General features: G+C 41.0%; 3 protein-coding genes, 1 long non-coding RNA gene and 1 pseudogene across 4 annotated transcripts; 1 reads left to right on the forward strand and 4 right to left on the reverse strand.

Moving 5' to 3' along the window:
* Positions 1-8,063: 8,063 nt before the first annotated feature.
* Positions 8,064-9,461, reverse strand: LOC122647800 (probable L-cysteine desulfhydrase, chloroplastic). Its single transcript, XM_043841114.1, has one exon. It carries the CDS (start codon positions 9,459-9,461, stop codon positions 8,079-8,081), a length of 1,383 nt encoding a protein of 460 aa, XP_043697049.1. The 3' UTR covers positions 8,064-8,078.
* Positions 9,462-24,659: 15,198 nt separating this feature from the next.
* Positions 24,660-26,265, reverse strand: LOC122647799 (L-cysteine desulfhydrase-like). Its single transcript, XM_043841113.1, has one exon. The coding sequence runs from the start codon at positions 26,151-26,153 to the stop codon at positions 24,786-24,788; it is 1,368 nt and encodes a 455-aa protein (XP_043697048.1). The 5' UTR covers positions 26,154-26,265; the 3' UTR covers positions 24,660-24,785.
* A 2,263-nt stretch (positions 26,266-28,528) lies between these two features.
* Positions 28,529-29,925, reverse strand: LOC122647798 (annotated as a pseudogene).
* A 19,700-nt stretch (positions 29,926-49,625) lies between these two features.
* Positions 49,626-50,055, forward strand: LOC122647801. Its single transcript, XR_006330973.1, has 2 exons — positions 49,626-49,810; positions 49,922-50,055. It is a non-coding gene; the product is annotated as an uncharacterized LOC122647801 (long non-coding RNA).
* A 16,440-nt stretch (positions 50,056-66,495) lies between these two features.
* Positions 66,496-67,886, reverse strand: LOC122647796 (probable L-cysteine desulfhydrase, chloroplastic). Its single transcript, XM_043841112.1, has one exon. The coding sequence runs from the start codon at positions 67,883-67,885 to the stop codon at positions 66,503-66,505; it is 1,383 nt and encodes a 460-aa protein (XP_043697047.1). The 5' UTR covers position 67,886; the 3' UTR covers positions 66,496-66,502.
* Between the last annotated feature and the right edge of the window lie 4,203 nt (positions 67,887-72,089).

Raw genomic sequence — 72,089 nt, forward strand, 5'->3', positions numbered from 1 at the left:
TAATTGTAAATAAATAAAGATGGATCAATCTATGAGGCCCGAAAACCAGTCCCAAGAAAAAACTCGAGAGAGATGATCGAACTAAGCCCGGGGCCTGTTTGAGCCCATATAAAGACTTGTGTAATTTGCGGACATAGGTGGGCTGGCTGAAATCTTCATACCCTTGCAGGCTGGACCATGTAGACTTCTTCATTGAGAATGCCATGTAAGAAGGCATTTTGAACATCAAGTTGATGAATGACCCAACCATTGGATATAGCCATAGTGAGGACGGTGCAAATTGTTGTGGGCTTGATAAGCTGGGCTAAAGGTTTCATCATAATCTAGGCCTTACATCGATGAAACCCTTTAACAACAAGACGGGCCTTATAACGCTCGATCGTGCCATCCGCCGCTTAATCCTGTACACCCATTTACAACCAACCACATTTACATTAGTAGGAGGTGGTACTAAAGACCAAGTGCCATCCATAATAGGGCTGCAAACTCATCAGACATGGCCAATCTCCACTCAGGATCCTTGGCAGCCTGAGTATAACAAGTGGGTTCAGTAGGGTGAGGTGGTGGGGTTTTGGAGGGAGAGATAAGGGTATGCAAGGCAGTGGAGGGGTCATTGTAGAGGTCACTAAGAAGGCGAGTGTGGAGTGGAGGGGTGGTTTGAGGGGTCAAGGATGGTGTGGGGGACGGATTGGGTGAGGGAGATGTGGAGTCCACAAAGGGAGGGGGAGGGTAGGAGGTGGCGGTGGCGGTGGCGTGGTGGGTGGTGGCGTGTGATTAGGAGGTGCTGGGTCAGGAAAAATGGTGAGGGGTAGGGAAACCCAAGATGGAGGGGAAAGTGGGGAGGGGGGCGGTGTGTTGGCTACTTCCACGAAAAGGAAAGCGCGATTCATCAAACCCGACATGGCGAGCGATGTAAATTAGCCTAGACTCAAGATGCATATAACGGTAACCATGGTGATGATAACTATATCCAAGGAAGACACAAGGAGCAGACCTTGGATCCATTTTATGACTATTGTAGGGTCTAAGAAAGGGAAAACAGAGACACCCAAAAACTTTAAGAAAGTCGTAATCATGTGCGTGATTGGTGAGGAGTTGATATAGGGAGATATTTCCAATGATGGGAGAGGGCATCCGATTGATTAGATATCTTGCCGTTTCAAAGGCATAATCCCAATAAGCTCGTGGAGACAGTAACTTTGGGCCAAGAGAGTGAGCCGGTTTCAGCAATATGGCGATTGCGCCTTTTGACAAGTGCCCCGTTGTTCATGAGTATGAGGCATGATATACGATGGTGGATGCCAAGATTGGCAAAATGGGAGGTGAGGGAGTGGTACTCCCCTCCCCAATCGGCTTTGGATACTTTTAATTTGCCTAAAAATTGCTGTTCAACAAGGGCTTGGAATTGCTTGAAAATATTAAAAGCATTAGATTTAATTTTTAGAGGATAAAACCAAATAAACTTTGTAAAATCGTCCACAAAAATAATAAAGTAGCGATGTCCAAGAGAGGAAATAGTAGGGCGGGTCCCAAATGTCACTAAAAATTAAATCATGAGAAAAATTACTATGACTATCTGTTTCACGAAGAGTTAAACGGCCAGACTTTCCAATCGGACGGAGCACAAATGAGGCGATGAGGGAAGCTTGATATCACGAAGCATCGTCGAAGAGAACGATCATTAGGATGGCCAAGCCTTTGATGCCAATGATCATAAGATGTGAGATGTGCAAGGTGTGTTGATGAAGAAGATGGCTGGATCGACGGCAGTAGTAGAGAGTAGAGACCATTGTGACTACGCCCATAAGCAGAATTTGATTGGACGTCGGATCCTTCACATTGAAATGAGAAGTATGAAATTCAAAAACACATTATTGTCGAAGCAAATTTATGAACAGAAGGCAATGAAGTAGTAAGAGATGGAACATGTAAAATATTAGAAAGAACTCAAGGACGAGAGGTGGAAGGGAGAGAAGAAGACCGAACATGTGACATAGGGACATAATTACCATCACCAACCATGAGATTGTTTTTACCATTGTACGGTGCATAAGAGGAAATTAGGCGTTGCATGATGTGTAGCGCTAGTGTCAGGAAGCCAATGGGTAAGGCCGGATGAGAAGGCAGATGGGGTAGGTGGCGGTGGGGGTTGTGGGTAATGGGGCTGATTTGGTTAGTAATGATATTGGGTGGGTGGCGTGGGCAGCAATGGGGGTTGATTTGTGGTTAGATAGGCAGAAGGCTGTGCATATGACGGATTGGTAGAGGGTAAAACGGTTTGGGTGGATTGGCCAAGCTGCTTGTTGCGATAATAACACGTCGGGGCTTGATTGGTCCGACCATAGATCGTGCAAGGACTGTGGGCATAGGCATTGGAACGCCTATAGGTGCAGCGGATGGAGGGTCGCTAGCGGGCACCCGGGGGAAAGAAAGAAAAATGGGAAAATGGGAGTCGTCACCTAGATTTAGGGTCTAGGACCCATGAATGGTGCCCCTCCTTCGCAGAAGAGGCGCTAAATTAACTCCAATGACTCAATGGATGGTCTGCCCCAGATCTCTAGGTAAGTGTCAAGTTACGGGCTGGGAAGGTGTTAGGCACCCAGCAACCGCCCGACCGATGGCCGGTCTTCCTAGACCAAACTTTGTTGTGTACTGTTGTGTTATACATAGTATGCACCTAATTAAACTAATTTTTTTGTGTTTTATTCAAATTAGAAAACCTAACCCTATGGTAAAAATAAGGTTAACTGTACAAAAGTGATTAAGATCCTAACCCTATGATTATATCATGAAGAAGGACAATTACCTAGAATACAAACTTACTTAAGAGCCGAAATAACCAAAATTATGAAAATGCCCCTAGAGGGCCAAAATATGTACAGAGACATGAAATCACATTTAAATACTATGAAAAATTAAAACATGATTAAAACTAATTAACAACATGCATGTGAATCATTAAAATATATACAATGCTAAAAAGCACCAAATAGTAAAATTACCAAAATGCCCCTATTAGGGCAAAAACATAAATATGCATGAAAATGCAAACTTGTACTTAAAACATGCTTATAAAAATTAAAACATGCAAATAAAGTGACAACCTTTCTAGGGCCCTAAACATGATTCAGTCACAAAATGACCAAAATGCCCCTAAAGGGCAAAATGGTAAAAGTGTAAGAACATGCACTTTCAAATAATTTCAGGCATTTGATATGTCATTAAACATCCTAAAATTACTAAAATGCCAAATAAGGCTACTGGATGGTACATTGGGCCCACATTTGGTAAAATGATCAAAATGCCCCTAAGGGCAAGAATGAGCTTTATGCATGGGTATGACACATGATATGCATGTATGCACATGAAAACATCCTAAAACATTCTAAAACAGCATGTCATGCATAAAAGTATCTTTTTCTGATTTTTTGAGATTTTATGATTTTTTTGGGTTTTCCACCTACAAAATTACCATTATGCCCTTATGGTGAGAAAAGGCATGGATGACATACAAATCAAATTCATACGCGGATGGGGATTGTCCTTTGTGATATGATGCATCATAGAGGACACTCCATGTCCTTGCTGAGTGAAGTAAGTCATAAAAACAAATTTTTGTATTTTTGGAAGGTAAAAAACAGGATTAGAACAAAGAAAATACAAAATAAATATTAAAAACCCGAATCAAACAAAACCAAAACAGTGACATACTAATATAAACATCCTCTTCATACCCATATCAGTGTCTAAGCCTGAATCCGATCTTGTGGGCCCCACTCTTGCCCCAAAATGTTCACAAGGGCAAAAGTGTCCCAAAAAACATGATTTGGAGCTTAGGAAAATTAGTGGACATAAAAAACAGTGGGAAACATATCCCCTAAAAATCCCAAGATTTTATCAATCTTGTATTATTTTTAATATTTTTGAAACTGAAAAACAGCCTCTTTATGTAAAGAAAATCAAATAAAATATATAAATATATATAAAAATACCCTTGAAGCGTGGAAGGGCATGGGCTCAGCTTGGGTAACCTTGTTTGACAGTAAATAGTCGCCAGAAACCTCTGAAAGCCGTTCCAAATGTGGTTGCTCGAATGACAAGAGTGATGAGTAAGGGGTATTTATGGAATTTTATATATCTTTGGGAGCAGAGTATTGGGGTATACCTAGAATGGACTGAAAGAGGGAAGAATAGACTTCATGAAGGTAATTTTTTCAGAATTTTTTCTCTGTTCTTAAACCCTCCAAATGGCCTCCTATTTATAGGAAATAATCTGTTCGAGGAAATGACTGAATGAGCCCTGGGGCATTGATGGCAGGGAACAAAAGCAGGCTGACACGCACGACTTGTGCGCACAGCAGGCGCGACTTGTGCGTCTGGGCTAGGCCTGCAGGGCTGTTGGGCGTAGGCCGGTGGCTGAGTCATGGCCGGTGCAGGCTTGACTTTGGCACACCCATGTGCGCATGGGCCCAAGCCCAAGTGGGGGTGGTGGCTGGTTTTTGGGTCGGTTTTGGTTGGCCCAAGTTGATTCGGGTCAACCCAGATTGACTAGAATTTTTTCCCTTTTTTTTTTTTTTTTCTTTTTTTCTTTTTTCAATAAAAACAACGGTTCTATTTTAAGGGTCCACATTCAAACATCAATATCTTTTGATCCGGATGGCCGATTTTGACGCATCACCTATCGACGTGAAGATTGCAACACATACTTTCCATCCGTACGGCAGATATGACCTGATTTTGCCTAAAAGTGGCACGGATATCAAGAAAAACACATAAATGGTGTTTCACACCGATCAAGGTCCAAATGATACCAGAATTACATGAAATTTTAAGTGTAAGCACAATATGGCCAAATAAAGTTATCCAAATGGTTTCAGGTCACATCGGGTGGCTTGGGTACCAAGAACCACACCAAGGGCAAAACGGTCATTTTCATAAAAATTATCCGATTTGGCCAAAACTTTTTGTGAAAGCTTAATATGACCAAATGAGGCCATCCAAAGTGTTTCAGACTGAATCAGGTGGTCCAGATACCGAGAAACATATCAGCGGCAAAACGGTCATTTTCACAGAAGTTACCTGATTTGGCCAAAACTTTACGTGAAAGCTTAATATGACCAAATGGGGTCATTCAAAGTATTTCGGACTAAATCGGGTGGTCCAGATACCGAAAATCGTGCCAGGGGTAAAACAGTCATTTTTATAAAAGGTGTTGGATTTGGGTGAAACTTCAAATGTGGACTTAAAATGGTTAAATATGACTACGTTAAGGGTTTAGGCTCTATTTGGGACAGTTTGGTTACAAAAAGCGGGGTAGGGATAATTTGATATTTCTTGCCATTCAGTTACCACATGAGTTACGTCCTTGACCATCATTGCCAAGACACACTCCCAAGGTGTCAAAATGTGGTGTCCACAACGCCCAAACCCACTAGGTCTGTTTGGAGCACCACGGTCTCCCCTACCACGACCACGGCCAGTGGAAGAGCCACGGCCGTAAGATTGAGAGGGGGGGCCACGAAATTGTTGAGCAAGATTGGTAGTTGCATTGGCGGTCGGATCCGACACGGCTTGACGAGATGCAATGAGATATTCACGAATGAGAAGCAGGCCATGAAGTTCAGTATAGGAGATTGATTCCTTGCAATCCATCACTGCTGAGACCACAGATTCAAATTCAGGATGTAGGGCACGAAGATGTGTACGTATGTTCGGATCCTCCGTGGGTAGGGGTTTGCCAACAAAGATCGAGCTCATCGAAAGGGCCTTGACCCGATGGAGAAACTGAGTGACGTTCTCCTTGGGTTTCTGAACAAGGTTCTGGAGGGCCACATTGAGGGAGAGGAATGCGCGTTGTAGAGGCAGAACTGAAGGCTGCATGAAGAGCATCCTAGATTTCTTTACTTGTTTCACGCCCAACGGCAAGAGGCATTGCTTCATCGGAGAGAGAGGAGATGATAATACTCATGATTGATGCACCTTTTCGTGCCAAACATCAACTTTGGTTGCATCGGTAGGGCATGGATTGGAGCCAACAACATAGCCATAAAGTCGTTGGCCTTTGAGGTAAGGGACGATCCGAGTCCTCCAATAAACATAGTTTTTAGATGTTAACTATGAGAAAGGATTTGACTAAGGGTGGGAGTATGAGATGGAGAGGAGGGAGGAGAGGCCATGGCCAAAATTCTTTACTTGTTTCACGCCCACGGCAAGAGGCATTGCTTCATCGAGAGAGAGGAGATGATAATACTCATGATTGATGCACCTTTTCGTGCAAACATCAACTTTGGTTGCATCGGTAGGGCATGGATTGGAGCCAACAACATAGCCATAAAGTCGTTGGCCTTTGAGGTAAGGGACGATCTGAGTCCTCCAATAAACATAGTTTTTAGATGTTAATTTATGAGAAAGGATTTGACTAAGGGTGGGAGTATGAGATGGCGAGGAGGGAGGAGAGGCCATGGCCAAAAATTCGTTGGGGGAGGGAGGTGGGATCGATTTTTGTTCTTTGGAGCTAGGGGCTCTGCTACCATATTGGATTCTGAAAATAATGTATTGCCTTAAACTACAAGATTGTATATTTATAGGTAAGGTGAGAGAAATCCACAGGTTGGAAACTCAATCACCATTACCATATATAGAAGGATGTGATTGAGAGAATATAGAGATTGAGAGAGATCACAGGGACTGCATACAATAATAGAAAGGTAAATAATGGAAAGGTAGGATTGCATGGAATTGCATGCAATAATAGAAAGAATAAAGATGGAAGGCTGTTATGGCTGATAACCCTCATCTACAAGGCATCTCAGAATTGGTCATTGCCTTGGACATCCTCCGCATCGCCCTCTTCATCCAAGAAGTCCACCACCCACACCTCTACTCTGAGATTCGAAATTTGAAAGAAACCTGCAACTACAGAGTTCTCCTGATCTGATTTCAGAGAAGTTTTGCTTGATGAATCAACACTGTATCATAAGGATAGCACCTAAATTTCATAGAGCTTTGTTTAGCGATTATGATCCTAGAATCTTGGTTTGTTTGGGCTAGCCGTGTGGAAGCCCTTCCAAAACTCCTGTTGTTGCCTTTGCCGCCATAGCCATATTCACATCCAACGTTAGGTAGAAGAAGACAGTCATTCCCATGATTCTTTAAACCGCCCCATTTTTTCTTTATTTTTTTATTTTTTTGTTTTTAACAAACACATCAAAATTCTATTCTTCAAATCTGAGTAAAACGATAGTTAGAAGCTTGTATTTAAAGAGAAAATTAAAAAACCCCTAATCTAAAACTGAAATTAACATAAAGACTCCTAATTGAGACTCCTAACTGAAATAAAATTCTAATTTAACCCTATCTTAATTAACCTATTAAAATAAAAGATTACAAGATAAATCCAAATTAATAAAAACCTTAATAAATAAATAAATAAAATCCTACTGAACCCAAAGACCTAGTTGGACCCGACTCATCTTCTCATGGATACCCAAATGGGTTTGGGTCAGTCCAAGACAGTGCACCTGCATCACTCCCACATCAATTCCATCAAGAAACAGTACAAGACGCTTGCCCTCCTTCTACACCCTAACAAGAACACTTCTGTGGCCTCCGAAGATGCCTTCAAGTGCGATGGGGAAGCCTTTCAAGTCCTCTCTGATAAAATACGCCACAAAGAATATGACCTCAAGCTTTGTATCTCTTTACAATCCTAGGTTACGGCAACAACATCCACCACCTCCTTCTCCAGAGAGTTGAACCCATGACCACTTGATTACAATGGAGCAACCTAACCGTTGCACCAAAGTCCACCCTCGGACTCGTTAAACACATCAACCCATGACCACTTGGTCACATGCTGGATAATAATAATAAAAATAATAACAATTATTTCACTGTGTTTATTATGGATCTCAGAATCTCTATCATGGAAAATTTAGACGTACGGGCACTTGTTGTCAAAATCACTAATTAAATAGTGCCAAGAGAAATTAAAGAGATATCTTCTAACAAAAAGCTAACAGCATAAAAAAGGCCGGGGAGAAACCAAAATTCCAAAGACCAAAATTAAACATACCTTATCAGTTGGGGAGAAGCATCTTGCAAGTAAAACCACTCTGTACAAGTTTGTTTATTGCATCCCTAAACTTGTAGTAATCGTCTTCCCTGTTGTAAATTTGATGAGAAATCCTGGCATAACCTGTTATACAATCATTCTTGTCCCGGGTTCCAGTACTGTCACCCTCTTTCGGTGCTTGAAAATATATTGGCACTTCAATGCCAAAACAGTCCCGCAAATGGGCCCTCAATTTGACCGCGCCCTCTTCACTTGAAATCCCCAGGCTAGCAGGCAAGCCAACCATGACCATGCTAGCACACATCTCAGGCGGTGACCCAAGATGAGTTCCCCAAGCCTTGGCAAGCATCTCACCCATTTGAACAACTGCATCATGAATCCTTTTCCTAATTCCTTCAATTCCACCTTCGAACCTACTAATAAAATCCAAAACCGATGGCACAACAAGCTGAGAACTATAGTCTCTCGTCCCAATCCAAGCACTTTCTATGGCCAACCCTTTACCATATTCATCAGAAACCACAGGATGGTGCAGTTCCAACGACTTTGATGATGATGATGATTTTCTGCAGTGCAGAAATGCAACAGAAGGCGGACAGAAAAACCACTTGTGCAAATTACTAGTGTAGAAATCTGCCCCAATATCTTTGACGTCAACCTCGACAGAACCAATTGAATGAGCAGCATCTACCAAGACTTGATCAACACCTTCCTCCCTACATATCTTAACCAACTCCTTGATCGGGATGAGAACGCTTGGCATCGAAGTGATATGATCAATTACTGCTAACCTAACTTTCTTGCCATTAGATTTCCCTTTCTCCAAAGCTTTCCGAAACTCAACAATAATTTCTTCGTTCGAATTTACGGGTAACGACAACTGGACTTCAATTACGGAAGCCCCAGCATGAGAAACGAGGTACGTCTGGATCGATTTCTTTACGGAGCCATGTGCAAAGTGAAGCATGACTACAGCGTCTCCTCTCTGAAACCTCCCCTCGACAAACTCCCAACAAATCTGTTGTAGCACAATTGCCACAGCAGTCGTGGCATTATCAACAATTGAGACCTCATCGACATCGTCGGCGTTGATCAGATCTCTAATCACAGTCCTCGATTCAAAAATCCCTTTCTTTAAATGATTGTAGTAGAAATCATCCGGTTGCTGAAGAAATCGAAGCTGCCACTTTCGTTGAGCAGCGATAATGGAAGCGGGACAGCTACCGAAGCTGCCGTTGTTGAGCCGAGCGACTCCAGGCTGGTGGTGCAAGAATTCATCGCGAATTTCAGATTCAGATATGAAAGTGGAGAGCTTTTGCATCTTGCAAAGGTCATTATTGTCATCGTCATGAGAGGCGTCGCCCTTTTCTTTCCGTTGAGGATCCATAGTCGGAGTAAGTAAACTTATGATTTAGACATTTTATCCAAATGCAATAGAGGAGCACGCCATAGAAACCAGAGCTAGTGGTATGGTTATAATCCATTTCGTGGTTCCTTAGTTTGGAAGGGATGACCGACGTTTGTGGCTGTTGTGTCGCTTTAAAACTAACCAATCAAACCAAGAAGGAAAGAAAGTGAAATTTGCACGGATTTGGATCAATCGTTATCCTCTGCTGTCCAGAGGATAAAAATTCGACTTGGATCCCCTTCTCCCGCGAATCGTTATCTTCTGCAGTTACAGGACGATGCTGTACTGCATCATACGGTGTTGCGGAAGCCATTTGGTGGATTCAGATCTTCTATGGCCTGGTTCATAGCAGCCGTCTGCCTGCCGTGAAGCCTACATTTGACATCTGTAAAGTGAATAATCCAAGGGTAAGTTTTAAAACTTTGAGTTGTTTAAGCTAAAAAACGGTTGAGGGCACTCAACCCAAGACGGACCTGTCCGGTTTATCAAACCGACCGTGATTCAAACCGTTTTACTCCTTCAACAAAACAAAAACCCATCGTCCTCTTTCCCTCATTCTGAAAACCCTCGATTTGAAATTCCCAACGAACCTGCGCATCCCAAACCTTCCCTCCTTCCTCCATCGTCCTCGTGTCAAGTCTGAAACCCTAGCACTTCAGTCTTCTTTGTGCGTAGCCCAACCCATCTTCGTACTCTGGCTGGCGAACCTCGATTCTATCAATCTTTATTCTCACTTCATCTCTCTCTTGCTTCTACTGTTCTAAGGTTCCATCTCTTCTCACTCTATTCCGTAATCCAAGTATCCTCCTGAAATGGATCGTAGATGTTTTGGATTGAAATTCTTGGCAACTTTACCTATCCCATCCCCATCGTCAATTCTGCCTCTTGGCTTCTTCCAAACCCGATCAATAGAAATCCTCTCTAGTCCATTGAAATTCTTGGCAACATTACCACCACCCGAAAGTAACTTGTTCGGCAGTGAAATTAGAAGAAGGCGGACTAGATATCGTCATCAATTTTGAATTATCTCAAAAATTTCTAAACTTGCTTTCCGATATCATCTGTTCTTCCAATGGACTTTTTCTATGCGGTCTTCATTACTATAGAACCTATTACATATTCAACCCTGTCACCAAGGAGTCTTACCGACTTCCTCCTTGTACCAAGAAGCAGCAATCGTTCAGGGGTTTCGTTGTTGCCAATGCCGACTGTGATGATGTTTCATCGATCCGATACAAAGTGGTGCGTTGGGAGACTGGCTTTGCCCGGTTACCTTATGAACAACAACCATCAACAATTAGTCTGCATCAATTTGAGGGTGGGTGTTGCATCCACTCTGTTTTTATCTCCAATCTCAAAAGCTACTGAAAGGAATAGGAGAACATTAAAATACCTTGAGAACAAAGCCACCAAGCAAGTTTGCAGGCCTTGGAAGCACATGCAAATGAAAATTCAGTCTTGATTTTGAAAAAATATAGCACGAACCAGTTCTTTTTTCTGACCCTAAAGAGGATGACAACTCCAATGACAATGGTCTAACTTGAAGATTAGCTCACAAACAGAAACCTAAATCAAAGAAGACTGATTGAAGTTCAGAATTCAGAGTTTTAAGAAGTTGAATGCAACTATGATTTCTGAAATAGAGGGAGAAAACTGAATGAAAAAATAGAGAAGAACTATAGCAAGTAATCAAGCAAATCAATGGCAAGTTCCAACAGGTTTCAATCAAGGGTCAAAGCTGAAACTGAACTTGAAATAAAGCATTAATTAGAGTCCTGATGGAGTAGTGGAGGTACCAAGAACTGTGGCAGAATTGTAAGTTCAATCCCAGCATATGCACTTGCTCCAGGGGGTGAAAAAACAGAGAGGAAGAGGATGGAGTAGTAGAGGAATTGTAAGTTCAATCCCAGCATATGTAGAACTATTTTACAAACAAGAAATAATAAAAAGCAAAATTTAATGGGAGCAGCAAAGATGGCTTGCAAGCATTAGGGAAGCAGACAATTATTAGGGATGCAGGAATTGAATAACATTTATTCCAGAACCAAATTTTGATATAGCTCAAGAGAAAGAGGCCAATTCAAGAAAAATGAGAGTGGCCATTAACATTTTCATCCTATGCCAAGGTTGTGTCCATATCATAAATTTACCTCCTGCTACCCATATGGTCAGAACAACACAACATTCATTAACCGATACAAAATCAAAATATAAATAAGTCAGCCCTGAATTGAGTTAAAAACTATGAATGAAAAGCAAAATAAATGAAAGAGAAACATATCAATAGCTAGTATCCATGTAGGATATGATTTGTTGGAAGTCACAAGAACACTAACCTCTGAGAGACAAGCCTCTGCAGTATTTCTCCAACCTATCAGGCTAATGAATCAATCACTTTCTCATTTTATTCATTCACTCACAATGGCAAAGGGCTCATTCACTCAAAGGAGGAGGAATTTATTCTCTTTTTCTGCAGTTTTTACTTAAAAGAACTTGAGGATGGTCTTTTGTCCACCTTTTAAAAGACATAAAATCTGTTAAAACACTTGACTTCCATCAACCACACCACATCCAACTAAAGAGTTTATTGCCACATTAGTTTTACATGATCCACCTCCAAGGGTTCCTACAACTAATTTCTTCACTCTGTTCTTTCTTTCTCTTCTCTTTTTCAATTTCTTTCTTGTCAATCAAGGATAAACCAATAGTCCAAGTTTCATTACAATCGCCAAAAGCTTATAATCTAAAAAGAATTTCTAATGTTGTTCAAAACCAAATGTAAAACTACTCCCAACACTCAGCACTCTAAAGCTCATATTCTTTAATTATCTTTCCTTCTTCATTGAACATTTCTTGAAAATCTCAAGGTACATAAGGTACATGAGCAGGTGGTTTATATTTTTCTTGCTGGGTGTAACCCCAGTTTCTCTTCCATTTTGAGCTAAAAGTTTACACTCAATAGGAGTCCTGGTGGGTTCGAACCACCATATACTGGGTGTAACCCCAGTTGCTCTTCCATTTTGAGCTAAAGACTCACCTACCTCCATAAAAAACAGTAAAAAATTACTCACTGAAGAATGCTTGAACATGATAAAATATGCATCATGATGCTCCTAGAACTCAATAAATCTTGGCACGGTCCTTTAATTATTATCCAAAAGATATGGGGGGGATTGCAACAACTCAAAAACATCCTCTTCTAAGTTATGTAATGATAATAACAATAATACTAATAACAGACAGCGTAATTGCTCTGTCAAGCTAACAATCAATAACTTTGAACAATTAATAAGCGTTTAGAACACTTATCGGGCAACAATGAAGAATAAATTATTCAAGAGGGAGACTATATGGTTTGATTTTAGAAGAAGTGCAAGCCGTTGCTGCCATAGTTACAGCATAATGTAAATAAGTTATTCAAGACCTAAAAAACCCTATTTCCTGGAAATTATGACACTCTAAGGCTGCAATGGCTTTATCCATTATCACTGGACTGGTATTTAAGATCATATTAACTCCACTAACACAACCATAGTTGTTGAAACTGAACCAATTCCAACAAATGACAAATTATATTGATCACCTCTCAGGCTCTCAATGAAATATGAAAAATCATTTTTTCCCCATTTTGTGTAACAAAGCTTCATAATGAAATGGCAAAAATTAGTATCTATTTAGCTCTAAGGGATAATGAAACCCCATTCCATAACGCAAATATATGAATCATAAAAACGAAAAAGAAAAATAGCGGAATTATAAAGACAAGCTTAGAATATGCAGCAGTGCTTAGGGTAACCGTTTCATCAAGGATTTCAGTATCGGTATCGGGTATCGTATCGGGCAGGCGATTTTAAGAGACGTGTCGTATCGTATTAGAGATTCGTATCGATCGGTGCAGAAACGCATGAAAATGATTAAAAAAACACATGAAAATACACTTTTGGACACAAAAAACAATATAAACAAGCAATTTGTGTCATATATCATGCATATATACTAAGAATTGGGAATAATCAATAATCAGACAAGTGCGGAGCTTTGAAATTGTTATGAAAGATTAAACTAACATAGAAATTGCATCATTTTCATGTATTTACTACCTAGCAAAGTTGCCCTAAACAATATTTAAACATTTTTATATTTTCTACAACTAGTTACACATTATTTAATTTTTCAAATAATGAAAAAAAAATGACATAATGTACTACATATATGAATCTAACTCTTCTCTTCTATTTCAACCAATTACACATTTTATCAAACTATAATGAAAGAGTATATATGGAAAAATCATGATTTTTGACATTTTTTTAAGTATTTTATAAATTCAGAAAATACCCAAAAAATTTAAAAAAAAATACAGATTTTAGGGTAAATGTATAATCTTGTATTCTTGTTGGGATGTCATAGATCTATACATAATGTACTACATATACTATATACATTAGCATTTGTTTTAAATTTAAGAAGAAAATAAATAAATAAATCATTTTAAAGAAGGAATTTTCGGTTTTGGGTAAAAAATGCCAAAGAAACATGGATTTGAAGTCAAATCTTTGTAAATGTATACAAAGAATGCAATTTCTTTGTTAGTTTAACATATTCCCTTTGATTCATACCAAAAAGCATACCAAAAATCAAAGATTTAAGCAAAAGAATCAATTTTTTTTCAAAAAACTTACCTTTCCCTTCAAGAACAGCTTTTGATTTCAAATGTGGGCTGTTAGATGCACCAAATGATGTGATTTCACCAGCTTTAGGGTCGTTTTTGGCAAAGGATTGAAAGCCCTCAACAAATCTTACCCAAAAACCAAGTTTAAATGTGCTTTTTGAAGGGTTTCTCAAAGCTGGAAAGAGGTTTTTTCCGCCAGCCTGCTCAAAGTTCGACTTTCTGGTTTTCAGAAATGAAATGGACATGTGGGTTTTAAGTAACGATACGTATCGAGACGTATCGAGTCGTCTCGATATGTATCGATATGTATCGACAATCGATACATATCGAGATGACTCGATACGTCTCGATACGTATCGTTTTTTTAAATATAATAAAATAACATTTTTAAAAACTCTCGGCTGTATCGATACGTATCGATCGTATTGTATCGTATTGGTACGTCTCGGTCGATACGTCTCGATACAGTCAAGACATTTGCATTTTTGAAAAAAAAAAGATACGTCTTGGCCTGTATCGTATCGACCACGACCGATACCAAGACGTATCGGCCGAGAAGATATGATACGGTCCGAGACTTAAATCCTTGCGTTTCATTATCCAAAAGGAAAGACAAGCTTATGCAGCAAATGGGATAATAGAGAACCTCACCTTCAATTAGGTATTAGGTCTTCTCTCAGAAACAAACGAAGCCTTAACGTGGGTAGAAATCCTCGGAGCTTACCAACGTCGAAGAAGGTGACAATGTGTGTACCGGCAGAGGATCGTGGGAGCAGCAATAGCAGGTAGGTATGAACGAAGACGAGAATGGAGGTTCACCGCCGTAGAGATTGAGTTCGATTTACCTCCCATGGATTTCAAAAAGCCTAGTTGATTATGTAAATAGCAGGAAGTAATGACCCAGGTGTGCTTCATCCTTTCAGCCACTGGATCAACCTCAGTAAACGTGGAACATTCTCTTGCCGCGCCAGAAGATGTCCGGCAACCCTGCGCCATAGAGGAGCCAAATCCGGGGAGTGGAGGCAATCCACGGTATCTATCACTGGCTCTGGCTTTTATAGCACCAGCTTGAACTGGAGAGGACCAATGAAGAAAGAAAGAGGAAAAATGGATATATACCAGAAAGAGGTCTAACCAGAAAGAGGGAATGGATATATGAGCAAAATAGGGATGGGGATGAGATGAGAAATGAAAGATAAAAGAGTGAAAATAAAAAGAAAAAGAAAGATGAAAGGAGGAGGAATGAGGCTCAGCCCAGAGTCCCAGACAGACAGGAGAATCTCAGCTAAGTGGGGTCTGCTACATGGATCCTTGCCCTCCAAAGGGCCCTATCCGAGGTCATACTTGGTACCAGACCTGATGTAGATCCCAGCCCCATGCATGAGCTGACATACAATCGAAGGAAGAAGATCCAGTCCAGCCAAGACCAGTCAACTCAAGCCTAACCAGTCCCTAACTTTGGGACAGAATTGGACTGAATTAGACCAGCCAATTTGTCTTCAAATCAAGCCATTCCCTCAGTAGCTTCTAAGCAGCTTCTCAGCAAGTATCTACTACTATTTTCTTAGCTAAGCCCTCACTATATATAAAGGCTTTATTGTAAGTTTTTGAGAGAATAGAATGAATGAAAAAAATGAAGTTTGTTTTTGCAAATAATTGCCCTGAGAAAGGCTGAGAGATCAACTAAGAGAGTTGAGGGTGAGAGGCCCACGGCTGAGACAGCCCTCTATCCCCATTACCCTTCGATCCCTCCATCTTCTTTTCTATCTTCTGTTTTATTTGCTGATTTGTTCCCTTAATCTGAAGTTTATTGATTGAGATCAAGATCCTGCCTGGGGTGATCATTCGTGATTTAACCTTACATTAAATTGGTATCGGAAGCGCATGACTACCATGAAAATTGTTGAAATTTTGAAGATGGAAGAGCAACAAGAGAAGACAGACTCAATAATCACAGCCATCGAATCCATTCCGGAGAGGTTGGTGTGTGAACCCCAGCTTGATGATGATTGGGCTGTTGATACTGCCCTTGAAGGAGAAGAGTGTGAAGACACCCTGGATGATAACAATGACATCTATGAAGTTAATGTTGAAGTTTCAGTAATTTCTGTCGTCATGAAAGAGTCAGTCCTTGATGTTCTAAATGTCGAGGCTTACATTGAAGAATTTAAAGCAAGCAAAGTTGAGGCAGTGAATGATGTGGAAGTTGAACACGTGGAATTTGTTATTCCACCAAAGAACTTTGAAGAACGAACCCCACACATTCTGGATTACATCTATATCTTCAGGGAGCGTAAGAATATTTGTATGGACAAGTTTGACATTCACCACACCAAGCTTACCCCTACCATCTTCAAAATTCGAGGTCAAATTTTTTCTAAGAGGGGGAGAGCTGATATAGAACCCAGCCCCATGCATGAGCTGACATACAATCCAAGGAAGAAGATCCAGTCCAGCCAAGACCAGTCAACTCGAGCCTAACCAGTCCCTAACTTTGGGACAGAATTGGACAGAATCAAACCAGCCAATTTGTCTTCAAATCAAGCCATTCCCTCAGTAGCTTCTAGGTAACATCATCAGCAGCTTCTCAGCAACTTCTCATCAGCAGCTTCTAAGCAGCTTCTCAGCAAGTATCTACTACTATTTTCTTAGCTAAGCCCTCACTATATATAGAGGCCTTATTGTAAGTTTTTGAGAGAATAGAATGAATGAAAAAAAATGAAGTTTGTTTTTGCAAACCATTGTCCTGAGAAAGGCTGAGAGATCAACTGAGAGAGTTGAGGATGAGAGGCCCATGGCTGAGACAGCCCTCTATCCCCATTACCCTTCTATCCCTCCATCCTTCTCTTCTATCTTTTGTTTTATATGCTGATTTGTTCCCTTAATTTGAAGTTAATTGATTGAGATCAAGATCCTGCCTGGGGTTAGATCATTCGTGATTTAACCTTACATTAAGACCTAGATTATACATGTCCTTCCTCAAAACTTCTCCTATGGTCATTTTAGGCCTGCCCCTGGCTCTCTTGACTCCTTCAATCGGGATCATATCACTTCTCCTTACTGAGGCGTCCCTAGGCCTCCATTGAACATGACCCAATCGAGATCATATCTCTCCTTGTTGTTGATTAGGGCAACTCCCAAGTCAGCTCTAGTACGCCCATTCCTTATTTTATTTATCTTAGTGATGCAGATTCATCATCAAATAGGGCTTGTTTCTCTGGGAATAAGTGTAGGGTTGGGATATATATATGTTGGGCCTTTGTTCCCAAGGGTTTTCTATGTATTAGGCCACTTTAGTGGGCCTGAAATAGGGGTATATAGGTTGCATACGGGATTAGCCCAATATTTAGTTTTTATTTTGTGTTTTTAATTGAACCGGTTTAAATTGGTTGCATCCAATTGGTTCAATTGGTCTAATCTAAGTGAAGTGATCCTATTGGCTAAGAGGTTCTTATATCCTATTGGCTACTAGGGAATCTTCTTTATTTTAAGTAGTTTAAGTTGTTTTAAGTCATTAGGACTCTATTTTGAGTCTATTTCAGTTTCCTAGTCAGTTTAAGTTGCCTAATAGGTTAGGGATAAGGTTAGGCCATTCCTTTTTAGTGTCTAAGTCTATTTTTGAGTCTTCTATATAAGTTTGTAAGGGAGGTCAGCATTGGATACGAATTTGATTAATGAAAAGCTTTTGTTTGCTGCCATAGCTGCTGCTCTGCTCTGTTGAGTGAACCTTGTGAGTAATATCAAGGCTACCTTGTGGGTAATATCAAGGTGAAGGGATTGGTGGACTCCGATCGACTCCTTGCATCTTGTAGATCGGGAGGTCCTTCTTCTAGTTCTTCAAAGCTGCTACCATTGAAGATTTAATCTTTCAAGTAAGTAGTTTATGAATTCAGCATTTAACCTTCTTCTTCTAATCCTCTAACCTAAGCTCCATCTACTCCTATTATCACCCCTTCCATTAATCCATAGATCCATTAGAACCCCAAAACCCTAAATCCAATTCTGCCCTAAATTGCAGAATTTTGTAACTCATCCAAACCCTAACTTCTTTATACCAAAATAATCCCCTAGACCTGCCCATTAATACCCTATAAACCTCTTTCCTAAAATCTGCCCCTAAACCCTAGATCTTACAAACAGTCCATTTTCATAAGGCATCCTACCCAAAACCCTAGAATTCCAACCTCAACCAAATTTGATCCAACTTCTACCATTAGACTCATAAAATTCTGCACATCATTACCAAATAAAACCCTAAGTCGAAACCCTAACCATAACCCTAATTCTGCCCTAATTAGCCTAAGCTGTCCTAATCGGCTAGCCTTGTTAAGAGATCCTATTACCCTGGTTCCTAGTGGGATTACTCCTACCTAGGACTACATTAAATTGGTATCAGAGCTATGGTGGAGGGAAGCTCCAACCAAGCCTCGAAAGACCCACCTCCCTTCGTTTTCAAGACCCAAGTTCGTCTACCCAATGGGAGCACAGCCATCTTAGTTGTTGATGAGAGGAGACGTAACAACATTATTTCACAATCCGTGGTGGATATGTTGTCCCAATCAGGAGAGATTTGCATCGAGCCTACAGGTAAAGTCTGTGTTGAATTTGGGTGTTCTTCATATCATGATGGTGCTTGGTGTAAGCCGGTACCATCTCCAAGGATCTTTATTGCAGTAGGTTGCAATTGGTTGGACGAGCAACAAGGTTGGATTGAACCAGAAAACAACTTGTGTGTCCTACCTGATCGACAGCGTCTATACCATTTGTTTACTCTAAAAGGATTACAACCAAAGGTGAACACATCGACTGTACAGCCACAAGGACTGCCGAACATGTCAACTCAAATGCAAGTGACATCGACTGTGTTTGAAGTTTCACCTATGGCAGATGCACCAACAAAAGATTCTACTAAAGCGGTTTGTGTTGAAGAGATTCAAGAACCTATAGCTAAAGAAATTCAAGTAGACCAAGCTGCACCAGTAGTTGAGATCATGGTTGAGAAGCTCGGCCATCAAATTGATGTGGAGGTCCAACACACAATGGTAGAAGAAACTACTGAAGAGGGCAAAGTAGACAAGGCTGAGGACATGGAAGATGAAGTGGTGATTGACAACACTCCACAAGAAATCATCGACATCTAAGATGTTGTTCTTGAAGAGGTCGAGCACATAGAGTTTGTTATGCCACTATGGTTCTTTGAAGAGAACGCTCCACGCATTGAAGACTTTATCCCCAATGTTCCCGCTTCACCGAAATTCTGTTTGGTGATGGTCAAAGCTGCTGATCACATGTTGATTCCCCCTCATCACTACAAAATTCGAGGACGAATTTTTTCAAGTTGGGGAGAGTTGATGCAGATTCATCATCAAATAGGGCTTGTTTCATTGGGAATAAGTGTAGGGTTGGGATATATATATGTTGGGCCTTTGTTCCCAAGGGTTTTCTATGTATTAGGCCAATTTAGTGGGCCTGAAATAGGGGTATATAGGTTGCATACGGGATTAGCCCAATACTTAGTTTTTATTTTGTGTTTTTAATTGAACCGGTTTAAATTGGTTGCATCCAATTGGTTCAATTGGTCTAATTTAAGTGAAGTGATCCTATTGGCTAAGAGGTTCTTATATCCTATTGGCTAGGAGGGAATCTTCTTTTATTTTAAGTAGTTTAAGTTGTTTTTAAGTCATTAGGACTCTATTTTGAGTCTATTTCAATTTCCTAGTCAGTTTAAGTTGCCTAATAGGTTAGGGATAAGGTCCGGCCATTCCTTTTTAGTGTCTAAGTCTATTTTTGAGTCTTCTATATAAGTTTGTAAGGGAGGCCAGCATTGGACACGAATTTGATTAATGAAAAGCTTTTGTTTGCTGCCATAGCTGCTGCTCTGCTCTGTTGAGTGAACCTTGTGAGTAATATCAAGGCTACCTTGTGGGTAATATCAAGGTGAAGGGATTGGTGGACTCCGATCGACTCCTTGCATCTTGTAGATCGGGAGGTCCTTCTTCTAGTTCTTCAAAGCTGCTACCATTGAAGATTTAATCTTTCAAGTAAGTAGTTTATGAATTCAGCATTTAACCTTCTTCTTCTAATCCTCTAACCTAAGCTCCATCTACTCCTATTATCACCCCTTCCATTAATCCATAGATCCATTAGAACCCTAAAACCCTAAATCCAATTCTGCCCTAAATTGCAGAATTTTATAACTCATCCAAACCCTAACTTCTTTATACCAAAATAACCCCCTAGACCTGCCCATTAATACCCTATAAACCTCTTTCCTAAAATCTGCCCCTAAACCCTAGATCTTACAAACAGTCCATTTTCATAAGGCATCCTACCCAAAACCCTAGAATTCCAACCTCAACCAAATTTGATCCAACTTATACCATTAGACTCATAAAATTCTGCACATCATTACCAAATAAAACCCTAAGTCGAAACCCTAACCATAACCCTAATTCTGCCCTAATTAGCCTAAGCTGTCCCAATCGGCCAGCCTTGTTAAGAGATCCTATTACCTTGGTTCCTAGTGGGATTACTCCTACCTAGGACTACATTACTTAGTTTTTCCACACATCCATCTTAACATCCTCATCTCCGCTATGTGTAGCTTCTGAATATGACACTTCTTAACTGCCCAACATTCTGCCGCATACATCATAGCCGGAGATGAGGATGTTAAATGAGGCATGCCAAATCTATGGGACAATACCTAAAGGAATCAAGGTGCTTGTGAGGCATGTGCTCAATTCACGCTTGATTCTCGAGGCAGCCTCACCAACCCTAATCACTTTGGGATTAGTTTTTAAACAAACTTTGAATGTTATTTAAAAATTGGTCCAAATAACTAGTTTACTTATTTATTTATTTATTTTAACTAACATAGGAAAGGGGAAAAAAAAGAAGACTGCTATATAACTAAACTACTAATAAACCACGTTCTATTGTCAACATTAGACTTTTCTCCATTAAACTATATTTTATCACACTATATCTTCCACCTTGGATAGAAACTGAAGCACGAATATATACACTACCCATTAGAATGGAATTTGCACAAGGGGAAAAAAAAATTTCTTCCTCTCTCACAAATGCATATACACTTATATTGATGGATTGTAGACACCTCATTTATGCTAGTGAGGTTATGCTCCCAGCTCTGAGGATAACACCTCACACCTTTTTGACAAGTGGAATGCCACCATCAGCATTTGAAAACATTGATTTGAAGCTTCATGTTAGTTTGATAGTTAAACCCCCTTCATTTTGTAAACTGTCCTTGTAGACATATTTCTTAGTAAAATGTGAAAATGGAAATATGGAAAGCAGGTTCTTGAAACAGCCATAGTATCAAGTGGAAATAATATGGCAGTTCATAATTTCACATCCCTGGAACAGAAGATACTTGTCAATGGGTGGCAGAATTACTCTAATCAGAGTGATCTCTCAAGCGTCGCTATGTTTGTGTATATGATCTCTTTATCCTCACCTTTTTGACAATTGAAATGCCTATATCAGCATTTGAGGTGAGAGGCCTAGGCGCGAGTGAGATACTCAAACCATCTATTTATCCCCTTCTTCTCTATCTTCTGTTTGGTTCTTAGAATACTATCCTATTGCTGCTCCATCGAAGTATTGCCTGAAGTCTTAAAGACACATACTGCGGTCCTTCAAGGTTGTGAACAGTTGCTCCAGCAGTGCCAATAAGGTCTCGAATAACTCTCAGAGGATGATTATTGCAGGCTATTAAAAAAGCAAGTAGGGAAATCAATGGAGAAGAAGAAGAGGATCGATGAAGGGATAGATGGTTTGAGAATCTCACTCACACCTAGGCTTCTCACCTCACATAGGACTCTCCTACACTGCCGCACACAGGCATCGGTAAAACCAACTCTTTTCTTTTCATTCAATTGTTAGGGGGAGACTCTAAGGTCTCAATTACATATAGTTGTTTCTGGTATTAAGAAATAGAAAGTAAAAGAAAATAAAAAATCTGTAGAAGTCTCTTACACAGCAATATTGAGACTTGTACAAAAAGCTAAAAAAGATCTTAGCTATTAAGCAACATAGAAAATACTAAAGACAAATAAAATCTGAGCTCATAACTAAAGAAAACACAGAAATAGAAACCCCAAAATATAAACTATAAAAGTAAAAACTTATAGTAAAGAAGTTAGCAACTAATATCCCTATCAAATCTCCTCCATATGGGCCCACAGCACTGTTCACATGAACAGTATCTCCGTTCATGTGGATATCAATATATGAACAGTGTTTAGTGAACAGTAACACAAAACAGTGTTTTGGTCATTTTCTTCTTCATTCTTCAATCTACATCAAGAACAGTAGAATTCCAGATTCAGGAAAACAGAACAAATATAAACTCAGCTTATTTCAGATCTGGAACTTACTAATGTAGCAAAGATCCAATCAATGGAATCTGACTTGCTGGTTCTGCAGCCTCCAGGTCAGCACATGAGTAGACTGATAGGAGAAGAAACATACAAGAAAGACAGGAGATACTGACTGTTCTGGGACTATGAACAATACCTATAAACAGTTTTAGGGCTTTGGTTAAAGGCCGGCTTAGGTACAATATCAGTATAACAGAACTCTAAGAAGAAAAGATGGAAGAGAAAAAAAGTGAGGGATGGAACAGCAGTTTCAACCAAGGCTCTGATACGAAATAATACTATTAAACTCCAAAGGTTTATGGATTTCATATGCAAAAAGGCCCAGTAATAGGCTATTAGGTATGCAGTCAAACAGAAATTAATATCAGTCAAATGGGTTCAAACCAGCAAAATAGAATAGAGAACCTCTGATTTAGCTAACAATTCTCAGAATTAACAGGATTTCAGATTCTGAGAAACAGAACATTATTTAAAGTTTCAGATATAAAATCTAAAATCAGATCATGGAAGAACCGAACAGAACAGTAGCCTGATATAGGTAACAGATCTCAGAATAGTAATGCAGAACTTCAGATCGGTAGTCAAGATTCCAGCTAACAAAAAATGAGATTTAAGTACACCAACCTGTTTTTTTTTTTTTTTTTTTTGGTGTGGGTTGAATAAAAAATTCATAACCAAAGAAATGAGAACAACAAGGGCACCCCAAGAAAAGAACAAAACAACTTACAAAGCCCTGCCTGTACAGGGGGAAGGCATGGGCTTGTAAAATAGAAGGGGAAACACCCCAATGATTGAATAGTCCTAAGTTTGAATAGTCAAACTAGGAAAAACTAGAAACCAAACCAGGATCTTTTATCAAAAGGTGAAACAGTTTTAGAGTAAAACAAAGAGAACAATGAGAAATAAATCATATGAGGAAACCAAGGGATGGGAGTAATAAATCATAGATTTGTTAGCAAAAGAATAACCGACAACCTCAACCATAGAGTCAATTGCATCATCAGTCCACTCATTCAATGTCATAGACAAAACCTTTGAAATATGTGTTCCAATAGTTGATGAAGAGAACCTTGAGATCAGATTGCTCGATTGTAGACCAGTAATGGAGATGCAAAGAGAACCAAAACAAACCATCCGTGCTTCCCACCGCAAGGTGTCAAACGGATCAAACACTGATCCCACCAGCCTTGATCAAACACAAGACAAAAATCTTCAATGGAGAAGATGAGCAACAAAAAGCTTTTCATTAATATCAAAATTCGTGTCAAATACTTGCCCTCCTTACAACCTTATAAAAGAGACTAAAAAATAGACTCCTACACTAAAAAAGAAAGACCTAATCCAATCATTAACCTAAAATGTAACCAAAACTGACTAGGAAACTGAAATAGACTCAAAACAGAGTCTCAATCCAGGCCAACTAAACACTTAAAAGAAAAACTACTAAAATCACTTAAACTGAACCACTAGTTGACTCGGTTCAATTTAAGAAGAAAAACAACAAAATTAAACTAAGTATGGAACTAAAGCATCTAATCCTGTATGCAACCCTATTACCCATACTTTTGGTCCATAAAAGTGACCTATTACATTGAAAACCCATTGGATCAAACAACAAATATAGAACCCAACCCTAGACTTATTCCTAATAAAGCAAACTTATTTCATGATGAATCGCATCAGCCACCAATTGATCTTCAAGTCAGCAATAATGTTTGAAAAATTGTTCTAAATAATTCACACTTTGGTCACTCGTTTATGAGAAATTTCTCATCTAATTTCTCTTTCATATTTTGCCCAATTATTAATTTGGTGGAGATCTCTCCTTTCTCGGTTTTGTTGAAATTGTCGTTATTAAACCAAGGCATGACCCTTAAGTTTTGGGGCCACAAAATCGACCTTTCTCTCCTTCGATAATTATGGATCTCTAAAGCTTTATCATGGAAAATTTAGACGTATGGGCATGTTGTCAAAATCACTAATTGATGTGTGAATGTAACACATGATATTTAACAAGTCTAAAGCAGTTGTCTTGTCCAATGAAGCAATGTATATTCATTTATGTGGCTTTGTACAGGAAAATAATATTGTCAATAATGAACTTAATCGTTCTACATTTCTGTTTATTAACATGCGCCAAGAGAAAAGAGACATCTAACAAAAAGCTAACATCATAAAAAGGGGAGAAACCAAAATTCCAAGACCAAAATTAAGCATACCTTATCAGTTCGGGAGAAGCATCTTGCAACTAAAACCACTCCGTACAAGTTTGTTTATTGCATCCCTAAACTTGTAGTAATCGTCTTCCCTGTTGTAAATTTGATGAGAAATTCTGGCATAACCTGTTATACAATCATTCTTGTCCCGGGTTCCAGTGTCACCCTCTTTCGGTGCTTGAAAATATATTGGCACTTCAATGCCAAAACTGTCCCGCAAATGGGCCCTCAATTTGACTGCGCCCTCTTCACTTGAAATCCCCAGGCTAGCAGGCAAGCCAACCATGACCATGCTAGGACACATATCAGGCGGTGACCCAAGATGAGTTCCCCAAGCCTTCGCAAGCATCTCACCCATTTGAACAACGGCATCATGATTCCTTTTCCTAATTCCTTCAATTCCACCTTCGAACCTATTAATGAAATCCAAAACCGATGGCACAACAAGGTGAGAACTATAGTCTCTCGTCCCAATCGAAGCACTTTCTATGGCCAACCCGTTGCCAAATTCATGAGAAACCACAGGATGGTGCACGTGCGACGAGGTTGATGATTTTCTACAGTACAGTAATGCAACAGAAGGCGGACAGAAAAACCACTTGTGCAAATTACTAGTGTAAAAATCTGCCCCAATGTCTTTCACGTCAACCTCGACAGAACCAATTGAATGAGCAGCATCTACCAAGACCTGATCAACACCTTCCTCCCTACATATCTTAACCAATTCCTTGACCGGGATGATAACGCTTGGCATCGAAGTGATATGATCAATTACGGCTAACCTAACTTTCTTGCCATTAGATTTCCCTTTCTCCAAAGCTTTCCGAAACTCAACAATAATTTCTTCGTTCGAACTTACAGGGAACGGCAAGTAGACTTCAATTACGCAAGCCCCAGCACGAGAAATGTACGCCTGGATCGATTTCTTTACGGAGCCAAATGCATAGTGAAGCATGACGACAGCGTCTCCTCTCTGAAACCTCCCCTCGACAAACTCCCAACAAATCTGTTGTAGCACAATTGCCACAGCAGTCGTGGCGTTATCAACAATCGAGACCTCATCGACATCCTCGGCGTTTATCAGATCTTTAATCAGTGTCCTCGATTCAAAAATCCCTTTCTTTAAATGATTGTAGTAGAAATCATCAGGTTGCTGAAGACATCGAAGCTGCCACTTTTGACGAGCAGCGATAATGGAAGCGGGACAGCAACCGAAGCTGCCGTTGTTGATCCGAGCGACTCCAGGCTGGTGGTGCAAGAATTCATCGCGAATTTCAGATTCAGATATGAAAGGGGAGAGCTTTTGCTTCTTGGAAACGTGATTATTGTCATCGTCATGAGAGACGTCGCCGTTTTCTTTCCGTTTAGAATCCATAGTCGGAGTAAACCTATGATTTAGACACTTTACGGAATAATAATAGAGGAGCCATAGAAACCAGAGCTAGGGTTAGGGTTATATTCCATTTCTTGTTTTCTTTGGAAACCGATTTATGTCCGAGTAAAATTTGCGTAATGATCCCAAACTGTGCGAATATCCTGGGAAGGGAAGCCCTCTTCAAAGAGAGTTGTAAAACCCTTCCTCGTTCACTAGTCACTATAGGATATTGGACAGGAAAATGCATCCCTCCCCCACCCCCAAAAGAAAAAAAAAAAAAAAACCTAGAGGATAGGAGAGATAAGATAGCACTCGAATCCATATATGAATCGCTTGCCGTTGAACATCCACTAGCAGAACGAAATTGTCGCTTCCTTGAAGACGTGTCGCTTTTAAACTAACCAACCAAAGACGAAAGAAAGTGAAATTTACACGGATTTGATCCTCTGCTGCCGCTGCCCGTGCGGCCGGCATGCACCCTTAAATAGACAAGGATGAAATGACTGACCTATCCACTGCCGAAGCACCCCTGCTCGGGTGGGGTCCACATAGGGTCCACCCCGGAAAATAATCCTCTATAATTCCTTAAAATTGTGCAGTGCAGCACTTCGGGGTGGAGACGTCGACACATGGGGATATCCAATAGTGCTGAGCTCAAGAAGAAGGAAAAAAAAAAAAAACAGTTGTCCAACACAATTGGTAGGGGTGTCAATACCCAACCCGAACCGATGAAACCGGCCCGAACCAGCCCGGACCACATCGGACCAAACTCTTAATGGTTCGGGTTCGATTTGTGGATCCAGAGAGGCAAATGGTTTGGTTTGGTTTGGGCTAGCCCGAATCGTTAGGCCCGAACTCAAACCGAACCGACCTAACCCGATAAATAAGTAAATCAATAAATGCCTAATGCCCCATAAATGTGTTGTGATAGTTTCTCACTTTATCTCATATCCTTTGTTAGTGATTACCCAACCAATTGTATCCATAGGCCATAGGACATAGGATACAAAGATGCATTGTATTTGAAATATTTTATGTACTTAAAAGAGAAAGAGAAGAAAAATTAGCACTAACTGGACCTTACTAGTTATATAAAACCGGTATCAAACCGATATCATAAACCGAAACCGGCACGAAACCAAACCGCACTGAAACCGAACATTTCTTAATGGTTTGGTTTCGATTTCTATAAAAGTCACACCGAAATCGAAAAGCCAGAACCAAAATCGGCCCAAACCGGCCCATTGACACCCCTAACAATTGGTGAGCTGTGGTGTGCTTCATGCCCATGCGAGTCTCCTGGCTATTTCCTTGTCCGTAGAAGTGTTAAACGGTCTGATTTTGGTTAAACAGTTCGGTTCGGTTCAAAATATTTAATTAAACGACCTCAATTATGAAACCATAACCGAACTATTTATTAAATGGTTTCACGATTCGGTTCAGTTCAAAATGTTTAATTAAAAGACCTCGATTGTGAAACCATTATCGAACTATTTATTAAACGGTTTCACGGATTTGATTTTAAATGGTACGGTGGACGGTTTCTATTTGATTTTGGCACATTTATGTACATTTAAGAATATTAAACGGTTCGGTTCAATTCAAACCGTTTAATTAAATGACCTCAATTTTGAAACCATAACCGAACCATTTATTAAATGGTTTTACGATTGCGATATAAACGGTTCGATTTCAGTTTTGGTTTGATTTTGACACCCTTACTTCCCCCCTCCCCTGTTTCCTCCCTAAAGAAATATATATAAGTTCTCAATTCTAAAAAAAGAAAAAGAAATCAATGAGAGGATTAAAATCCATCCACCCCCTGCCTTTGTGAGGCTGCAAGTCGGCCACATGGGCAATAGTAGCAGAGGATCCTGATTAAATTTGCACTCTTTTTTTTTTGGGTAGAAAATTTCTACTCTTTAATCTCTACATAAAGCGCTCTTACCAAAAAAAAAAAAATTTCTTTTATGAAAAATGCATTTTAAAAAGGTATGGATTTTAACTTTTAAACCTAGAAGGGAAAAGGTCTTCTGAGCCATTTAACCGTTGCACCAACCACCCATTGACGTTAAACACATTAACCCATGACCACTTTGGTCACATACCAGATAATAATAATAATAATAATAATAACAATTATTTCACTGTTCATCCAACAAAAAATAAATAAATTATGTCACTGTGTTTGTTATGGATCACTGAAGCTCCATCCATTTGTTGTCGGCAAAAATAAACTTAATCGTTCTACCTTTCTTTTTATTAACATGTGGCAAGAGAAATTAAAGAGATATCTAACAAAAAGCTAATTAACAGCATAAAAAGGCCGGGGAGAAACCAAAATTCCAAGACCAAAATTAAGCATACCTTATCAGTCAGTTCGGGAGAGGGAGAAGCATCTTGGAAGTGAAACCACTCCGTACAAGTTTGTTTATCGCATCCCTAAACTTGTAGTAATCGTCTTCTCTGTTGTAAATTTGATGAGAAATCCTGGCATAACCGGTTAGACAATCATTCTTGTCCCGGGTTCCACTACTGTCACCCTCTTTCGGTGCTTGATAATATATTGCCACTTCAATGCCAAACCGGTCCCGCAAATGGGCCCTCAATTTGAGCGTGCTCTCTTCACTTGAAATCCCCAGGCTTGCAGGTAAGCCAACCATGACCATGCTCGGACACATATCAGGCGGTGACCCGAGCTGAGTTCCCCAAGCCTTGGCAAGCATCTCACCCATTTGAACAACGGCATCATGATTCCTTTTCCTAATTCCTTCAATTCCACCTTTGAACCTATTAATGAAATCCAAAACCGATGGCACAACAAGCTGAGAACTATAGTCTCTCGTCCCAATCCAAGCACTTTCTGTGGCCAACCCTTTACCATATTCATAAGAAACCACCGGATGGTGCACGTTCAACGAGTTTGATGATGATGATGATGATGATGATTTTCTACAGTGCAGAAATGCAACAGAAGGTGGACAGAAAAACCACTTGTGCAAATTACTAGTGTAAAAATCTGCTCCAATGTCTTTCACGTCAACCTCGACAGAACCAATTGAATGAGCAGCATCTACCAATACCTGATCAACACCTTCTTCCCTACATATCTTAACTAACTCCTTGACTGGGATGACAACGCTTGGCATCGAAGTGATATGATCAATTACTGCTAACCTAACTTTCCTGCCATTAGATTTACCTTTCTCTAAAGCTTTCCGAAACTCAACAATAATTTCTTCGTTCGAACTTACGGGAAACGGCAAGTGGACTTCAATTACGCAAGCCCCAGCACGACAAACGTACGCCTGGATCGATTTCTTTACGGAGCCAAATGCATTGTGAAGCATGACCACAGCGTCTCCTCTCTGAAACCTCCCCTCGACAAACTCCCAACAAATCTGTTGTAGCACAATTGCCACAGCAGTTGTGGCGTTATCAACAATGGAGACCTCATCGACATCTTCGGCGTTTATCAGTTCTTTAATCACAGTCCTCGATTCAAAAATCGCTTTCTTTAAATGATTGTAGGAGAAATCATCTGGTGCTGAAGAAATCGAAGCTGCCATTTTTGACGAGCAGCGATAATGGAAGCCGGACAGCAACCGAAGCTGCCGTTGTTGATCCGAGCGACTCCAGACTGGTGGTGCAAGAATTCTTCGCGAATTTCAGATTCAGATATGAAAGTGGAGAGCTTTTGCATCTTGCAAACGGCATTATTGTCATCGTCATGACAGACAACGCCGTTATGCAAATGCAATAGAGGAGCCATAGAAACCAGCGCAAGGGTTTAAGGTTATATTCCCTTTCTTGTTTCCTTTGGGAACTGATTTATGTCCGAGTCCCACAAAGAAGAACGACCTTTGTCGTTGACGTGTCGCTTTTAAACTAACCAACCAAAGACGAAAGAAAATGAAATTTGCACGGATTTGGATCTTCTGCTGCCGCTTCCCGTGCGGCTGGCATGTAACCTTAGACACATAGAGCTGGAATGACAGCCCTATCCACTATCGGAGCACCCTCTGCTCAGGTGGGGTCCATGTAGGGTCCACCCCGAAAAATAATCCTCTCTAATTCCTTAAAAAGTATGTAGTGCAATTGTTCAGGGTGGAGATGTCAACACGTGGAGATATCCAACAATGTTGAGCTCAAGAAAAAAAAAAAACAAACAGAAGTCAACAACAGTTGCCTAGCGCAGTTGGTTAGCTGTGATGTGATTCATGCCCATGCTCACCACGAGGTCTCGAGTTTTAGTCTCCTAGCTGTTACCTTCCTCACCCTCCACCCCCCACCCCGCCTAAGGAAAAAAAAAAAAAACAGAAGTCAATAACAATTGTCTAGTTCAGTTGGTGAGCTGTAGCCCCCGCTCCCCAGTTCCCCAACCCCCCTTAAAGAAATATATATAAGATCCCAAATCCAAAAAACAAAACAGAAGTCAATGAGAGGATTAAAATCCGTCCACCCCCTGCTTGTGTGAGGCTGCAAGCCGGCCACATGGGCAGCAGTAGCAGAGGATCCCGATTAAATTTGCAAAAAAAAAAAAAAAAAATCTTTTACAGAAAATGCATTAAGAAAGGGTATAGATTTTAACTTAAAACAAGAAAGGACAAGGTCTTTTGAGCTACCGCGCACGGAACTCATGATTTAAATGCACGGTATCAAATTGAGGATCGGTGTGATAGTGTCACCTTGGAAATTGATACGATATCGACATAAATCGATACGCGGATTAAATTGAATCGATGGTTTTAGCCCTGATTTTTCTTTTAACAAAAGTTTATTTTTTTGGGACAGTTTTACCTTTGATACCTACCATTCCAATGATACAAGATCAATTTGGTATCGAGATCGGCTTGTATCAATATCGATCCAGATCGGCCGATACCTCAAACCATGGGTACACTAACACCTGTATGTCTATTTTTCTTTTCCTCAAATGAGATGTTCTCTTTGCCTTCCTGTTATACCCGTACCCCGGGATATAATTAAATATCATTTCTTCTCGTGACGTGTAGATACCGCTTGCCATGTATCTTGGTGACTGTTCTCCATGATGGTCAAACCTAGCTACAAAATCGTTGACCACAGACGGGTTTGCCTGTGGAGGAAAGATTCCTCAACCGCGATGGGGAAAGTTCGTGACGGCGACTTCGTCGACTACCCTCCAAGTACCAGCCCGGGAAGCGAGGAGTTCAGGAGAGAGCATCCTGGACCGTCACCTCAGCTGGATATTTCGTTCGGTGATGAGCTTAGCATTGCCGTGGCGAAGCTGTTCGGGGTCATGGGTAATAAACCATGACAGGGGGGAAAAGTAAGTTCTAGCCTCAAGACTTATTAATTATTCTTCCCTTGGTAACCTCGAAGTGCGGGTCCGGGCTTGAACCGCTCGAGCTATTTCATGAGAGAAGGGAATAATTTAAGTTCGGGTCCCGCGTACCTTTAGGAAGTACATTGGGGACTTAAACCCATCTCATATGAACCCATCTAAGAATGGGCTTTTCCCTAATTGAGGTTGTGGGCAGGCCCATATAACCTATTGACCCAATGATGGGTTATTTCATCCACTTACCCACATAGAACTAATGGGTTGACCCATTAGGCCTCATGACCCATTTGACTAGAGGTACCCAAAGACCCATTTATTATAAATGAGTCCATGAGGGAGAGAGAGAACATCACTTCTCCTTCAACATCCTCTTCTACCCTAAATCGTGGAGGAGAGAAAGAGGAGAGAAAGAGGAGAGAAAGAGAAAGAGGAAGGAGAGAGAGGCTTGGAGGAAGGTGGAGACCCCATCTCTTGGGCCATAAATCGTGGAGCTCTCATCTTGGGGGAAGGTAAGCTATTGAACTTTCTTCCTTCTTCTATTTTGGATTTTAAAAGGGGTTGGGTAATGGGAGAGATTGACCTAGATCTCTCTTGGAACCTAGGGAGTAGATGGAGCTTTAAAGCCAAGCTATGGTGGAGTTAGTTCACTCCATTATGAGCTCTAATGTGAGGGTTCTCATTGCCATTTGGGAGATTTAAGGTTGGACCCTAATGAGCTTAGGATGGAGTTTTCTAGAAGTCCTTGTGCTTTAAAACCACTTGAAATGGGGTCCTTGGAGGGGAATCCTTCGGATTTTGGACCTGAAGGTGTGAGGGTTTACATGTGGTTTCAGACCTGCAAGAAATCACCCTAAATTACCTTCCCGAGATGGATTCTGTGAAGGTCGGATTTACACTCGGATTCGTTTTACGAAACCACATCGCATCCGACCTTGACAAAAATTGTCCCGAGCCCTGTGAAGCTCGGATTTACACTCGGATTCAGTTTTACGAAACCACATCGCATCCGACCTTGACTAAAAGCTGTCCCGAACCCCGGTTTCCTAGGATTTACATGTGGTTGCAGAATTTGGGCATGAAACCACTCCTGCACACACTCGTCTCTGAAACCTTATACTTAAGTGTTTATGGGAGACCTTTTGGGGATCCGTTCCTTTCGCTCGTTTAACCTTATTCCCATCTTTGTATAGGTTAAAATATTCACTTTTGTGGCTTATTGCTTGATCGAGGCGACAACTGATAAACTGGGTGTTTGGCGTATACGTTGTGAGTGGGTTGGTTGTTTGGGCTTGTTATTATTATTGCATTATATATTATGTAATCATTATAATTAATAAGCATGTTTGCGCATATTGCATAATTTTATATCTGTTTGTTATAATGTTGATTGGTAATGTTGTACCTTGATGGGTCTCGGTGCCGGTGGGTACCGGTGCCGGAACCCCGAACACTATATACATTTATGAAGAAATTTTGTTGAATGTCATGTTGAACTGTATGCGCCGTGCCGTGCTAGTAACCGGGCACTAAACCAGATGAAAAGTTGATGCGCCCGGATTACCTCTCGGGACGATAGGACTTGCATGTAGTATATTGTGGCTAGGATTTCACACCCTTATGCTACGACCCTTACCAACAGGGGTTTAGGTGTTGGGTAATCGTACACCGGATTCGTGGAGGTGGGAGAGGCCGATCATGGTAGTATTGGTTATCGGGGTCTGCCACTGAGTGGTCTTGGAGGCTTCGATCGGCGTAGGTCCCACGTGACAATTGAGGTTTCATTGTGGCGATAAGTTAAGTGACCCACAGTGTCTCCCGAGTTGTCACAGTAGCATATGCCATTGACTTAGTTGTTTGTTAGGTGGAAAAATGAACTTAACATGTGCATGCATCATTGGACTATGTGAATTGCGTGTTTGTGCATTCCCATCCCCTCACTGGCTCAGTGGAGCTAACCCCCTCGTGCGCACATTTTTTTAGATTATGATGCAGGTGACGGATATCTCGCGGGACTTGGAGTTCAGCCCTCGGGATACGATGAGATCGGTGAGGAGGAACCAGAGGCCGTGTTTGAGGAACATGGCGACGGGTGTCCTTGCGATGATTGTGCCTACGGGCCGTGAGGATATTCGGGACTCGATCCCTTTTTGATTACTTTTGAGGCTAAGGCCTATGGTGAAATACTTACTATTATACCATTTTTGATAGTTATTAGATGGTCATTGAAAATGTAACTAATTACTGTATTTATCATTTAGCTTTGAACATCTTGTAACTATTCGATATATACGCTTCCGCAATACTACTGATCATTGGAATGTAATATTCCTCTTTTATGCATTCTAATATTATATTGTGTTAATATTGGATATGACTGTGCGTTGGGACACTGTGTCAGTGATCCGGGCGGTTTAGTAGGATGACACGCGTCGTCCTAGTCACCCTTTATATGATATTATATCCCTTGTTGGGATGGGGGCGTGACAGCGTGGTATCAGAGCGAGATGCTCTGCACCAGCCACAGTCTAGCGGAATTGTGATTTACTCTACACAATAGGTTGCTAAAATAAAAGCTTCTAACAATGCATAATTGGAATGTGTGCGAGTGTTAGGGAGAAAGCCGAAGACAATAGCAAATAATAGACAACAGTGGAAGGAAAGACATGTGTATATATTTATATATATATTCCTTAATTCATTTGTGAATACATTTTCCATAAGCCAAACGAGTGATTACAACAAAATTCATTGAGCTGTAGACTTCAAATTCTTACAACCAAGAAAAAGAAAAATAAATTTGCTGCATGGTAAGACAAATAGCTAGGGGTCCATTGAGAGCATGGTGGGAATGGACAGGAGGTCTACTGCTCCATCTCATCATCACTACTGGGCTCGTCCTCTGTGCCCTCATCATGGAGGTAGGAGTGCAAGTCCTCCATCTGCTGCTCGAGGCTCTCCATGCGTGCCTCGATGCATCGAGCCTAGTGTTCACTCCTTCAAACCCCCGAGCCATCTTGGTGCTCATCGGCCCGAGTTGCAAGAATCTGTCGATGTCGGACCCACTAGGAGCGATCTGGATGAAGAGGCCGCATGCACGGCCGGGAGGAGGCTCGTGCACTGAGGCTCGAGGCCGTGACCCTGCTGGGACCAATGGCTCCCCATCACTATATGCATCCATCGCATTCGCATCCTCGCCCTTTGCATTTCGATCTAGAGGTGGATCTTCGGTTAAGTCTTGATCCTCCTCACTCAAGTCAACTCCAAAATGCTGGAAAATAGTGGTGAGCAACCTCCCATAGGGTAAATCTAAGTTCCTCCTCGGGATTTCGCCCGCATGATCCATGGTCCGCATGATAATGTAGGGCGGAGATGGGAATGCCTTTGTAGAGGTGATAGGCCACATAGCCTACGAAGATGGAAGGCATGGTGCGGTGACCGGCTATAGGCACGATGTTGTCTGCACAATCCGGCTCAATATCACGGGAGAATTGGCAAAAGAAGTCTCGAGGCACTTTCTTCTCGAATGCCCCATGTGTAAGCTCCCTGTATAATTCCCTGTATGCCTCTCTCCCGAGAAAGGAGTAGGGATTCTTCCATGGTGTGATGAGGTCTTCTCTCCCAGATAGCTACATTGAGGATGCCTGCCAACTGTGCCCCTGTGAAGGATATGGTGACTCCCTTGACATAAGAGAGGATCCGGTAATCTCGCGTGCCTAGGTTCTCGGTGTGCAGGTTGGCGTAGAAGTGACGAATGAGCTTGGGATAGAATGGCTCGGAAGGTTGAGGAGGTTGGACCACCCCGAGTGCTTCAAATCTCGGCCCTACCTTGTAGGCCTTGAGGTCTTCGAAGACCACATCTCTCCCCTCCAAGATACTCTTAAAGCGAAAGTGGTCTTGGTACATCTCCTGTTTCTCTAGGTCTTGGAACCATAGTGCATCCAAAGCAGCTGGGGCAGCTTGTTCGGCCCGTGCACGCCTTGTTCTAGGAGCCATTTAGATTCCCTAACCTGCAACCAAGGAAGGCCAAGAATACAGAAACACATTAAGTCCATGCTTGGATATTAAGGCCTAAGAAGATATACAATGAAAAGAAACAAGGAATTAGAACCTAGACCTTGATGCATGGCCAACATGTAGATGCACTCATAGAGGATAAATGTACATGGCCACATTATGCTTGGAGAAGCATTATATCATACAAGCATTTAGTTCAAACAAAATTGGACTGAATTGATAAATAATATACGAAGAAATCCAAAGAGGAAATTTTCAGAATTTGGTTGGAAGTTGAATGACATAGTAAACAATATACATACATGGCCATAGTACACCTAACACATGAAGTTTATACTAAATACCTAGTTTAAGCAATATATGGAGCTAATTTGTAGTAAATCATGCTTGAATTTCTAAAAGGAAATTTCAGATGTGATTCTTGAAGTTCCAATTTGCAAGAAATAAATAAGTAATGGCTTGAGACAACCCCAAATTGTATACACCAAGCCTACCTAGCAAAACCGAACCTGATTTGGGCAAAAAGGAAATAGAATTTCGGTTAGGGTTTTAGGATTTCTCCAAAATCCAACCCAAACTCATGGTGAAGGTGCAAAATTGGGGGAAATACCTCAACTAGGTTGCATATGATGGGAAACGAATGGAGAATGGACAATAATCCATCTATTTAGCTAGGAGAAAACAAAAAAACCCAAATCTTGTAAACCCGAAATCAATTTTGGGGTTTCTCCATAAGAGAAGTCGAAAGGAGAAAGAGATAGATCGATAGAGAGGGAAGAGGGCATACTTGAACTCGATCGGATCTGTTGTGAGTGGATTGAGTGCCAAAAATCCACCTAGAAGGGAGAGGGAGCAAGGAACGAGTGCGGTTTTGGGTTCTCCAGAGCGTAGGGGGTGTTTGGAAAAAGGAATTTGGGTTTTGAAAGAGAGTTTCGAGTTAGAAATTCTGTTTTTTGACCATGCGGTTTTACACTCGGATGCACAATTTTGAAACCGACTGTGAATCTGCGGTTTCCCGAGACCAGACTTTGGTCCTGTGAATGTCGGATTTACACTCGGATGCAGCCTAGTGAAACCGCATGTAAATCCGACCCGGCCAGAAAGGGTTTTTGACCCTGTTTTGCTTAACCAACTTGTTTCTAATGCTTATTACCCTCATTATTGCTTCCCTTACCCCTCGTGTAACCTATGTTTACCTTTGCAAATCGATTTTTTGATTGGTTTGCTTAATATTGCTATTGTGCCTATAACTGTGGGTGTTGACTGTAACCAGGTGTGAACCATGGTTAATACACGATCAAATGCCAACCGTTCTCCTGCTAGGGAAGAGGCCGGTGAGGCTTCAAATACGGTTCTACCGGTAGCACCACCAATTAATAATAATGCGGATGTCGCCGCGTTGTTGAGCAATAGGTTGCAATCCATGGAACGAGAGCATAGGGAGGCGCAACAAGAGCAGCGCCAATTTATGCAAAACATGACGGCTATGTTCCAAGCCTTTGTTAGGAAAAGGCAGCCAGTGCCTCCTCCTGTGCAAGTCAATCCTCCCCACCCTTGTGGGTTCTGCTGTACCTAGTGTTCCTCCGGCTCAAGCCACTGGGAATTCCTTTGACACAAGAGGTGCCAGCACCTATTCTACCTTTCACTTACGTGGCTCCTTCGGTCCAAGCGGTGGCTCCGGCTTGGGTGGATCTTGCTAGGTTATCGGAAAGATTTCGAAACATCGTCCTCCAACCTTCTACAAGATGGCCCATGATTCCTTTTTCCCGGCAACATTTATAAGGGATCTTGAGAGGATCTTTGAAGTGATACGATGCAATGACACGGACAAGATCCGGTGTGCTACCTACCAGCTCCGGGGTGATTCTGATGCGTGGTGGCTCTCCTCTAAAGACCATTTTTGGGCAACTCACCCAGAGGCAACTTGGGCTCAATTCAAGGAAGTCTTCTTCAAAAATTTCTTCCCTCAAAACTTCCGTGATAGGAAGGAGTCGAGTTTATGAGCTTCTTTCAAGGATCCAAATCGGTCCTTGAGTACCAGCAAGCTTTTGAGGAGCTGTTTTACTTCGCCCCGGTACACATGAAGGCCGAGAATGTGAAGGCTAGGAAGTTTGAGAAGGGGCTTAGACCTAGCATTAGTACTTCTGTGGTGCTACACAAGTACCCTACTTATGCTGAGACGGTCCAGGCCGCTAAGGTGATTGAGGACCAGCAGAGAGAGAATTACAGGGCCATTCAGGCTAGTAAAAGGCCCATGACCTCTCATGAACCTAGGGGATCCACAAAATTCCAAAAGAGAGGATCCTACACTACTACTTTTCCGGTCCAGTCCCGGAGGTCAGATGCGGTGCAAGCACCCAGGCCTACATCAACTCCTCACTATGGTTCCCGGACTCTCATATGTTACAATTGCAAGGAGTCGGGCATATGGTTCGAGACTGTCCTCATCCGCGGATGATAGGTCCTCCAGTGCAGCTACGAGAAGGCACCCCAAGCCAAGGCAGTTGTGCGTTCTCTTCTTCTGCTCCGGCCCATAGATCTCAAGGTCGGTGTGTATTCTGTGACAAATGAAGAGGCCCGAGGCCGATCCCGTGTTATTACAGGTAATGCATCTACTCTTAAGATGTGCATATAATAGCTTTTGTTTCTATGATTGGTTGTCTTGCTTGTCGGTGTCGTTCTTGTTTGCTCTCACCGCTTATGCTTTATTTGATTCGGGGCATCACACTCTTTTGTGTCCCCTAGTTTTGCTAAGAAGATGTCCATTGAACCAAAGCGAATGGCCCAGAAATTGATAGTCAGTACACCAACGGGTAGCAAGGTTGAACTTAACTCGGTTTATGACCCTTGCCCGGTAGGTGTGGGTGGTCACGGACTCGAAGCAAGCTTAGTACTGCTGGATATGAAAGACTTTGATGTGATTTTGGGAATGGATTGGCTATCAACTCACAAAGCCAGTCTAACTGCTTGAGAGGAAGGTTCTATTCAAACCGGTGAAGGTGAAGAGTTTGTGTTTATGGGTACTAGGCGGGAGAGACCCAAGAAGGCTATCATCTCGCCTCCAAGTACGAGTTATTGGCAGAGGGATGTCAGTGTTATCTAGCATCTGTGATAGACACTGAAGCCAAAGGCAGGCCTTTGGAAGAGTTGTACGTGGTGAAAGACTTTCCAGATGTCTTTCCTGAGGATCTAACGCGGTTGCCACCAGATCGCGAGACAGAGTTCATGATAGATCTCATTCCTGGTGCAGCCCCAGTATCCAAGGCACCTTACAGGATGGCCCCAACTGAGCTAAAGGAGCTACAAGAGCAGTTGAAGGACCTGTTGAAGAAGGGTTTCATTAGACCCAGTGTATCTCCTTGGGGAGCACCTGTGTTGTTTGTGAAAAAGAAGGACGGTAGTATGCGTCTGTGCATTGACTACCTGGTGAGCTCAACAAATTGACAATCAAGAACCGGTATCCTTTGCCTAGGATCGATGACCTATTCGATCAACTACAGGGTGCGAAGGTGTTCTCGAAAATTGATCTCCGGTCAGGGTACCATCAGTTGAAGATCAGAAATAGTGATATCAGCAAGACAGCATTCAGATCTCGCTATGGTCATTATGAGTTCTTGGTCATGTCCTTCGGGCTGACCAATGCCCCGGCCGCTTTTATGGAGTTGATGAACCGGGTGTTCCACGATGTTCTAGACAAGTACGTCATTGTCTTCATTGATGACATCTTGGTCTATTCCAAGAGCGAGGAGGAGCATGCAGACCATCTCCGCCTAGTATTGCAACGCCTAAGGGAGAAGCGGTTGACGCCAAATTCGGTAAGTGTGAGTTTTGGCTACAACAGTGGCATTCTGGGACACCTTGTTTCTGGTAAGGGTATAGAGGTTGACCCTGGCAAGGTGAAGTCGATGGTTGACTGGCGATACCCAAGAATGTGGCGGACATTCGTAGTTTCCTGGGACTAGCTGGCTATTACAGGAGATTTATTGAGAACTTCTCAAGGCTCTCCGCTCCTATGACACGACTGACCCGAAAGGGAGTGAAGTTCGAGTGGTCTGATAGCTGTGAAAAGAGCTTCCAAGAGCTCAAGCAGAGGCTGGTTTCCGCTCCAGTACTTACCATTCCTAATGGTCTTGGAGGGATGGTAGTCTACGATGATGCATCTAAAATGGGCTTGGGTTGTGTTCTAATGCAAGATGGGAAGGTAGTGGCCTATGCTTCTCGGCAATTGAAGGACTATGAGAAGAACTACCCGACCCATGATTTGGAGCTTGCCGCTGTGGTTTTCGCTCTGAAGATCTGGAGACATTATTTATATGGTGAGAAGAGCAAAATATTCAGTGATCACAAGAGCCTCAAATACTTCTTTACACAGAAGGAGCTCAATATGAGGCAGCGACGGTGGTTGGAGTTGTTGAAAGATTATGATTGTACTATCCATTACCACCCAGGTAAGGCAAATGTAGTAGCGGATGCGCTGAGCCGAAAATCTCGGTCCTTGTCATGGCATCACTAGCGGCCGGTGAGAAACTCATCGAGGAAGCTAGAAGGATGGACCTGGAATTCTTGGTTGATGGTGTTACCTTATCTCTATCACTTTATCGTACAATCCACCTTTGGTAGGGCGAATTCAATCAGCCCAGGCTTCGATGAGGAGATTCAAAAGGTTATTGAGGCTATCAAGGGGGACACGCATGGCTGGATTTTACTTTAGAGAGTGGTGTTCTCATGTTCGGACAACGGCTATGTGTTCCTAGTAACCCTCGATTGAGGAAGGAAGTGTTAGCGAGGCCCATGACTCTCCCTATTCTATTCATCCAGGTAGTACGAAGATGTATAGAGATCGAAGGAATATTACTGGTGGAGTGGAATGAAGAGGGATGTGGCTGAGTATGTGGCAAAATGTCTTACTTGTCGCCGGTGAAGGCGGACGACAGCGACCTCATGGCCTCTTACGGTCATTGCCTGTTCCGAGTGGAAGTGGGAGCATGTTACCATGGATTTTGTCACCGGGTTGCCCCGCACGCCTAGAGGTGTCGATACCATATGGGTTGTCGTTGACAGATTGACAAAGACGGCTCACTTCATCCCCATGAAGTTTACCTATTCGATGGACAAGCTGGCTCGCTTGTACATTGATAATGTGGTTCGTCTACATGGAGTTCCTGTCAGCATCATCTCCGATCGGGATCCCAGATTTACATCTAAGTTCTGGGGGGGTTTTCAGAAGGCAATGGGTACACTGTTGAGTTTTAGTACAGCCTTCCACCCTCAAACCGACGGACAGTCGGAGAGGACTATTCAGACATTAGAAGATATGCTCCGAGCCTGTGCCATTGATATGCAAGGCAGCTGGGACGAGCATCTCTCACTTATTGAGTTTGCTTATAATAACAGTTACCAGGCTACTATAGGCATGGCACCGTTTGAGGCTCAGTATGGGAAGAAGTGTCGGACACCGTTATATTGGGACGAAGTAGGTGAACGGCGTATTCTTGGACCCGAGTTGATTCAGGCAACATGCGAGAAAGGTGGACTTGATTCGTGAGCGGATCAAGGCGGCTCACCCAGCAGAAGGGTTATGCGAGACTTGAGATGGAAGGACCTTGAGTTCACTATCGATGAGAAAGTGTTCCTTAAGGTATCACCCTCCAAAGGGGTGATGCGTTTCAGCAAGAAGGGCAAGCTGAGTCCGAGATTTATAGGACCTTTTGAGATCCTTGCACGGATTGGACCGGTGGCATATCGGTTAGCACTCCCTCCCTCTTTAGAAGGTGTGCACGATGTCTTCCACGTGTCCATGTTGAGGAAGTATGTCCATGATCCAAGCCATGTATTGACGCATGAACCACCAGAACTTGCGGCCGACATGTCCTATAAAGATGCTGAAAAGATTTTGGACAAGCAAGGTTGTTCATCTTCGCAACCGGCCCATTCATTATGTGAAGATAAAATGGTGCAACCATCCGGAAGAGGAAGCTTCTTGGGAGGCAGAGGTAGAAATGCGGGCGAAATACCCTTTTCTTGCCTATCTACAAGGTACGTCAAATTTCGAGGACGAAATTTCTTATAAGGTGGGGGGGATGTTATACCCGTACCCCGGGATATAATTAAATATCATTTCTTCTCGTGACGTGTAGATACCGCTGCCATGTATGCTGGTGACCTGTTCTCCATGATGGTCAAACCTAGCTACAAAATCGTTGACCACAGCACGGGTTTGCCTGTGGAGGAAAGATTCCTCAACCGCCAGTGGGGAAAGTTCGTGGACGGCGACTTCGTCGACTACCCTCCAAGTACCAGCCCGGAAGCGAGGAGTTCAGGAGAGAGCATCTGGACCGTCACCTCATTGGATATTTCGTTCGGTGATGAGCTTAGCATTGCCGTATGGAAGCTGTGGGGTCATGGGTAATAAACCATGAGGGGGAAAAGTAAGTTCTAGCCTCAAGACTTATTAATTATTCTTCCCTTGGTAACCTCGAAGTGCGGGTCCGGGCTTGAACCGCTCGAGCTATTTCATGAGAGAAGGGAATAATTTAAGTTCGGGTCCCGCGTACCTTTAGGAAGTACATTGGGGACTTAAACCCATCTCATATGAACCCATCTAAGAATGGGCTTTTCCCTAATTGAGGTTGTGGGCAGGCCCATATAACCTATTGACCCAATGATGGGTTATTCCATCCACTTACCCACATAGGACTAATGGGTTGACCCATTAGGCCTCATGACCCATTTGACTAGAGGTACCCAAAGACCCATTTATTATAAATGAGTCCATGAGGGAGAGAGAGAACATCACTTCTCCTTCAACATCCTCTTCTACCCTAAATCGTGGAGGAGAGAAAGAGGAGAGAAAGAGGAGAGAAAGAGAAAGAGGAAGGAGAGAGAGGCTTGGAGGAAGGTGGAGACCCCATCTCTTGGGCCATAAATCGTGGAGCTCTCATCTTGGGGGAAGGTAAGCTATTGAACCTTCTTCCTTCTTCTATTTTGGATTTTAAAAGGGGTTGGGTAATGGGAGAGATTGACCTAGATCTCTCTTGGAACCTAGGGAGTAGATGGAGCTTTAAAGCCAAGCTATGGTGGAGTTAGTTCACTCCATTATGAGCTCTAATGTGAGGGTTCTCATTGCCATTTGGGAGATTTAAGGTTGGACCCTAATGAGCTTAGGATGGAGTTTTCTAGAAGTCCTTGTGCTTTAAAACCACTTGAAATGGGGTCCTTGGAGGGGAATCCTTCGGATTTTGGACCTGAAGGTGTGAGGGTTTACATGTGGTTTCAGACCTGCAAGAAACCACCCTGAAATTACCTTCCCGAGAAGGATTCTGTGAAGGTCGGATTTACACTCGGATTCAGTTTTCTGAAACCACATCTGCATCCGACCTTGACAAAAATTGTCCTGAGCCCCTGTGAAGCTCGGATTTACACTCGGATTCAGTTTTCTGAAACCACATCTGCATCCGACCTTGACTAAAACTGTCCCGAACCCCCGGTTTCCTAGGATTTACATGTGGTTGCAGAATTTGGGCATGAAACCACTCCTGCAACCACTTCGTCTCTGAAACCTTATACTTAAGTGTTTATGGGAGACCTTTTGGGGATCCGTTCCTTTCGCTCGTTTAACCTTATTCCCCTCTTTGTATAGGTTAAAATATTCACTTTTGTGGCTTATTGCTTGATCGAGGCGACAACTGATAAACTGGGTGCTTGGCGTATACGTAGTGAGTGGGTTGGTTGTTTGGGCTTGTTATTATTATTGCATTATATATTATGTAATCATTATAATTAATAAGCATGTTTGCGCATATTGCATAATTTTATATCTGTTTGTTATAATGTTGATTGGTAATGTTGTACCTTGATGGGTCTCGGTGCCGGTGGGTACCGGTGCCGGAACCCGAACACTATATACATTTATGAAGAAATTTTGTTGAATGTCATGTTGAATCTGATGCGCGTGCGTCTTGTAACCGGGCACTAAACCAGATGAAAAGTTGATGCGCCGGATTACCTCTCGGGACGATAGGACTTGCATGTAGTATATTGTGGCTAGGATTTCACACCCTTATGCTACGACCCTTACCAACAGGGGTTTAGGTGTTGGGTAATCAGTACACCGGATTCTGTGGAGGTGGGAGAGGCCAGTCATGGTAGTATTGGTTATCAGGGGTCTGCCACTGAGTGGTCTTGGAGGCTTCGATCGGCGTAGGTCCCACGTGACAATTGAGGTTTCATTGTGGCGATAAGTTAAGTGACCCACAGTGTCTCCCGAGTTGTCACAGTAGCATATGCCATTGACTTAGTTGTTTGTTAGGTGGAAAAATGAACTTAACATGTGCATGCATCATTGGACTATGTGAATTGCGTGTTTGTGCATTCCCATCCCCTCACTGGCTCAGTGGAGCTAACCCCCTCGTGCGCACATTTTTTTAGATTATGATGCAGGTGACGGATATCTCGCGGGACTTGGAGTTCAGCCCTCGGGATACGATGAGATCGGTGAGGAGGAACCAGAGGCCGTGTTTGAGGAACATGGCGACGGGTGTCCTTGCGATGATTGTGCCTACGGGCCGTGAGGATATTCGGGACTCGATCCCTTTTTGATTACTTTTGAGGCTAAGGCCTATGGTGAAATACTTACTATTATACCGTTTTTGATAGTTATTAGATGGTCATTGAAAATGTAACTAATTACTGTATTTATCATTTAGCTTTGAACATCTTGTAACTATTCGATATATACGCTTCCGCAATACTACTGATCATTGGAATGTAATATTCCTCTTTTCTGCATTCTAATATTATATTGTGTTAATATTGGATATGACTGTGCGTTGGGACACTGTGTCAGTGATCCGGGCGGTTTAGTAGGATGACACGCGTCGTCCTAGTCACCCTTTATATGATATTATATCCCTTGTTGGGATGGGGGCGTGACACTTCCAATGTTCGATATTGTTTTATCGTACCTTATTGGTCTCCTCTATGTAGCACTCCTCTATACCCTTTGCCCAAAGAACTCTCTCGACTTCTCTCTCAAAGAAAAAAAAATAAAAAACAAGGGTAAAGGTTGTCTAAGCTGCCAACAGAAGGTATGCTAGCACATCTCTCTCTCTCTCTCTCTCCTCATATGAAATGACCTTGTTGCCCTTGACAAAAATGTCACACAATTTCTCTGCTCCAAGTGATTCTCTCTACCCTAGGCTCAGTTATTGAAATTTGGTTTTAGGTGCTAAAGAGAAATATTAGCTACAGATTTAGCTCATACAAATGGTTTTTTTTTTTGGGAAAAATACAAATGGTTACTTGTATAATGATGTATTGTGGTCATGGTGTGCTTCAAATCTCTATGGATAGGATTACTAAATAATAAATAATAGATAAGAAAATTTCAACAAAAATAACGGATTAGATCAGTCATCATCTTTTCCAATGGTTGAAATTTATAGTTCGCTAGTTATCAAAGGGCTTATTGTGATGGGGTAATCTTCCACAACACTATAGCAAGTGAAATGGATTGTTTCAGTATTACTTTTTTGTTCATATTTTTATTCATATTGTTTAATATTTTAAGGGTCACTATAGGAATTTTATAAACTGAGAAGATTGTACCAATGTGGGCTCCTCCTCCCCCCTTCCTCTCAGGTAGCTTCTTATCTTTCTATGCTTATAGGGTTATTGGTCAAGTCTGATTTCGGTCCAAAAAGCAGTTTAGTGGATCTTCAGAGGGCCGTTTCAGCCTTGAAACGATATTGGATGGCCTACAAAGTGGATACATCATCGCCGAAGGCGTGTGTTGTGTCTAGGGGCAATTCTGTACTTTTTCGGGTTTGGGCTTCTCTATATATTGTTCTTTTCTTTGGAAGGACTGTTAAGAGAGGTTTTGTAACATTTCAAAGATAGTGAAATCTATTTTGTTGTTCGGCTGCAGACATAGCTTCCCATCTTGGGGGTGAATCATGTAAATCTTTTGTGTTGTGCGATGTGCGTTTTCTCATTTTTGTTTTTTTCTGCAAATCGCCACTAGGCGTTGTTTTCATAACATATAGGTCTCAGAGACGCACCTTCCTCGATCTCATTAGCATAGGCCTCCTGCTACAGGAATACATGGCCAATATCTTTGTTGGAGGAGGAAAAAGAACTCACCCTAACCAGTGAATCAGGAAGCAAGGAAGAACATTTGAACCCTCTTTGTTGGTTTATCGGTATCTCACCTTGCTCCTCTCAGTTGGTTTATCCGTGGGCAACTGAAAACAATGTCTCATGTAGCGAGAGTGGGACATTAATTTATCATTAAGTAAAAGGTTAAAATTTGATTGGGCTCTCTTTTATGTAGATTTCAGGATGTGGTTTTTAATGGGGTTGGCTGTCTTACAGGGAATTCTGAAGTGGGTTTTGATTTTTGAATCGTTCTGTTCAGATCGAGTATCCTCTAGGACCCAAAGGCAGGGGTGGGTGGGTGGGGGGGGGGGGGCAGGGCAGGGAAGAGTGCACGCAACATTTGATGGAGGAAGATGCTGATTTGTAGAGAGGGTTCAAATGTTCTTCCTGGGAGTGGTGTCGTTGCTTCCGTTAATTGGCTTGCTCGCTCTTTCGCTCTCTCTCCTATCCCCCCTTTACCCAGCCCCTTGCAACCTACAAATGGATGTGCTGCTACTGTCAGTGGCATAGGAGGGTGCCTTGAGCTCGTGGAGGATTCGGTAAATTGGCTCTCAAGAGAGAGAGAGAGAGAGAGAACATAGTGGGGGGAGAGTGGATACAGGGAGGGGGTGTTTCGGGAGTCACAATGGAGGGGTAGAAAGAGAGGACAGGGGAGGGGTGTCGGAGCCAAAGAAGGAGAGGGGCAGCCGGAGGGGTAGGGATTTGCTACAGTGATTTGTTTAAAATGAATTGACAAAACTACCCTTTCACTCCATCTTGCAAAATATAACTTATAAGGGTAAAATAAAAAATAGTGCAGTGACTGGCTTCACTCTTCATAGTTATAAATAGAAGAACCCATTGTGATGATATGGTCCTTATGATATTTACGGGACTAGCTTGATAGGGGTATATGTTTTTTTTTTTATGAAGGGTATGTGCTATTTTACATTTATATAACCTCCTTGTAAATACTCTAGTACACCTCACTGGTTTAGTCTTGACCTTAGTTGGTGATAGTGGCATCCCCAATCACCCAAAAGCTCTCTCCAATCATCAATCAGTGATCATTTTATAACATACATCAATCAATCTCTCTCTCTGCAACTTTGCTTTAGGAGGAGAATGGCGGGGACAACAAGAAGAGGAGGAGGGGGAGAAGAAACACAGGAAGCATTCAGGCTAAAATACATAGCGGAGACATTACAACAAAAAAGAGTATTAGCGACGCTTTTTAGAGACGGAAATTTTTTTTTGTCTCTAATAAAAGTTGGTAGCGATGGAAAAATAATTCCCGTCCCAAGCAATAGAAAAGATTAGTTATTTTGGGACGGAACAAATATCCGTCCCTTAAAATTAATAATAGAGACGGAATTTATTATCCGTCTCTAATAAAACATCCATTTGGGTGGGAAACTATTTCCGTCCCTATAAACCAGGTATATAATTGGGACAGTTTATTTTTCCGCCCCTAAAGAATTTTAATAGCGATGGATATTTTGTCCGTGCCAAGAAGAAGTTAGATTGGGAAAGTTAGAGACGGAAACTTTCGTCTCTGTAATAATAATTTTATTTGAGACAGAGTATTTCCATCCCTATCATAAACATTTTCTTTGGGATGGAGCACTTTCCGTCCCAATTATAAATAATTTCTTTGGGGCGGAAAATGTTCCGTCCCTATTATCAAAATTCCCTTTGGGACAGAAATTCTTCTATCTCTATGTAATGATTTCTTGGGGACGGATTGTTTCCGTCCCTAAAATACCATTTTCTTTGGGACACCAACCTTTTCCCCACTTTTGATAGCATACCCACGAATAGGGGGGGTCAAACGGTCAGTTCGGCTTGGTTTCGATTAGGCTGAATCGCTTTCGGTATCAGAATGAGTGAGTCCATAACCAAATCGTTAAGAAACTTCAGTTTGCGGTCTGGTGCTATTTCTATTTATTTTGGTTTTTTAATATCGGGTTAATACTGATTTATTTTCGGGTTTGAACCACAATGAAATCTTACATTCATAACTTGTAGCGAGGAAATTAAATATTCGATAAATACACTTTAATTCACCTGAATAGAAAAATTGATTCGATGTGTTCATATTTATTTGGTTTTTTAATTCACCTGAATAGGAAAATTGATTCGACTCTAAGGTGTCTCTTTCTAGCCAAAAAGGGTTTTGTACAGAACCATCGGTCATGCCGAAGATGTCGTCGGTGGGCTTCGCGCCCAGCTCACCCACGTTGTGGTTGTATACTAACAATTTTTATTACAACAAAAAATGTTCTCACATGCCAACACTCCCATGTGTCTATCTCTCTCCTCCTCAAAACAAGGGGGTAGAAGTGTCTTTTTATTTGGGGAGTAGAGAAATAGACTCATGTAAGGGTCTCTAAATCAAACCTAAACCGTTTACTGAAATCGAACTGAACCGTTTAAACAAAAATCTTGAAAACAGTTTAATAAATGATTTGGTTATGGTTTCAAAATTGAGGCCGTTTAATTAAACGATTTAATCCAAACTGGACTATTTAACCGAAAAATCCATTTAACACTCTTAAATGTACATAAATGTGCCAAAATCAAACAGAAACGTTTACTGAAATTGAACCGAACCATTTAAAACCGAAACCTTGAAATTGTTTAATAAATGGTTCGGTTTCTTTTGGTAGATAAATGGTTCAGCTATGATTTCAAAATTGAGACCGTTTAATTGAACGATTTAAACCGAACTGGATCGTTTTAACCAAAATCGAACCGTTTTAACACCTTGGCAGAGTGTTGGCGTTGGTCACTCCTTGGCAGAGTTCTTTTTCCCCCAATATTTATAGGGCAAGAGATCCCTACTTGGTCGCATGGTCTCTACACAAGCATTTGGGCCAATGGGGGAGCACGCCTGGGTATCTACTCAGGGGGCAAAGGTGTCATTTCACGATTTCCTGTGAGAGGGTGTAGAAACACCATCAAGTAGAGATCTTTTTCCCAAAAAAAATAATAAAATAAAGGTAGAAGATTGCTACTTGATCGCATGGTCCCTACAACAACATCTGCGCCAATGATGGAACATGCCTGGGTATCTACCCAAGGGGCAAGAATGTCATTTCATGATACCTTGTGAAACGATGTAGGGGGCGTCACCAAGCAGAGATCTTTTTCCCTATTTTTTTTTGGGTTACACGGCAATTGGTTCTATGCGCGCGGAAATGGCTTTTATTTTTCATTCCCGCTATGCTGCCTCTCTCTTCCAAGAAAATCCCTTCCTTACAGCTCTAAACATCTCTCTCAGAAGTCAAAACCCTAACCAGTTCTTCCCGCACGAAACACCCTCTGTCTCCTATTGCTCTCCCTCACTCTCCCTCCTTTCGCTCTCTCTTTCGAAATCCCTATCTGTTTCTGTTCTACCTTTCGAAAACCCTATCTCTCTCTAATCACTCTCGCCCTCTGCACTCAGTATAGAAATCCCTAGCTGTCTCTACTCGCTTTCCCTCTTGAAATCCCCTATCTCTCTCTCTAATCGCTCTCCGTTTCAAACTCTCTCTCTCACGAATGTTAACAATGTCGTCTTCTTCTAACATCATGATTTGCATCATTATTGTGGGAAGCAAGCATAGGTAAGAGGACAAACAGAGCTGCAATATCATCATCTGGGTTCTAAACACAGATCCAATCCTTATCTTTGTTGCTGGTGAGTTTCTCTCTCGCTGGTTTGATGCTTTAATGTAGGAGAATAACTTGATAAACTTTCTTGTGTTAGTGAAGAGTACCTAACCAGGAAGTGGTGTAGAACAGCCTTGCTTGGTTTCTTCTGTTGTTGATATTTAGGTTTAAAAGTTGAACCATCATTCTTTCCCAAAATATGTATTCAAATGTGCCATATATTGGTCAAGTTTAGCTTCTGGGTTCCACTAACTCTCATAGAATTCCTTATATACCTTGTGAAGATAAACATTGGTGATATAAGGGGGTCTTAAACATCTTATTCTATTCCCTGGTATTTGAGGCCAGCATTACAAATAATTTATGCTTCCTTAATATTTTCTCATTATAATTTCTCTCTTCTAATTGATAGATGTTTTCTCATAACAATTTTATAATTTCATTTGTGTAGGTCAAGAGTCATCCAGTGAAAGCTCAATCACCTGATCAATCTGGAAGTGTGATCCTTGCCAAGGAACCTACATTGCAAGTATGTCTAAAACCTTACGATTTTTTTAAAGTTATCTCTCTCTCTCTCTCTCACATATGAAGAGAAAGAAAAGTCCTTGCTTCATCACTGATTTCCTGTCTTATATTTTAGTAGGTGAAATGCCAGCCAAGGTGCAAAAATATAAAATCTGATGTGTAAGACTGGAATAACATCAGTAATTGAATCATTGTTGTCAATTACAGCCTTCTTCCCCCTTTCCGTTATAGTGGGATGAAACTTATTTTTTTTTAAAAAGAGGTTGTAAAACGGTATGGGTTCCATTTTTGTAGGGTCTTTGTTTAGGGGGGGGGGTTGGAATTGTCTCAGTCCTAGTCCTAACATTTTTGCATGAAGTGGCTGCTCCTCAAACATGAACCTGCATCTTCATGCTGGCTGAAATTCTTTGTGGCATAGGGTAGGGCAGGGGATAAACACAAAGAGAAATTAAAGGGTGGAGGTGGGGGGAGGGATGGTTTTGTAGAGGAGGAGGCAAGGAAGGTTTTGCAAAGTGGGAGAAGGGGTTGGGGCAGGGATTGAGTGGCAATCTAAAGGTATATATGGTCATGTACCCCTTACATTATGAGATCGGTTACTTTAACACCCTATTATATATTTTTTTTAATGTAATAACCAAGTCTACAAAAACACATATGTGCTGATTTAGTAAAAAAGGGGGATGCAAACTATTTCTTATTTGTTATGTTGTGTGCTCCCAATTCTTAACCCACCGAAGCCCAAAATATAGCCTTATTTCTGAGAGAGAGAGAGAGAGAGAGAGAGAGAGCTACCGGGTTGTATTTCCTACCCATCGAGATACAAAGAGAAGTTTAAGAAATATCCTTGCCCTACTTAATTTGAATATCTTGTTTACTTTGAATGTGTCATTGAAGTTGACATACTTTGATATATGGTGCTTGAATTTTGAAATTTGATATGGGTTGTGGAATTTGGAATAACATGTTGAATTTGAAATAGATGCTTGATAATATAGTGCTTTGAACTTTGGATACGGGCATTTAGATAATAAATCCTCCATTTATGGGTCTATATTGCCTAATATAGTTGCTTTGAACTTTGGATACAGGCATTTAGATAATAAATCCTCCATTTATGGGTCTATATTGCCTTTTTTTGGCTCCCGTACTTGAAAAATCTGAACCTTAAAAGGAATTTTTTTAAGGTTTTGATTTTATTAGTAGATGGGATAATAGTAGAGATAACAAAATTACATATAATCAGTCAGTTTATGATGCTCTATTCGATGCCTATCTTAAAACCTCTGTTGCTGGAAACACATTTGCAGCCATTTGCTGTAAAAATTCTCTCGTTGCTATCTTAGATGGACTCCTCAAGGGTTTATTGGCTTGAATAAACCTTGGCTCCATCTAATGGTTCAACTGGAACTGTGTAAGGAGAGTTCCAATCTGCATCAAAGATTTCCTGAAGCTGTGAGACTATGGCAAGATTGTATGTCCCAAAGCTCAAACCTGCTGTCGTATAGAAGTAATCCCAAACAAGATTCCTGGTTCCAATGTGTATTACGAATGTACGTTAGTACAGCAAGTCAAGGGATACAATTGATAACAAATTTAAGATAAAAAGTAACATCTAAGTAGGACTATGTTGAACTAGCTTATAGGCAAAAGACACACAGCAGCATAAAAAAGAGTGTCTAGCTCTATCCATACATGAATTGTTTCTTGAATTAGTAGAATGGATTGTTTATTGAATTAGTAGAATGGACCTCAAAATAAGCTTAAAAAAATGAATGAATGGGGCCAATTCCACATGTGCACTTGGGTCACAAGGCTGTTATAGGGAGTAGCATGATGGAATCCATTGAGCCTTATCCCAACTATATGGGGTTGGTTTCACAAATCCTACCCTTCCACCACTCTATTTGAAGCATTATGGTATATTCATATTGTCAAAACACACAACTTTCTATATTGTTACTATAGGTTTCAAAAGCCATAACACAGAGCAGACCTAGACTATCACATTTATAAGGGAACCTCTAGATTAACCATGTTTTTATTGTGTTCTTGTCTGATATAATTACCTTATTCTACGTGTCAATATTACATTTTTCATCGAAAGAAATGTGGCAGATCATATGCCTTAAATCAGCTCAATGAATATACCAGAAACTCCTATTCCCAAACTGTTGCCCCATCTGATGGGGATAGTTACATTGAGACCTAACACTGTTTCCTCCCTTCTTAGTCATATCAACTTAAAAGAGAAATAGCTACAGAGAGATAGGAAATTATAAGGGAACATATGTAGATCAGATAGCCTAATTAAAGTCTTCCCTCTCATTATGTCACAAACAATATTAGAGACTTAAAAGAGTATTAACCTAAGAGTCACAAACGACACTACTCCAAAGTTCAAACCCATACCTTCCCTCTTTCCAAGCTCCCAAAAGCACACACTAATACATTCCCTTACCACAAACTCACCTTCTAATTTCTTACCCTATGAGATAGATCACCCAAAAAGTGCGTTTTTCCTTTCAACACTTTTGCACCAAACATGCCCTCTTTGACATAATAATGCCCATAACCATGTGTCCTAATGCATGGTACGTATGTTGAGTAACAAAAAAAAACAGGGCATATCCACTGCACGAGTCTCCCATCACTCCGGCGTCTAAGGAGGGTAAAAAATATCTAAGCAATCTTTCCTTCCTATAAATATATAACCTCATTATAACATGGTCTCACCACAATCCCTTAATTATCTAATCAATCAATCTTGCACATCTCTTGGAATTTTTGTTATTTGTCTTTTACAAGTGAAGGGTACAATGGGTCAGAAAAACTACTCCCACTCTTTATGCTGTTGTTATGTTCTAACTCCTCTTATAGCATTTTGCAAGAGGACCCATCACTCTCTACTTATCTTGATGGAGACAAGGAGTTTGAGCCCATTTTCAGGAACCTCATCAACTATGAAAAAACTGAAATTTCTGCCTTTGAGCAACTTGATCAAGTTGTTGGTTCCTGCAAAGTCAATAAAAAACTTGTAAGTACTTGGTACTTTGATGAATAAATTACTTGTTTAGGTGCTACTTATAAATTAAAATCAATAACAATGGGATGACACTTTCTGTAATATGTTGTATCTTTGTAGATTCCTCAAACCCCTTAAAGACCATGCCTGCAATACTAGTCGTCCAGAGGGATCAATTGCAGAAGGATAACTTGTGGATGAATAGGAATTCAGGTACACCTGAGAGAGGAGATGCAAAGCCAGTCAGAGGCTACTGATCAGCCATCACATGCTCAACAGTCTGCTCCAGGTCCAACTCCAACTAGAACCTCTGATCCACACTTGGCCCAAGACGACCCCGACTCTGATGCTAGTACAGGTGGAATGGATTCAGGTTAGACAATTAGTAATTAATGGTTAATGAATAAGTGGATCTTGGGGCACCCATGTGTTGGGGAGAGACCTGGAGCATCCAACATTATTGGCAAGTTTGCTTGCTTTACTTGACTTTTTTATTTTGATGTTTTATTGGTTTATGACAACGTTTGATTAAGAGTTTTTGATAATTTTTTTGAATATATACCTTTTGTTCAGCGTAAAGAGGACCCAGATGCTTGTGATGCATAAACTTGGTGAAAACAGAGAAGGAAATTGAAAAAAAGAAAAGAATGATATGTACCCATGGTTTTCACTAGTTGAAATTTGTAGTTGATATGCACTCATTAAAAAGAAGAAAAAGATGGATGACAGAAGTACAAAACTCATAAATAGATGATGAATACAGTAGTTGAAACTTGGAATGCATGAGAGTAGCTAACCCATAAACTATGGTTAGCTTGGTAGTCAACATCAAATATCATTTCTTGTTTTCGACTTTCAGCTGAAGAGATTATTCCCATTGCCCTTGCAAAAGACCAAACAGTGCAAGGATGAGAGAGAAACAGAAAAGGTAAAGAAACATCAGGTTGGGCAGTACTTTTTTTTATGGTAATTCTTTGGGCATTGACTGAACCAATCGTTAAAGATGTTTTGGCAGTATTTTTTTGAGGAAAAGATGAGAAAATTTGTTTGCTGTATCTCAAAAATCAAAACACTTGTGATTTGAAGTTGACAAACTGAATAGGTGAGTGACAGACTCCACCAAGGGAGGATTTAGTGAAATTGAGTTTTGATGGATCTTCCTTAGAGGGACCCAGTCCATCTGGAGTTGACAGCATATTCAGATCTAGTAGTGGAGCTGTTTTGCAGGTATTTGGGCTCCATTGACAATGGAAATTCAAGAGCTAAAATGCTATCAACCCAAATGGGTTTGAGCTACAGTACAAGGAAGGGATTTGATAACCATGCCAGGTGGAGATGTGGCAACTATCATCACTTGTCTGACCTCAAATAAAACACCTTATAGATTTGCCCATTTCATAATACACATTAAATTCCTTGCTTCCCTAGTGAAACTTTTGTTTCACTGGAAGCCAATGACAGATAATGATTACATGTTGACCAAGCAACATGTGAGACGGTTGAGTTGGAGTAAACAGTCTTTTCCATTGTCTGATTAGCATTGTTCTGTCTTTTTCTCGTTTTCCTCTTTCTGTCTACTTGTAAAATTGTTGTGGACATTGTGGTTCCCAGTAGTGATTGTTGTAAGTTGCTGGTTTTGAACCTTTTCTACTTCTTCCTAATAAAATCTTTGTTACTTGTCAAAAAAATAAAGCTGTGTATTTGGAGCCATCTAACAGGATACTTGTTATGCTGGGTGCATTCTACCTGAGCCTCACACATGCAGGCTTTGCTGTTGGAAGCCCCTCTTAGGGCTAAGCCTGGGATTCTGAGGTGGCTTACCGTCTATGAGGCAGACGTTATTGTTAAAGGCTGTCTTGGGAAGCCCTCAACAGTCAGGGTTGAGTGGAGAGGGTGTATACACTTCTGCTGTCCTTGAATCCCACTTGTTCTGTGGTCAGATCCATGCGAATTCTTTTTAAGTATGGCTGAGATTGATCATTGGTAATAGGTCTTAGATTTTGGTGAAGTATAGAAGTGGAGGTTTGTTCTTTTTGGGGAAGGGATTGGGAGATGGCTCAGAGGTAAAGGGAGTCAATCCATTTTTAATCAAAATTCATTTTACATTGTAACTTCGACCAAATAAAATTTTCATTTTATGAACTTTTTTGCATAGTATTCATTTTAGATAATGAATGAAAGTGAAGAATGGGGAATGGGAAGCTATAACAAACACTTCCTTATTCTTGCTTAGGTGGATAGCTAGATAGTGGTTGCTATCTTTTTCTATTGATTTTTTGGTTGTCATAATAGATAGAAGTGAGAGATGTGATGTGTGAGATAGAGACAAATAAAGCCTATAAACATGGTTCCAGATGTGCTGATAAAATTCCCTTTTCCATCTCAATATTATAATACTCCCTCCATCCTACAATGACTGTTCCTTTGAAAAAGCCCGAAGTTTTTGGATAATTGCTTATTATAAGATCAATTATTTAATTATAGTGGTTTGTGTGTGTGCACAAGTCCTTATTTGTATTTCTTTTTGGATTGTCTGTTTTCATCACTTTGTTTATATGAATGTCTCTCAGAATGATTAAAAATGTATATTCAGAATTTTGTAATTTATCTCTATCACTCATTCACTTCTTATTACTTAATATGACTTACAGAAACAAATGCCAGACAAACTCAAGGAGAAACCTGAGGAAGTACAAAGGGATAAGGCAATGCATGAGGAGATCTTCACCGATGAAATGGGAGATGATATACATGGTCGAGTGTGCTTAGCTGGAGTTGGAGTACGTCCAGAACGGACATCAAATAGAAACATTGTTGCCTTTATGTAGGAAAATGCCAAGTTGCGGAGTGAGGTAAGAGATTTGAGAGAGAGGCTTGCAGAACAAAGTGAAGAAATCTCTTTGATACGGTCTGGATTTAATATGTTAATGCAACTTGTGAGAGGAAACAATTCATCAAGCATGTAGTCTACAAAGGTTTGTATTTTTATACTGATTCTCTACATCTTATAAAATCTTTAATACAATCAATTTATAAGTAAAAGTTTGATAGAATTTTTCTTTTTTTAGGCTCCAAATCATAGAGATCGTCCATCACAGATGGAATCATGTGATCATGTTGATCCAAAGCTTAAGGTGTGTGCATTTTATTTGTTTATTTAATTATTATTACTTGAGTTCCAAATGTTTGTAGTATATTGTTCTTATGTTTGTCCCATATAAATTGTTCAGGCTCATGCTGCTATTGAATGTCAAGGAAAGAAGTCAGTTTATTTTTGTCGAAGGAAACAAGCCAGTTTGTTTTGGTAGAATGAAAGGAGCTAGTAGGGGGAGAAGAACATTGTATAGTTGGACAAAATGTTACAATTTTTTGATTATGTAAATATAAAAATTAGATAAAATCATCTTTTGTTTAGAATAGTTTATGATAATTTTAAATTTGTGTACTTTTATTGAATTTCATTTCTATTTATCTTTTTTAAATATGTAGATATTAATGTACAATGCATATAAAAGTGTGTTTTAGCGACAGATGTTATTGTGCTTATAATAAGGTAAATAGGTTTTGTACTGGTATAAACATAGCGATGGTAAATAATTGACCCAATCATGGATCTTTAGGGTCAGAGAAAAACCATCTCTAAACTTTAACGACGGAAAATATTCGTCTCTAAAATATATTTTAGAAACGAAAAATACCCGTCTAAAAAATTATATAGCAATAGTATGGTTGTCCCTAAATATAACCTTAGAGACGGTGAGAATCGTCTCAAAACATAATATAATAGAGACAAAAAATTTCTCTCTAAAAAGTACAGTAATAGCGACGGTAATAATTGTCCCTAAAATATATTTTTTGAGACAATAAAACTATCCCAACCTACTGATGTAGCGACGGAAATTTTCCGTCCCTAAACATTTTAAGCCACAGAAACTAACCGTCCCATTAGAAAAATATTATAAGAGATAGAGTATTTCCGTCCCTAAAACCAATATATTGGGGACAGAGATAATCTGTCCCAATTGAGTTTTATTTAGAGACGGATTAATTAACGTCCCTAATAGGTGTATTTAGAGACGGATACTTATTTCCATCGCTAGTTTATGGGACGCCTATTATACCGATGGATTAGGGATGGTAATTTCAGCCGTCCCAAGATAGTTTTAGTGACGGAAAATACGTTTTTGGGACAGTTTTTTTCCGTTGCTAAAAACCCAGTTTGTTGTAGTGAGAATAAAAACAAACAATCAAAGCTGAAACCTGCCCTAAAGTACGCCAAGAGAGCGCAACGCCTCCACCCTTGTTGGATTGTGAAAATAATGTATTGCCTCAAACTTTAAGATATTAAAAGATTGTATATTTATAGGTAAGGTGAGATGAATCCACAGGTTGGAAACTCAATCACCATTACCATATAGAGAGGGATGTGATTGAGAGAATATAGAGATTGAGAGAGATCACAAGGATTGCATACAATAATGGAAAGGTAGGATTGCAGGGGGGTTGCATGCAATAATGGAAAGATGGGATTGCATGCAATAATACAAAGAATAAAGATGGAAGGCTGTTATGGCTGATACACCCCCTCAAGTTGAAGATTCGAGAGATCTAATCTTCAGCTTGTCTCGAAGGAAAGAAAATCGCGTCGTGCCGAGCCCCTTGGTCATGATGTCCGCAATCTGGTCTTTTATGGAAATAAATCGGACCTGGAGTTCCTTTTTGGCAACCTTATCACGCACAAAATGGAAATCGATCTCCACGTGCTTGGTACGGGCATGAAAGACCGGGATGGTAGAGAGATATATGGCACCGATGTTGTCACACCATAACACGGGGGCCTGGGTGGTAGACAGACCAAGCTCGCCAAATAGAGACTGGAGCCAAGTCAACTCGGCACAGGCATTGGCAAGAGCCTTATATTACGATTCAGTGGACGATCGGATAACTGTCTTTTGTTTCTTCGAAGCTCAAGAGATCAAGTTCGAGCCCATATAAATTGCATATCCACCTGCGGATTTCCGATCATCACCATCACACGCTCGATCGACATCAGTGAACGCCTAAAGATCCTGAGAAGATGATTTGATGATGTGAAGTCCATATTTAATTGTGTATTTGAGGTAGCGCAGAATCCGCTTCACCATGGACCAATGTTCTTCAGTTGGGTTATGCATAAATTGGCACGCCCGGTTTACTGAGAAGGCTACATTGGGGAGAGTGAGGTTGATGTACTGAAGCGCACCAACTATAGACCTATACTGAGTCGGATTTGAGAATGCGACACCCCCTACAGAGGAGGCTTTAATGGTGGTGGCCATTGGTGTGAGGACTGGTTTGCAGTCAGTCACGCCAGCTCGCTATAGGAGATCTGTGATGTATCGGGATTGACAAAGAATAACCCCATCTGACTGGTATGTAGCCTCAATACCCAGAAAAAAGCTCAAGCGACCAAGGTCCTTGATTGAGAACTCTGAAGCAAGCTGATGGAGTAGAGTGGTGATATGTGTGGGCTGGTTCCCTGTAACCAGTATGTCATCTACATAGACCAGAACATAAGTTGCCGTGTGGCCCTAATTGTAAATAAATAAAGATGGATCAATCTATGAGGCCCGAAAACCAGTCCCAAGAAAAAACTGAGAGAGATGACTGAACTAAGCCCGGGGGGCCTATTTGAGCCCATATAAAGACTTGTGTAATTTGCAGACATAGGTGGGCTGGCTGAAATCTTCATACCCTTGAGGCTGGACCATGTAGACTTCTTCATTGAGAATGCCATGTAAGAAGGCATTTTGAACATCAAGTTGATGAATGACCCAACCATTGGATATAGCCATAGTGAGGACGGTGCAAATTGTTGTGGGCTTGATAACTGGGCTAAAGGTTTCATCATAATCTAGGCCTTGCTACTGATGAAACCCTTTAACAACAAGACGGGCCTTATAACGCTCGATCGTGCCATCTGCTTTTCGCTTAATCCTGTACACCCATTTACAACCAACCACATTTACATTAGTAGGAGGTGGTACTAAAGACCAAGTGCCATCCATAATAGGGCTGCAAACTCATCAGACATGGCCAATCTCCACTCAGGATCCTTGGCAGCCTGAGTATAACAAGTGGGTTCAGTAGGGTGAGGTGGTGGGGTTTTGGAGGGAGAGATAAGGGTATGCAAGGCAGTGGAGGGGTCATTGTAGAGGTCACTAAGAAGGCGAGTGTGGAGTGGAGGGGTGGTTTGAGGGGTCAAGGATGGTGTGGGGGACGGATTGGGTGAGGGAGATGTGGAGTCCACAGTGGAGGGGGGAGGGGTAGGAGGTGGCGGTGGCGGTGGCGTGGTGGGTGGTGGCGTGTGATTAGGAGGTGCTGGGTCAGGAAAAATGGTGAGGGGTAGGGAAACCCAAGATGGAGGGGAAAGTGGGGAGGGGGGCGGTGTGTTGGCTACTTCCTGAAAAGGAAAGCGCAGTTCATCAAACCTGACATGGCGAGCGATGTAAATTCGCCTAGACTCAAGATGCATATAACGGTAACCATGGTGATGATAACTATATCCAAGGAAGACACAAGGAGCAGACCTTGGATCCATTTTATGACTATTGTAGGGTCTAAGAAAGGGAAAACAGAGACACCCAAAAACTTTAAGAAAGTCGTAATCATGTGCGTGATTGGTGAGGAGTTGATATAGGGAGATATTTCCAATGATGGGAGAGGGCATCCGATTGATTAGATATACTGCCGTTTCAAAGGCATAATCCCAATAAGCCTGTGAGACAGAACTTTGGGCCAAGAGAGTGAGCCCAGTTTCAGCAATATGGCGATTGCGCCTTTTGACAGTGCCCTGTTGTTCATGAGTATGAGGCATGATATACGATGGTGGATGCCAAGATTGGCAAAATGGGAGGTGAGGGAGTGGTACTCCCCTCCCCAATCAGTTTGGATACTTTTAATTTGCCTAAAAAATTGCTGTTCAACAAGGGCTTGGAATTGCTTGAAAATATTAAAAGCATTAGATTTAATTTTTAGAGGATAAAACCAAATAAACTTTGTAAAATCGTCCACAAAAATAATAAAGTAGCGATGTCCAAGAGAGGAAATAGTAGGGGCGGGTCCCCAAATGTCACTAAAAATTAAATCATGAGAAAAATTACTATGACTATCTGTTTCACGAAGAGTTAAACGGCAGGACTTTCCAATCTGGCAGACGGAGCACAAATGAGGCGATGAGGGAAGCTTGATATCACGAAGCATGAGTCGAAGAGAACGATCATTAGGATGGCCAAGCCTTTGATGCCAATGATCATAAGATGTGAGATGTGCAAGGTGTGTTGATGAAGAAGATGGCTGGATCGACGGCAGGTAGTAGAGAGTAGAGACCATTGTGACTACGCCCCATAAGCAGAATTTGATTGGACGTCGGATCCTTCACATTGAAATGAGAAGTATGAAATTCAAAAAACACATTATTGTCAGAAGCAAATTTATGAACAGAAAGCAATGAAGTAGTAAGAGATGGAACATGTAAAATATTAGAAAGAACTCAAGGACGAGAGGTGGAAGGGAGAGAAGAAGACCGAACATGTGACATAGGGACATAATTACCATCACCAACCATGAGATTGTTTTTACCATTGTACGGTGCATAAGAGGAAATTAGGCGTTGCATGATGTGTAGCGCTAGTGTCAGGAAGCCAATGGGTAAGGCCGGATGAGAAGGCAGATGGGGTAGGTGGCGGTGGGGGTTGTGGGTAATGGGGCTGATTTGGTTAGTAATGATATTGGGTGGGTGGCGTGGGCAGCAATGGGGGTTGATTTGTGGTTAGATAGGCAGAAGGCTGTGCATATGACGGATTGGTAGAGGGTAAAACGGTTTGGGTGGATTGGCCAAGCTGCTTGTTGCGATAATAACACGTCGGGGCTTGATGATTGGTCCGACCATAGATCGTGCAAGGACTGTGGGCATAGGCATTGGAACGCCTATAGGTGCAGCGGATGGAGGGTCGCTAGCGGGCACCCGGGGGAAAGAAAGAAAAATGGGAAAATGGGAGTCGCCACCTAGATTTAGGGTCTAGGACCCATGAATGGTGCCCCTCCTTCGCAGAAGAGGCGCTAAATTAACTCCAATGACTCAATGGATGGTCTGCCTCAGATCTCTAGGTAAGTGTCAAGTTACGGGCTGGGAAGGTGTTAGGCACCCAACAACCACCCGACCGATGGCCGGTCTTCCTAGACCAAACTTTGTTGTGTACTGTTGTGTTATACATAGTATGCACCTAATTAAACTAATTTTTTTGTGTTTTATTCAAATTAGAAAACCTAACCCTATGGTAAAAATAAGGTTAACTGTACAAAAGTGATTAAGATCCTAATCCTATGATTATATCATGAAGAAGGACAATTACCTAGAATACAAACTTACTTAAGAGCCGAAATAACCAAAATTATGAAAATGCCCCTAGAGGGCCAAAATATGTACAGAGACATGAAATCACATTTAAATACTATGAAAAATTAAAACATGATTAAAACTAATTAACAACATGCATGTGAATCATTAAAATATATACAATGCTAAAAAGCACCAAGTAGTAAAATTACCAAAATGCCCCCTATTAGGGCAAAAACATAAATATGCATGAAAATGCAAACTTGTACTTAAAACATGCTTATAAAAATTAAAACATGCAAATAAAGTGACAACAACCTTTCTAGGGCCCTAAACATGATTCAGTCACAAAATGACCAAAATGCCCCTAAAGGGCAAAATGGTAAAAGTGTAAGAACATGCACTTTCAAATAATTTCAGGCATTTGATATGTCATTAAACATCCTAAAATTACTAAAATGCCAAATAAGGCTACTGGATGGTACATTGGGCCCACATTTGGTAAAATGATCAAAATGCCCCTAAGGGCAAGAATGAGCTTTATGCATGGGTATGACACATGATATGCATGTATGCATATGAAAACATCCTAAAACATTCTAAAAGAGCATGTCATGCATACAGGTATCTTTTTCTGATTTTTTGAGATTTTATCATTTTTTTGGGTTTTCCACCTACAAAATTACCATTATGCCCTTATGGTGAGAAAAGGCATGGATGACATACAAATCAAATTCATACGCGGATGGGGATTGTCCTTTGTGATATGATGCATCATAGAGGACACTCCATGTCCTTGCTGAGTGAAGTAAGTCATAAAAACAAATTTTTTGTATTTTTGGAAGGTAAAAAACAGGGATTAGAACAAAGAAAATACAAAATAAATATTACAAACCCGAATCAAACAAAACCAAAACAGTGACATACTAATATAAACATCCTCTTCATACCCATATCAGTGTCTAAGCCTGAATCCGATCTTGTGGGCCCCACTCTTGCCCCAAAATGTTCACAAGGGCAAAAGTGTCCCAAAAAACATGATTTGGAGCTTAGGAAAATTAGTGGACATAAAAAACAGTGGGAAACATATCCCCTAAAAATCCCAAGATTTTATCAATCTTGTATTATTTTTAATATTTTTGAAACTGAAAAACAGCCTCTTTATGTAAAGAAAATCAAATAAAATATATAAATATATATAAAATACCCTTGAAGCGTGGAAGGGCATGGGCTCAGCTTGGGTAACCTTGTTTGACAGTAAATAGTCGCCAGAAACCTCTGAAAGCCGTTCCAAATGTGGTTGCTCCGAATGGCAAGAGTGATGAGCAAGGGGTATTTATGGAATTTTATATATCTTTGGGAGCAGAGTATTGGGGTATACCTAGAATGGACTGAAAGAGGGAAGAATAGACTTCATGAAGGTAATTTTTCAGAATTTTTCTCTGTTCTTAAACCCTCCAAATGGCCTCCTATTTATAGGAAATAATCTGTTCGAGGAAATGACTGAATGAGCCCTGGGGCATTGATGGCAGGGAACAAAGGCAGGCTGACACGCACGACTTGTGCGCACAGCAGGCGCGACTTGTGCGTCTGGGCTAGGCCTGCAGGGCGGTTGGGCGTAGGCCGGTGGCTGAGTCATGGCCGGTGCAGGCTTGACTTTGGCACACCCATGTGCGCATGGGCCCAAGCCCATGTGGGGGTGGTGGCTGGTTTTTGGGTCGGTTTTGGTTGGCCCAAGTTGATTCGGGTCAACCCAGATTGACTAGAATTTTTTCCCTTTTTTTTTTATTTTACTTTTTTTCTTTTTTCAATAAAAACAACGGTTCTATTTTAAGGGTCCACATTCAAACATCAATATCTTTTGATCCGGATGGCCGATTTTGACGCATCACCTATCGACGTGAAGATTGCAACACATACTTTCCATCCGTACGGCAGATATGACCTGATTTTGCCTAAAAATGGCACGGATATCAAGAAAAAAACATAAATGGTGTTTCACACCGATCAAGGTCCAAATGATACCAGAATTACATGAAATTTTAAGTGTAAGCACAATATGACCAAATAAAGTTATCCAAATGGTTTCAGGTCACATCGGGTGGCTTGGGTACCAAGAACCACGCCAAGGGCAAAACGGTCATTTTCATAAAAATTATCCGATTTGGCCAAAACTTTTTGTGAAAGCTTAATATGACCAAATGAGGCCATCCAAAGTGTTTCAGACTGAATCAGGTGGTCCAGATACCGAGAAACATATCAGCGGCAAAACGGTCATTTTCACAGAAGTTACCCGATTTGGCCAAAACTTTACGTGAAAGCTTAATATGACCAAATGGGGTCATCCAAAGTATTTCGGACTAAATCGGGTGGTCCAGATACCGAAAATCGTGCCAGGGGTAAAACAGTCATTTTTATAAAAGGTGTTGGATTTGGGTGAAACTTCAAATGTGGACTTAAAATGGTTAAATATGACTACGTTAAGGGTTTAGGCTCTATTTGGGACAGTTTGGTTACAAAAAGCGGGGTAGGGATAATTTGATATTTCTTGCCATTCAGTTACCACACGAGTTACGTCCTTGACCATCATTGCCAAGACACACTCCCAAGGTGTCAAAATGTGGTGTCCACAACGCCCAAATCCACTAGGTCTGTTTGGAGCACCACGGTCTCCCCTACCACGACCACGGCCAGTGGAAGAGCCACGACCGTAAGATTGAGAGGGGGGGCCACGAAATTGTTGAGCAAGATTGGTAGTTGCATTGGCGGTCGGATCCGACACGGCTTGACGAGATGCAATGAGATATTCACGAATGAGAAGCAGGCCATGAAGTTCAGTATAGGAGATTGATTCCTTGCAATCCATCACTGCTGAGACCACAGATTCAAATTCAGGATGTAGGGCACGAAGATGTGTACGTATGTTCAGATCCTCCGTGGGTAGGGGTTTGCCAGCAGCACTGAGCTCATCAGAAAGGGCCTTGACCCGATGGAGAAACTGAGTGACGTTCTCCTTGGGTTTCTGAACAAGGTTCTGGAGGGCCACATTGAGGGAGAGGAATGCGCGTTGTAGAGGCAGAACTGAAGGCTGCATGAAGAGCATCCTAGATTTCTTTACTTGTTTCACGCCCAACGGCAAGAGGCATTGCTTCATCGGAGAGAGAGGAGATGATAATACTCATGATTGATGCACCTTTTCGTGCCAAACATCAACTTTGGTTGCATCGGTAGGGCATGGATTGGAGCCAACAACATAGCCATAAAGTCGTTGGCCTTTGAGGTAAGGGACGATCTGAGTCCTCCAATAAACATAGTTTTTAGATGTTAATTTATGAGAAAGGATATGACTAAGGGTGGGAGTATGAGATGGAGAGGAGGGAGGAGAGGCCATGGCCAAAAATTCTTTACTTGTTTCACGCCCAACGGCAAGAGGCATTGCTTCATCGGAGAGAGAGGAGATGATAATACTCATGATTGATGCACCTTTTCGTGCCAAACATCAACTTTGGTTGCATCGGTAGGGCATGGATTGGAGCCAACAACATAGCCATAAAGTCGTTGGCCTTTGAGGTAAGGGACGATCTGAGTCCTCCAATAAACATAGTTTTTAGATGTTAATTTATGAGAAAGGATTTGACTAAGGGTGGGAGTATGAGATGGAGAGGAGGGAGGAGAGGCCATGGCCAAAAATTCGTTGGGGGAGGGAGGTGGGATCGATTTTTGTTCTTTGGAGCTAGGGGCTCTGATACCATATTGGATTCTGAAAATAATGTATTGCCTTAAACTACAAGATTGTATATTTATAGGTAAGGTGAGAGAAATCCACAGGTTGGAAACTCAATCACCATTACCATATATAGAAGGATGTGATTGAGAGAATATAGAGATTGAGAGAGATCACAGGGACTGCATACAATAATAGAAAGGTAAATAATGGAAAGGTAGGATTGCATGGGATTGCATGCAATAATAGAAAGAATAAAGATGGAAGGCTGTTATGGCTGATAACCCTCATCTACAAGGCATCTCAGAATTGGTCACTGCCTTGGACATCCTCCGCATCGCCCTCTTCATCCAAGAAGTCCACCACCCACACCTCTACTCTGAGATTCGAAATTTGAAAGAAACCTGCAACTACAGAGTTCTCCTGATCTGATTTCAGAGAAGTTTTGCTTGATGAATCAACACTGTATCATAAGGATAGCACCTAAATTTCATAGAGCTTTGTTTAGCGATTATGATCCTAGAATCTTGGTTTGTTTGGGCTAGCCGTGTGGAAGCCCTTCCAAAACTCCTGTTGTTGCCTTTGCCGCCATAGCCATATTCACATCCAACGTTAGGTAGAAGAAGACAGTCATTCCCATGATTCTTTAAACCGCCCCATTTTTTCTTTATTTTTTTATTTTTTTGTTTTTAACAAACACATCAAAATTCTATTCTTCAAATCTGAGTAAAACGATAGTTAGAAGCTTGTATTTAAAGAGAAAATTAAAAAACCCCTAATCTAAAACTGAAATTAACATAAAGACTCCTAATGGAGACTCCTAACTGAAATAAAATTCTAATTTAACCCTATCTTAATTAACCTATTAAAATAAAAGATTACAAGATAAATCCAAATTAATAAAAACCTTAATAAATAAATAAATAAAATCCTACTGAACCCAAAGACCTAGTTGGACCCGACTCATCTTCTCATGGATACCCAAATGGGTTTGGGTCAGTCCAAGACAGTGCACCTGCATCACTCCCACATCAATTCCATCAAGAAACAGTACAAGACGCTTGCCCTCCTTCTACACCCTAACAAGAACACTTCTGTGGCCTCCGAAGATGCCTTCAAGTGCGATGGGGAAGCCTTTCAAGTCCTCTCTGATAAAATACGCCACAAAGAATATGACCTCAAGCTTTGTATCTCTTTACAATCCTAGGTTACGGCAACAACATCCACCACCTCCTTCTCCAGAGAATTGAACCCATGACCACTTGATTACAATGAAGCAACCTAACCGTTGCACCAAAGTCCACCCTCGGACTCGTTAAACACATCAACCCATGACCACTTGGTCACATGCTGGATAATAATAATAAAAATAATAACAATTATTTCACTGTGTTTATTATGGATCTCAGAATCTCTATCATGGAAAATTTAGACGTACGGGCACTTGTTGTCAAAATCACTAATTAAATAGTGCCAAGAGAAATTAAAGAGATATCTTCTAACAAAAAGCTAACAGCATAAAAAAGGCCGGGGAGAAACCAAAATTCCAAAGACCAAAATTAAACATACCTTATCAGTTGGGGAGAAGCATCTTGCAAGTAAAACCACTCTGTACAAGTTTGTTTATTGCATCCCTAAACTTGTAGTAATCGTCTTCCCTGTTGTAAATTTGATGAGAAATCCTGGCATAACCTGTTATACAATCATTCTTGTCCCGGGTTCCAGTACTGTCACCCTCTTTCGGTGCTTGAAAATATATTGGCACTTCAATGCCAAAACAGTCCCGCAAATGGGCCCTCAATTTGACCGCGCCCTCTTCACTTGAAATCCCCAGGCTAGCAGGCAAGCCAACCATGACCATGCTAGCACACATCTCAGGCGGTGACCCAAGATGAGTTCCCCAAGCCTTGGCAAGCATCTCACCCATTTGAACAACTGCATCATGAATCCTTTTCCTAATTCCTTCAATTCCACCTTCGAACCTACTAATAAAATCCAAAACCGATGGCACAACAAGCTGAGAACTATAGTCTCTCGTCCCAATCCAAGCACTTTCTATGGCCAACCCTTTACCATATTCATCAGAAACCACAGGATGGTGCAGTTCCAACGACTTTGATGATGATGATGATTTTCTGCAGTGCAGAAATGCAACAGAAGGCGGACAGAAAAACCACTTGTGCAAATTACTAGTGTAGAAATCTGCCCCAATATCTTTGACGTCAACCTCGACAGAACCAATTGAATGAGCAGCATCTACCAAGACTTGATCAACACCTTCCTCCCTACATATCTTAACCAACTCCTTGATCGGGATGAGAACGCTTGGCATCGAAGTGATATGATCAATTACTGCTAACCTAACTTTCTTGCCATTAGATTTCCCTTTCTCCAAAGCTTTCCGAAACTCAACAATAATTTCTTCGTTCGAATTTACGGGTAACGACAACTGGACTTCAATTACGGAAGCCCCAGCATGAGAAACGAGGTACGTCTGGATCGATTTCTTTACGGAGCCATATGCAAAGTGAAGCATGACTACAGCGTCTCCTCTCTGAAACCTCCCCTCGACAAACTCCCAACAAATCTGTTGTAGCACAATTGCCACAGCAGTCGTGGCATTATCAACAATTGAGACCTCATCGACATCGTCGGCGTTGATCAGATCTCTAATCACAGTCCTCGATTCAAAAATCCCTTTCTTTAAATGATTGTAGTAGAAATCATCCGGTTGCTGAAGAAATCGAAGCTGCCACTTTCGTTGAGCAGCGATAATGGAAGCGGGACAGCTACCGAAGCTGCCGTTGTTGAGCCGAGCGACTCCAGGCTGGTGGTGCAAGAATTCATCGCGAATTTCAGATTCAGATATGAAAGTGGAGAGCTTTTGCATCTTGCAAAGGTCATTATTGTCATCGTCATGAGAGGCGTCGCCCTTTTCTTTCCGTTGAGGATCCATAGTCGGAGTAAGTAAACTTATGATTTAGACATTTTATCCAAATGCAATAGAGGAGCACGCCATAGAAACCAGAGCTAGTGGTATGGTTATAATCCATTTCGTGGTTCCTTAGTTTGGAAGGGATGACCGACGTTTGTGGCTGATGTGTCGCTTTAAAACTAACCAATCAAACCTGCACTGATTTGGATCAATCGTTATCCTCTGCTGTCCAGAGGATAAAAATTCGACTTGGATCCCCTTCTCCCGCGAATCGTTATCTTCTGCAGTTACAGGACGATGCTGTACTGCATCATACGGTGTTGCGGAAGCCATTTGGTGGATTCAGATCTTCTATGGCCTGGTTCATAGCAGCCGTCTGCCTGCCGTGAAGCCTACATTTGACATCTGTAAAGTGAATAATCCAAGGGTAAGTTTGAGTTGTTTAAGCTAAAAAACGGTTGAGGGCACTCAACCCAAGACGGACCTGTCCGGTTTATCAAACCGACCGTGATTCAAACCGTTTTACTCCTTCAACAAAACAAAAACCCATCGTCCTCTTTCCCTCATTCTGAAAACCCTCGATTTGAAATTCCCAACGAACCTGTGCAATTGCGCATCCCAAACCTTCCCTCCTTCCTCCATCGTCCTCGTTTCAAGTCTGAAACCCTAGCACTTCAGTCTTCTTTGTGCGTAGCCCAACCCATCTTCGTACTCTGGCTGGCGAACCTCGATTCTATCAATCTTTATTCTCACTTCATCTCTCTCTTGCTTCTACTGTTCTAAGGTTCCATCTCTTCTCACTCTATTCCGTAATCCAAGTATCCTCCTGAAATGGATCGTAGATGTTTTGGATTGAAATTCTTGGCAACTTTACCTATCCCATCCCCATCGTCAATTCTGCCTCTTGGCTTCTTCCAAACCCGATCAATAGAAATCCTCTCTAGTCCATTGAAATTCTTGGCAACATTACCACCACCCGAAAGTAACTTGTTCGGCAGTGAAATTAGAAGAAGGCGGACTAGATATCGTCATCAATTTTGAATTATCTCAAAAATTTCTAAACTTGCTTTCCGATATCATCTGTTCTTCCAATGGACTTTTTCTATGCGGTCTTCATTACTATAGAACCTATTACATATTCAACCCTGTCACCAAGGAGTCTTACCGACTTCCTCCTTGTACCAAGAAGCAGCAATCGTTCAGGGGTTTCGTTGTTGCCAATGCCGACTGTGATGATGTTTCATCGATCCGATACAAAGTGGTGCGTTGGGAGACTGGCTTTACCCGGTTACCTTATGAACAACAACCATCAACAATTAGTCTGCATCCATTTGAGGGTGGGTGTTGCATCCACTCTGTTTTTATCTCCAATCTCAAAAGCTACTGAAAGGAATAGGAGAACATTAAAATACCTTGAGAACAAAGCCACCAAGCAAGTTTGCAGGCCTTGGAAGCACATGCAAATGAAAATTCAGTCTTGATTTTGAAAAAATAAAGCACGAACCAGTTCTTTTTTCTGACCCTAAAGAGGATGACAACTCCAATGACAATGGTCTAACTTGAAGATTAGCTCACAAACAGAAACCTAAATCAAAGAAGACTGATTGAAGTTCAGAATTCAGAGTTTTAAGAAGTTGAATGCAACTATGATTTCTGAAATAGAGGGAGAAAACTGAATGAAAAAATAGAGAAGAACTATAGCAAGTAATCAAGCAAATCAATGGCAAGTTCCAACAGGTTTCAATCAAGGGTCAAAGCTGAAACTGAACTTGAAATAAAGCATTAATTAGAGTCCTGATGGAGTAGTGGAGGTACCAAGAACTGTGGCAGAATTGTAAGTTCAATCCCAGCATATGCACTTGCTCCAGGGGGTGAAAAAACAGAGAGGAAGAGGATGGAGTAGTAGAGGAATTGTAAGTTCAATCCCAGCATATGTAGAACTATTTTACAAACAAGAAATAATAAAAAGCAAAATTTATGGGAGCAGCAAAGATGGCTTGCAAGCATTAGGGAAGCAGACAATTATTAGGGATGCAGGAATTGAATAACATTTATTCCAGAACCAAATTTTGATATAGCTCAAGAGAAAGAGGCCAATTCAAGAAAAATGAGAGTGGCCATTAACATTTTCATCCTATGCCAAGGTTGTGTCCATATCATAAATTTACCTCCTGCTACCCATATGGTCAGAACAACACAACATTCATTAACCGATACAAAATCAAAATATAAATAAGTCAGCCCTGAATTGAGTTAAAAACTATGAATGAAAAGCAAAATAAATGAAAGAGAAACATATCAATAGCTAGTATCCATGTAGGATATGATTTGTTGGAAGTCACAAGAACACTAACCTCTGAGAGACAAGCCTCTGCAGTATTTCTCCAACCTATCAGGCTAATGAATCAATCACTTTCTCATTTTATTCATTCACTCACAATGGCAAAGGGCTCATTCACTCAAAGGAGGAGGAATTTATTCTCTTTTTTCTGCAGTAAATTTTACTTAAAAGAACTTGAGGATGGTCTTTTGTCCACCTTTTAAAAGACATAAAATCTGTTAAAACACTTGACTTCCATCAACCACACCACATCCAACTAAAGAGTTTATTGCCACATTAGTTTTACATGATCCACCTCCAAGGGTTCCTACAACTAATTTCTTCACTCTGTTCTTTCTTTCTCTTCTCTTTTTCAATTTCTTTCTTGTCAATCAAGGATAAACCAATAGTCCAAGTTTCATTACAATCGCCAAAAGCTTATAATCTAAAAAGAATTTCTAATGTTGTTCAAAACCAAATGTAAAACTACTCCCAACACTCAGCACTCTAAAGCTCATATTCTTTAATTATCTTTCCTTCTTCATTGAACATTTCTTGAAAATCTCAAGGTACATAAGGTACATGAGCAGGTGGTTTATATTTTTCTTGCTGGGTGTAACCCCAGTTTCTCTTCCATTTTGAGCTAAAAGTTTACACTCAATAGGAGTCCTGGTGGGTTCGAACCACCATATACTGGGTGTAACCCCAGTTGCTCTTCCATTTTGAGCTAAAGACTCATCTACCTCCATAAAAAACAGTAAAAAATTACTCACTGAAGAATGCTTGAACATGATAAAATATGCATCATGATGCTCCTAGAACTCAATAAATCTTGGCACGGTCCTTTAATTATTATCCAAAAGATATGGGGGGGGATTGCAACAACTCAAAAACATCCTCTTCTAAGTTATGTAATGATAATAACAATAATACTAATAACAGACAGCGTAATTGCTCTGTCAAGCTAACAATCAATAACTTTGAACAATTAATAAGCGTTTAGAACACTTATCGGGCAACAATGAAGAATAAATTATTCAAGAGGGAGACTATATGGTTTGATTTTAGAAGAAGTGCAAGCCGTTGCTGCCATAGTTACAGCATAATGTAAATAAGTTATTCAAGACCTAAAAAACCCTATTTCCTGGAAATTATGACACTCTAAGGCTGCAATGGCTTTATCCATTATCACTGGACTGGTATTTAAGATCATATTAACTCCACTAACACAACCATAGTTGTTGAAACTGAACCAATTCCAGCAAATGACAAATTATATTGATCACCTCTCAGGCTCTCAATGAAATATGAAAAATCATTTTTTCCCCATTTTGTGTAACAAAGCTTCATAATGAAATGGCAAAAATTAGTATCTATTTAGCTCTAAGGGATAATGAAACCCCATTCCATAACGCAAATATATGAATCATAAAAACGAAAAAGAAAAATAGCGGAATTATAAAGACAAGCTTAGAATATGCAGCAGTGCTTAGGGTAACCGTTTCATCAAGGATTTCAGTATCGGTATCGGGTATCGTATCGGGCAGGCGATTTTAAGAGACGTATCGTATCGTATCAGAGATTCGTATCGATCGGTGCAGAAACGCATGAAAATGATAAAAAAACACATGAAAATACACTTTTGGACACAAAAAACAATATAAACAAGCAATTTGTGTCATATATCATGCATATATACTAAGAATTGGGAATAATCAATAACCAGACAAGTGCGGAGCTTTGAAATTGTTATGAAAGATTAAACTAACATAGAAATTGCATCATTTTCATGTATTTACTACCTAGCAAAGTTGCCCTAAACAATATTTAAACATTTTTATATTTTCTACAACTAGTTACACATTATTTAATTTTTCAAATAATGAAAAAAAAATGACATAATGT

The sequence above is a fragment of the Telopea speciosissima genome, unplaced genomic scaffold (assembly GCF_018873765.1).
Source record: "Telopea speciosissima isolate NSW1024214 ecotype Mountain lineage unplaced genomic scaffold, Tspe_v1 Tspe_v1.0167, whole genome shotgun sequence".
Classification (NCBI taxonomy): Eukaryota; Viridiplantae; Streptophyta; class Magnoliopsida; order Proteales; family Proteaceae; genus Telopea; species Telopea speciosissima.

Coding starts and splice junctions, on each gene's coding strand:
- LOC122647800 (XM_043841114.1), bottom strand. CDS start 9,461: ATGGATCCTCAACGGAAAGAAAAGGGCGACGCCTCTCATGACGATGAC.
- LOC122647799 (XM_043841113.1), bottom strand. CDS start 26,153: ATGGATTCTAAACGGAAAGAAAACGGCGACGTCTCTCATGACGATGAC.
- LOC122647796 (XM_043841112.1), bottom strand. CDS start 67,885: ATGGATCCTCAACGGAAAGAAAAGGGCGACGCCTCTCATGACGATGAC.